This window comes from Lepidochelys olivacea, assembly GCF_965140295.1.
Source record: "Lepidochelys olivacea isolate rLepOli2 genome assembly, chromosome: 1".
In the NCBI taxonomy this organism is placed as follows: domain Eukaryota; kingdom Metazoa; phylum Chordata; order Testudines; family Cheloniidae; genus Lepidochelys; species Lepidochelys olivacea.
In genome coordinates, this window is record NC_140411.1 from 157080291 (window position 1) to 157152379 (window position 72089).

General features: G+C 41.6%; 1 protein-coding gene across 1 annotated transcript; it reads right to left on the reverse strand.

The window, feature by feature from the left end:
* Positions 1–15690: 15690 nt before the first annotated feature.
* FUNDC1 (FUN14 domain containing 1) lies at positions 15691–29573 on the reverse strand. Its single transcript, XM_084647044.1, has 5 exons — positions 29175–29573; positions 27549–27705; positions 25688–25763; positions 18259–18387; positions 15691–16342 (listed from the first exon to the last, which is right to left on the reverse strand). The coding sequence occupies exons 1-5, from the start codon at positions 29203–29205 to the stop codon at positions 16265–16267; spliced, it is 471 nt and encodes a 156-aa protein (XP_084503170.1). The 5' UTR covers positions 29206–29573; the 3' UTR covers positions 15691–16264.
* Between the last annotated feature and the right edge of the window lie 42516 nt (positions 29574–72089).

Consider the following 72089-nt stretch of genomic DNA (forward strand, 5'->3'; position numbering starts at 1 on the left):
GGCTAACTGATGGATCTCAAAAAGTAGTTGTCAATGGATAATCATTATGCAATGGGGGTATTTCTAGGGGGGTTCTGCAGGGATCAGTACTAGGCTCAACACTCTTCCAACACTTCCATCAATGAACGGGGAGTAAATATAAAATCACAGTTGATAAAATTTGCAGGTGACAGAAAGATCAGCTGAATGATAAATAACGATGAGGACAGAGCAATCTGGATCACTTGGTAAGCTGGGCCAGAGATAGTGGGAGGGCTGGGATTTGGAGCCGGGGGTGGGTATGCCAAGGAGCCCAGGGTGCAGAGGGAGCTCAGGCACTGCCAGGGCTTTGGCAGTGGTGGGCAGGCACTCACCTTGGCCTCAGAGAGGCATGGCAGGAAGAGGAAGTGGAGTGGTGAGGGTATCTGTGGCAGAATAGTATCCCGGCATCCCGCTCCAGGCCTCCAGATACCCCAGCTCCCTACCCTGATTGCTGCTTTTACATAAATGTCAGTGGGTTCTGCCCTGCTGGGAAAACAGCCCTCCCTCTGTCCCCAAAAGGTGCAGCTCCTTCCCTGCCCGGTCCACCTCCAGCCCCACCTCCAAGCACCCCCTTTCCCTGGCACTGCGGGGCCTCGGCTGGAGAAGGAGCAGGATCTCACACACCCCCAGCTACAGAGGAAATATTGTGGGGAGAGGGGGGAAATAGCTCCCACAATATTTCTATTGTGGGCACATTAGCCCCCACTGTCCTACTAGGACTCCCACATCTGAGCTGGGCCCATTCAAACAAAAGGCCTTTTAATACAGTCAAATACAAAGTTACACATCTAGGAACAAGGAATGCAGGCCATAGATACAGAAGGAGGACTGTATCCTGGAAAGCAGTTCCTCTGAAAAGGATTTCGCGGGGAGGGATAGCTCAGTGGTTTGAGCATTGGCCTGCTAAACCCAGGGTTGTGAGTTCAATCCTTGAGGGGGCCATTTAGGGATCTGGGGCAAAAATTGGGGGTTGGTCCTGCTTTGAGCAGGGGTTGGACTAGATGACCTCTTGAGGTCCCTTCCAACCTTGATATTCTATGATTCTATGATTAAATGTCATGGTAGACAAACAACTGAAAATGAGCTCCCAGTGGGATGCTGTGGAAAAAAGGGCTAATGCAATCCTTGGATGTATGAACAGAGGAGTAGTGAGTAAGAAGGTGATTTTACCTCTGTATACAGCTGTCAGGGTTCCTTCCCCACTCTGAACTCTAGGGTACAGATGTGGGGACCTGCATGAAGACCCACTAAGCTTATTCTTACCAGCTTAGGTTAAAAACTTCCCCAAGGTACAAACTTTGCCTTGTCCTTGAACAGTATGCTGCCACCACCAAGCGTGTAAGATATCTACCAAACTCTTCTGTGATATTGGTATATTTTTGTCATGAGAAAAATAAATTCCTTTGCTAGAGGGCATGTAGGAATATTCGCTGTGGTTTGCTTAGACTTAATGTTATAGTTTTTGTCAAATGCCATTTCTGTAGAAGATGAAGAGAGCTACAGAAGTAAGAGTAAAACCAGATGACTTTTTCTGTCTCCACAAAGCAGTTGCAGTTCCTGTTAAATACTGAGCAAAGAAAGATAATCTGTCTCCAAACTTCTTAAAAAAAAGTCACAAAAAAGTTGACTTAAGATTTGCATTTGTACGTAAGAAACACGTTTATAATATGGGGCAGCAGAGCCACTTGGTGTATAGGTCACAGTTTGTTTGGTTTTTAACACACATGATTCCTACAGTATCGTAAGTAGGCATTTTATCACCCGGGGCGAGCAAGCATATTTGCTCCCCCTACCTTTTTTTCCCCACCCCTGCAGCTCTGCGCCTTGAGCAGCTGCCTCACTTGCCCCGCACTGGTTATGGCTTTGGATTCCTAAACTACATTTAAAAATAGTAAATTGGAGTGGGATATATACCACAAAACCCACTATGAGGAAAGTAAGACTATGGAAAGCACATATATAAAAGGGTAGAATACTGACAAAGAAGATTAAAATTGCAAATAAAAAAAGGAAAAAAAAATGACATTAAATAACCAAATGTACAAAGTTGCTAGGGGCCTTTGGGATGCAGGAATAGATGGATGAGGTTGATAACACAGAGGCCCTAAAGGAATTCTTCGCCCCAGTAATCACAGAAGTAACAGAAGGTAATATCCTGGGAATTGGGATACATTTTCCTGGGGGGAAGGAAGTGAAATATCAAAAGGTTTTACTATTGCACTAGAGTGGATAATAAGGCAATAAGAACTATTAAAAGTTGATGAAGCACTGGGCCCAGAATGATAAATCACATCCTAGAATTCTAAAGAAAGCAGATGAAATTGGAAAGCTTTTATGCAACATTTTTGATAGCTTCTTAAAAACAGGGTTATTAAATGCTGATGAGTAGTTAATGTAGTTTATACTCCGAAATGAATGAGAGAGGATACAAATCCAAGAATTTATAGACCTGTGAGATTGCCTTTGGTTCTACAGAAGAAACTGGAAATGTTGATGAGTCATGACTGTATAATTTAGTAAGTGACAGCATGGATACATAAACAGAATATATTATTTAAACATAAGTGTCACTGGAAATGTAAACGATGCAAATAGAGTATAGTCTATCGTTGTACAAAGAATTTACATGCATAATTCCTATTAACATAAATGGGAGTAACCTATGCAAATCCCTTCCTACTGATGCAAGAACAAATTTCAATATTAAACTTTACTGTTACTCTTCCAATAATGTCTACCGTTTAGTTTATTTCAAATGGTTTTCTACGTTTATACATTTTATAGTGAAGTTTGAAGTAACACTTTTTAGTCCTCTCTAAAACTATTAATCCACTCTGCCACAAATAATTTGTTTCAGTATAGTATCCTAGTTGTAGTTTATCATCAGCATTTTTAATTACAATTTTTGGACAAAAATATGGAATGTTCTGGATGATATACGCTCCAGTCAACTCTCTAGGTCTAATCTATATAGAGGTGTTTTTTTTAACAGTATACCTATTTCAGATAGAGGTGTGATTTTTTATGAAATAATTAAATGGGTATAAATTCAAGTGTGGATGCAGTTAAACCAGTATAAAAGAGCATTATACTGGTATAGTTTATTCCTCTTTCCATATGGGAATAAGCCAAACCAGTATAAGCAAAAATTCTTAACCTGGGGCTCATACCCTCCCTTTCTTTATGGCTGAGAGAGAGAGAGAGGTGTAAATTAGTGGCAGGGGCATCCCAAAACCTTTTTCTGTTATAATGTGGGGTCATATCATAGAAAGGGCGGAGAGCCACTGCTCTAACTCATTCATTGTAGAATATGCTTTTTCTCCCATTTCTGCTTCTCTCAACTCATTGTCTTCACCCCAGCCAAGTATGTTCTCAGGTGCCTGAGCTACTTGAATAAAAGTCTGTAAGCTGCTTCCATGACTCATCTCTGCTTACCAGCTGTACCTCTGTAACAGCACTTTAATTGTTTTGCTCTGATCTAAATAGAGGAGATTCGTGTTTTGTTTGTATGGCTTTTTTAAAAAAAAAAAGGTAAGTGAAGCTGATTCTCCTGAGAGAGTCAGAGAGCTGGTCAGAGCCAACATAGCTTAGATTGGAGCTGTCCAAGAATCCCACCCATTTCTGCCAATGCACTCTCCTTCTAACCTGTGGCTAGATTGACCCAGCTCCTGTCTTGTACCTCTGCGGTGTATAGAACAGCCAGCATCCTCAAAAAGTGGGTTGGGTTGTGATTTGATGAGGTGTATAGTCCTCCTCCTCATTCAAGTGAATCTGAGATGATTTCTCTTGTGAGCTAATTTTTACCCATTTAGAAATGAACAGCGCTAGCATTTTCTTTATTTTGTTACACAACTTCTTAAATCCCTGCTCATGTTGCCAGCTAACAAAGAGAAAGAAGATCTGGCTTCATGGATGTGGAACCACTCCTGAGCCAGCTGTTTCACATGGAATCAGAGTGGCAAAATGAGTATTGATGCCATTTGTTGTGCCATATATCTAACCACATAGATTGGTTTTTTGGTTTGGCTTGCCGCAATACATACCAAGGACTTCTTCAGAACAACAGAAGATGATCTAATCTATCACAGTTTATGCATTTCTAATGTGCCTATACTTAAGCATCATTTATGATAATAGTAATAAATAAAAATCCTTAGCTCTTACACAGCACTTTTACTTGGTACATCTCAAAGTGCTTTACAAAAGGTGTAAGTATTATTAGATGGAAAGGAATTTATGAAAAGATACTGGGTAGGAAGACAGCCAGAAACTATGGACAGCATTCAGTTTACCTTTGGTAGCTTTGCAAACAGAACCTAGCTGGAATTGCATAGATTACTAGGGAAGCAGAGAAACAAAGGGAGGGGCTAGAAGAGTATGTAGCTCCTCTAGCCAATGTCCTCAGCATGTAATAGCTGAAGAGTCAATCCCTGGTGTGGATAGTAGGAGTAAATTTATGCAATAAGGTGTGGCAATATAAAACACATGCCCATAGAATACAGTGATCAGCACAATGGTTGTACAGCATGGAGCACAATGGGGGCCTGGCCCGTGACTGGGGCTCATAGTCACTACTTTAATAATCAATAATAAAGAGAACCAAGTAAGGGATGGCTGGGAACTTGAGCATACATTGCATGCTCCACACATCACGCTCTTTTATTATGGCTAAACACCTTTCCACTGATGCCTTGGTTATGCAGGAGGCAGCTATGTGGGAGTGACAATGCTAAATGATCCTGGGTAGAACTTCAGTGTTCAGCAACAACATCTGGAGCAACACAGCTGTGCACTGTGAGTGCTATCCAGGTGAGATCCATAAAATGTGTGGCAGATGGTATTGGTCCAGGGAACTATGTGCATGTCCAGGCTAAGCCCATGTTCTGACACCTCAAATGCCTGTGCTGGAAGAATGCCCTGTCCATCCAAGTTGCTTTTCTTCCTGGTGCCATAGCTAACACCAACATGTCCATGCACCCCTGATTACACTGGACTGTACCCACACTTCCTTATACTAACATAACATCACACTTCCATTGTGGTACAAAATACCTTCTGTGTAGTGGGAATGGTTGGAATGTTAAGCATGCCTATCATTTCCGTGCAGTAGGATGGTTCATGGCTACACCTGTGTGGTCTCACTGACATCCTCAACCCATGTAAGCTGATGAGATCACTATGCTGCCCGGACCATGTCCTTGTGTGGTGTCAATTGCACAAGTAAATAATTATACATCCTGATACACTGCCTGGGGGATAGCAAGCCACATGCACTGTTGCTACTTGATGGGAGTGAAGACTATGAATTTGCAAGGGGACATTAATTCTGAAGTATGGCAGTAATGGACAGTGGTCTCGATTTCTATTTGCTAAGGTGACCTGCAAAGTACATACCAATGCCTGCTATACTCGCCTGCTCCCCAAACTGCCACATTGCTGAGGAATTACATACATTCATAGAGTTTAAGTCTAGAAGGGACATTAGATCATCTAGTCTGACCTCCTGGATGCTGCAGGTCATTACATTTCAACGAGATACCCCTGTATTGAGCCCAATAATTTGTGTTTGACTAAAGCACAACTTGTGTTAGGCTAAATCATAGTTTCCAGAAAGGCCTCCAGTTTTTATTTGAAGACATAAAGAAATAGAGAATCCACCACTTCTCCTTTGGCAGTTTGCTCCAATTGTTAATCACACTCACTTAAAAAATTGTGCCTTATTTTCAAGTTGAGTTTGTCTGACTTCAGCTTCCAGCCATTTGATCTTGTTCTACTTTTCTCTGCTAGATTAGAAAGCCCTTTGGTACCCTGTATTTTCTCCCCAGATGGTACTTATTCCCTGTAATCAAGTCATCTCTCAGTCTTCTTTTTGGTAAACTAATCAGATTGACCTCTTTAAGTCCTTCACTGTAAGGCATTTTTTCCAGCCTTTGAATAATTTTGGTGGCTCTTTTCTGCACTCTCTCCAGCTTTTCACTATCCTTTTAAAAATGTGGACATCAGACCTGTATGCAGTACTCTAGTATCACACTTACCAGTGCTGTTGTCATAAAGAGAAGGGTAACCACCTTTCAGTATACAGTGCTATAAAATCCCTCCTGGTCAGAGGCAAAACCCCTTCACCTGTAAAGGGTTAAGAAGCTAAGATAACCTCGCTGGCACCTGACCCAAAGGACCAATAAGGGGACAAGATACTTTCAAATCTTGGGCAGGGGAAGGCTTTTGTTTGTGCTCTTTGTTTACGTGGTTGTTCTCTCTTGGGACTGAGAGAGGCCAGACAGAAATCCATCTTTTCCAACCCATCCTAATCCAAGTCTCCAATATTGCAACCAGTATAGGTAAGCCAGGCAAGGCGAATTAGTTTATTTTACACTCTAAACTTTTATACAATGAACTCCCCCTTTTTAAAAAAAAAGACCTAAAACTAGTTATAATATCATAATATGCCCTCAGTACCTATTTATTCTGGTCAGTATGAGACTCATGAGTATGAGGATACTAACCATAAGAATATCTTTTATTCTATACACTCAGAAATACAAGCACTTAGGGCCTGATGTTGTACCCACTGAAGTTAATGGAAAGACTTTGTCTGAAAATACATGGAAGCAGGTAACCTATGAAAAACACATGCATAAAATAAATGTAACTACATCATCCTCTATACAATGTTTCATGTGGGGGGAACTAAGCCATGGACTTGATTGCTTTTTTTTTTTTTTCAGGAACACACAAGAATGGAAGGTAGAATAAAGGGGAATAATATGGACTTTTTCAGATTTTTGTACATTGGCAATTCCAAAATGCACCTCAGCCTTCTACAGTACTACTGCAACGTTATCAACCTTTCCCACTACTGAAAGATGAGTTAATTCATTTCAAGAATCACTGGAGGTAGTGAACTGAAAAAAGCCCCCAAAACACTGCCACCTGCAACTTGATAATATATACTAGTAGTGTTGACTTCAATTGAAAATGTGAAATACTTAACAGCTCGATAAACACAGAAGGCCAGCTAGTCAATAGTCAAGTCGGTTAAACCTTACTTTGTAAGAGTGTGGCTCATTCATTACTCCAAACCCCTTAATTCTTCTATTTTTCCTCAATAGATGGTATCATTTCTGTTGGTTTTGTGATCCACATAAGAAAGCTCTACAGACCACTTGAAGGCCATCGACACCAGTTTGTGAAGAAATGAGCTTCATTGTTGAAAGAGAAAAAAATGTGTAGCTGGCAAGTTACCTCTTCCAACTTAAAAGTTTTACTGTTATCAACCTTCATTTAAATCTCATCCATTTAAGCCCCGATCATGCAGACTCTTTAGCATGGGCTTTACTTTACTTACATAACCAGTCAAATTGAAGTCAGTGAGACTACTCGTGCTCAAAATCAAGCACATACATAAGTGTCTCCAGGATCAGGGCCTTAGATAGTACATTCTGTGGGGCAGGGGAAACTGTATGTTTATAAACCAGTAATCACATTTGATGCTATATAAATAACAACAGCCTTAATTTAAAATGCTGTAATTTCCAGAGAAATTTGTTATCCTTGACAATCACACGCAACTGTGGGAACATACGGTGGAGTACATTATTAATACTTAAGATTCATTCTTTTTATTTCAAAGGGAAACTGAAAAAATGTCTGGATTTATCAGCTGTAGGTTTTTCTTGTAAAAATTTGGTTAGATGAAGTGTGGCATCTTCAATATTCAGTGTTTAACCACCAAGACATTTGGACTGACTCATTGCAGTGAATTTAAAATCTCAAAATAAAACCATCTTCACTTTTTTTTTTTATTACATTGAAAGTTTGTTGTTCCTTAACTATATGAGAAAATTGGGTAACCTTCCCATCCCAATTTATGTATAGTTTGAGAAAGTATGAAGTTTTATTAACAATCATTACAAGACACACTGGTTCTGTCTTTTGTTGAATCAATACTGGCAAGCATATGTAGACAACCTCTGCTTGAAATGGAAGTTCTTCAAAGCATCTATTGTAAATGGGATTTGTGATTTAATACTTATTCACTGATTTCTTGATACTATTTTCTATTAAGGATTTGAAAAATGTACACTGCATGTACGCAGAAATGTTTGCACATGTATTAAAGACCATTCTGCTCATTTCTGGGAAGGAGAAAGGAGTTCTAGTGTACCTCTATCACCACAACATTTGGGTCACAATCAGCCAGCTGCAGATACTTCCATTGAATAGCTCAGTGGTTTGAGCATTGGCCTACTAAATCCAGGGTTGTGAGTTCAATCCTTGAGGGGGCCATTTGGGATCTGGGGCAAAAATTGGGGATTGGTCCTGCTTTGAGCAGGGGGTTGGACTAGATGACCTCCTGAGGTCCCTTCCAACCCTGATATTCTATGATTCTATGAAATATACATGAGCATTGCAAATAAAAACAGCACTCAACTGTGAAAACACTCTTCTGCTTAGTTCCCCCTCATCTTTAGATGTGAATAAAGGTCTCTAGGATATATTGTGATGCTTCCTTCTCAGCACTGGAAATTACAGACTTTATGAAACATGTTGAAGTACTACTGTTTAAAGAGCAACATTTTCTCCTTCTGTGTTTAATTTTGGTAGCTTCTCCATTTCTAAAGACTACTGCATGCTTATGCCTTTAGTCTTAAGACAAAGACACTTGAAAACTGCTGCACTGTTGAATATCTGCTGTATGTTTAATTTCAGTGCTGCCATTTCAGTTTGCATGAAAATGGCCTCCACAGACAATGAGACAAATTCTGATCCCTGAAAATTCAATAGCAAAACTCCCATTGATTTCATTGGGAAGAGAACTAGGGTCAGTATGAATGACAAACAATTGCTTGACGTTGGTTTAGCTACCTAGAAATAACTGTTGAAGTGTTGATTACCAAGTTATACATATACAAATTGAATAGACAACTTATTAAAGAGCTCTCTCAAAACCCACTATGCAGAAAACTAAATTATGTTCATTATATAGGATATATATATAGGGATATAGGAATTGCCATACTGGATCAGCCCTGTGGTCTGTCTGGTCAGTATGCAGTCTCCAACAGTGGCCAGCATCAGATGCTACAGAGGAACATGCACAAAACCCACCAGGAAGCAGATGTGGTTTAATCAGCTCCTCATTAAGGTGTCATCCTAATCCTTAATAGACAAATATTAATTTAAGTCTTTAAACATGAAGTTTTAGAACTTTTCCAAAAAATGTGTTAGAATTAACTATTATAACTCGGGATAGTCTTGTTATTCATATAAATGTCCAGTCCCTCTGTCAAGGTTCCTTCCACACTCTGAACTCTAGGGTACAGATGTGGGGACCTGCATAAAAGACCCCCTAAGCTTATTATTACTAGCTTAGGTTAAAAACTTTCTCAAGGTACAAACTTTGCCTTGTCCTTGAATCCTATGCTGCCACCACCAAGCATGTTAAACAAAGAACAGGGAAAGAGCCCACTTGGAGACATCTTCCCGCAAAATATCCTCCAAAGCCCGACATCCCCTTTCCTGGGGAAGGCTTGATAAAAATCCTCACCAATATGTACAGGTGAACACAGAACCAAACCCTTGGATCTTAAGAACAATGAAAAAATAATCAGGTTCTTAAAAGAAGAATTTTAATTAAAGAAAAGGTAAAAAGAATCACCTCTGTAAAATCAGGATGGTAAATACCTGAGAGGGTAATCAGATTCAAAACCTAGAGAATCCCTCTAGGCAAAACCTTAAGTTACAAAAAGACACAAAAACAGGAATATACATTCCATTAAGCACAGCCTATTTTACCAGCCATTAAACAAGAGGAAATTTAATGCCTTTCTAGCTAGATTACTTACTAACTTTTTACAGGAGTTCTGAGCTGCATTCCTGATCTGTTCCCAGCAAAAGCATCACACAGACAGACAGAACCTTTGTTCCGCCCCCCTCCAGCTTTGAAAGTATCTTGTCTCCTCATTGGTCATTTTGGTCAGGTGCCAGCGAGGTTATCTTAGCTTCTTAACGCTTTACAGGTGAAAGGGTTTTGCCTCTGGGCAGGAGGGATTTTATAGCACCGTATACAGAAAGGTGGTTACCCTTCCCTTTATATTTATGATGCCCCCCAAATCAAAGATAGGGTGAAACACTGGCTGTGATTTCTTCCTGGAGCTCTAGGAGAAAACAGAGTTAATAAGACACATGCACCTCTAAATATACTACCAAGTATATAAAGACTAACAATATTTTCCACATCTCAAGGACGATTTTAACCAGTTGATTCTGGGAAACTTTCACGGGAGAGTGCATCAGCCACTTTGTTAGAAGCTCCTGAGATGTGTTGGATGTCGAAATCAAAATCTTGGAGAGCTAAACTCCACCGAAGTTTTTTGTTATTTCCCCTGGTGGTATGAAGCCATTGTAGCACAGCATGGTCGGTTTGCAGGTGGAAACGCCGTCCCCAAACATATGGGCGTAGCTTTTCCAGAGCGTAGACAATGGCATAACATTCTTTTTCACTGACTGACCAGTTGCTTTCCCTCTCAGACAGCTTCTCGCTGAGAAACACTACAGGGTGAAATTCTTGATCTGGTCCTTCCTGCATTAAAACTGCTCCCACACCACGCTTGGACGCATCTGTGGTTAGTAGGAACGGTTTGTCAAACTCTGGGGCCCTTAGTACAGGGTCAGACATGAGTGTCACTTTAAGCTGGTTAAAGGCCTTCTGACACTCTTCAGTCCACTGAACGGCATTTGGCTGTTTCTTTTTGGTTAGGTCTGTCAGTGGGGCGGCGATTTGGCTGTAGTGTGGTACAAATCGCCTGTAATAAGCAGCCAAGCCTAAGAAGGATTGAATCTGTTTCTTTGACTTTGGGACAGGCCACGTTTGGATAGCATCCACTTTGGCCTGTAGGGGGTTGACAGTTCCTTGACCCACCTGGTGTCCAAGGTAAGTCACTCTGTTTAGGCCTATTTGACACTTCTTAGCCTTAACAGTCAGTCCTGCCTCCCTTATGCGCTCAAAGACTTTTTGTAGATGTTCCAGGTGTTCTGCCCACGAATCTGAAAATAAGGCCACATTGTCAAGGTAGGCGACTGCATATTCTCCTAATCCCACTAGGAGACCATCTACAAGTCTTTGGAAGGTGGTAGGTGCATTTCGCAGCCCGAAAGGGAGTATATTAAATTCATACAGCCCGACATGGGTGGTGAAGGCTGATCTTTCCTTGGCGAATTCATCTAGCGGTACCTGCCAGTACTCCTTGGTTAAGTCCAAGGTAGAGATGAACTGGGCCTGTCCCAGTTTCTCTAATAGTTCATCTGTGCGTGGCATTGGATAGTTGTCTGGGCGAGTTACAGCATTTAGCTTATGGTAGTCCACACAAAAACATATCTCCCCATCTGGTTTGGGAACTAGAACCACTGGAGATGCCCATGCACTGCCAGAGGGGCGGATTACCTCCATCTGTAGCATATCCTGGATCTCCCGTTCTATAGCAGTTTTAGCTTGAGGAGACACCGGTAAGGTTGGGCTTTAATTGGGTGAGTATTACCTGTGTCAATGGAGTGGTATGCCCGTTCAGTCAGTCCTGGGGTGGCTGAGAACGTTGGCACGTAGCTAGTGCACAGCTCCTTGATCTGCTGTCTCTGCATATGCCCAAGGGTCATGAGAGGTTCACCTCTTCCACACCACCAGCACTTTTCCCTTCGTAGTCGACACCTTCCAGCCACTCAGTGTCATCTCCTCCCTGGGCTATAAACTGACAAACCTTTAATTCTCTGGAATGAATTAACCCTCCAGCTTTGAAAGTATCTTGTCTCCTCATTGGTCATTTTGGTCAGGTGCCAGCGAGGTTATCTTAGCTTCTTAACCCTTTACAGGTGAAGGGATTTTGCCTCTGGCCAGGAGGGATTTTATAGCACTGCATACAGAAAGGTGGTTACCCTTCCCTTTATATTTATGATACCCTCCTTGATAATCACTGAATTCTTGGCTTCAATGACTTTCTAGAGCAATGAGTTCCACAATCCAAATATGCACTGAATGAAAATGTATTTCCCTTTTCCAGTTCTGAATTTTTTACATTTCAATTTCTTTGAATATCCCTTTGTTGTTAAATTACATGAGGGAAAACAGAAAATCCTGAAATACCTTCTCTAAACCATGCATTATGTTACATATTTTTATCCTGTTCCCTGCTATTGTTTCCTTTCTAAGGTGAACAATCCTAAATCTTTTCACTCTCTCTTTATATGAGTTTTCCCATCCCTTAACATTGTCACCTTTCTCTGGAGCCCCTCTAGTTCTGCAACATCCTTTTTGAGATGGGGTGACATATATGCACATTGTATTCTAAATGGTTGTATACTACTGATTTGTATAATGACAATATATTTCTACATTATTCTCCATCCTGTTCCTGCAGCATCCTAACACCCTGTTTGCTTTTTCTGACCACAATTGCACATTGAGAGGACTTAGCTGAGCTGTCTACAGCAGTGGTCTCCAACCATTCGACGCACAAGATAACTTTTTGAATTTAAGTGCAACCCAGGATCTACCCAGCCCCTTCCCTACAGCCTTGCCCCACTCACTCCATCCCCCCCCTCCTTCTGTCATTCACTCTCCTCTCACTCATTTTCACCGGGCTGGGGAGGGGGCGTGGGCTCGGGGCTGGGGCTGAGGCGTTTGGAGTGTGGGAGGGGGCGCCAGGCTGAGCCTGGGGCAGAGGGTTGCAGGGCAGGAGGGGGTGAGGGGTGCAAGCTCTAGGAGGAAGTTCAGGGTGCAGGAGGGGGTTCAGGATGCAGGAGGGGGTATGGAATGCTGGCTCCAGGAAGGGGCTCAGGGCTGGGGTGCGGACTCCCGCCAGGCAGCACTCACCTCAGGCAGCTCCTGGGGGGCAGTGCAGCATAGCTAAGACAGGCACCCTGCTTGTCCCGGCCCCACGCCACTCCCGAAAGGAGCAGACCTTGGGGGGAGTGCAGGGTTCTCTGCACGCTGCTCCTGCCTGCAAGCACTGCCCCTGCAGCTCCCATTTACCAGGAATGGGGAACTGTGGCTAATGGAAGCTGCGGGGGAGGTGCCTGCAGAGAGGGGCAGCTCGCAGAGCCACATGCCCCTTCCTCCCCGGAGCCACACTGGCTGCTTATGGGAGCAGCATGGGGCCAGCACAGGCAGGGAACCTGCCTTAGTGGCATCTCTGCTACACCACTGGACTTTTAGTGGTCGGAGATCATGATCGACTGGGAGAATCTCCAGGATTGACCAGTCAATCGCGATCAATGGGTTGGTGACCAGTGGTCTACAGTAACATCCGGATCCCTTTCCTTGGCTGCTACTGTTAATTTAAAATCCTATGTGATATATGAGTAGTTGAAATGTTTGCCTTCAGTGTGCAGTACTTCGTACTCATCAACACTGAACTCCATCTGACCTCATGGTGCCCATTCACCTAGCTTGTTAGTCTCTCAAATTCCTCAGTTGTCTCTGGACTTGACTAACTTTAGGTTGGTTGGTTGCAAATTTTGCTAACTGATTGATCACTCCCCTTTTCAGATCACTAATACATTAGTGCAAATTCTTGATGTAGCCCACTGTTCACCTTTTCCCATGACAATTTATTCTTACTCAGTTTCCTGCATGAGCCAGCTTTTGATCCATGAAAATGTTGCCTCTCATCCCATTGCTAATTAATTTCTGCAGTAGCCTCTTGCAAGGAACCTTGCCAAAGTCAATTTGGAAGCCCAAATAACTTATGTCAACCATCTCTCCTTTTGACATTTCTTTACTGACATATCCAAATAATTTTAATAGCTTAGTCAGATACTGAAACTGTGCTGGTTAGACACTAACATATCACTATCTGGCAGGTGTTCTATTTTTAATTATAATTTCAACCACATTACCATATATAAAACATAAAGCTATGTGGTATGTACTTTCATGGCTTGCCCCTCCAGCCCTTTAAAAATATATGTACATTTGCTATCCTCAAAATCTTTCTGTAATGTAGCGATTAACAAAAAAACAAAAACAAAAAACTCTCAGATGTATACCATCTAGGCCTTGTGACTTATTTTTTAAAATTATCAGTTTGTTCCAATATCTTGTATTCTGACACCTCAGACTCAGATAGCACCTCATCTTTATTACTAGAAAGGAGGTCCAGTAGAGGAATCTTTCTAACGTCCTCTGGCATGAAGGTTAATACAAATAAATCATTTAGGGTCCTTATCCTCCTTAATTGCTCTTTAACCTCTAGTGATACTAAGGACCCACAGATTTTTTCATTCTAATAGAAGCAGGAAGCTAATATATTGTGTTCTCTCTTTAGATATTTACTCTTCAAAATCTATTTTGGCCCTCTTACATATTACCTGCTTTAATTTATGCTTCTAGTGATTGGTTTCTCTATGGTTAGATTTCTGCATTTTGAAGAGTCTCTGGCTCAGATAGCCTTCTAAGCTTGCCATGTAGTCATAGTTTACTTCCTACTTTCCTTGTTCCCTTGTATTCAGAAGCAAGCATACATAGCCCACATATCACACATGCTGTCTTACATGTGGGGCTCCCCACTGTGTATTCTAAAAATATATTGGGCCATTCAACATATTAGCAAAGGAAAATGGGTTACATGTTCAGGGCTGGTTCATCGGATATAAACCAGACACTGTGGCTGAACCTGGATGAAACAGACTCAATCCAAGAAATAAGTGAGAAAATGCTTATTGGTATGGTTGGAAGCAGAGAGTAACTAGGAGAATTGGTAAATATGACATCTCCTTTGCTTGAAGGGATCTGCCTGCTCTTTGTGATACACGTTCACAAGTTTGAGGGCCAGGGCAGGTCCTGAAGTTGGTAGATCTGTTAGGAATAAAGAGATAACAGCAGACAAATACTTTTTTTTAAATCTCTGCTTGGGTGGAAGGTTGCAAATTCACTGTCAGATGTAGACCTCCCTCCCTTTAGAACTTGCTTCCTGCTTTGGTCTGACACAGCCTCAAGTGTGCTGACTTATGGAGCATGCTGTAAGACTCATTTTCTTTCCCAGATTTTTGAGATCAGGATGAGGTAGGAATTTGTTGCCAATAGACTGATGGTAACAAAACAGGGATTCGCCTCCTCCAATTTATAGTTTTTGATTACTTAATATTGGATGAGTACATTTCTACAAATCAAAGTAAGTGACTCGCCTTCTACTAAAAACCTCAGATAGAACACACCAGCAATATAAGCTTTGTTTAGTTCCAGGGGTTAACATGGAAGTGAAGTGAATAATTATTGCCTACTGAAACTGACTGTGGCAAGTGCTTTTGGATTACTCAAATTACACTGTATGACATGCTTTAAAGTTCAACTAAACATTTTCAATGTTAAACGGAAACCTCAACACTTGAGATTTCCAACAGGTGGATTAAATGAGCTGTTCTCCCTAGATTACAAAATATAAAAATGTAATTTTAAGTGTCAAAGGTTTAAAGAGTACATATTTACATAATAAATACGTGTATTTCAATTGTAACTATCTGCAAGTTTATGAATGATATGCATTTGATGAAATAATGTGTGTACTGTTTGTACAATACAGTAATTTGTATGCAAATACCTGCGCCATATCCCTGAATGTTAAAAGATGTGGGAAGTTTATAGAATAAAGTACAAAAAGACCCCCATCAAGGTTTGATTTTCACCTTTAATATGATCATGATTCTTTGTTACTTAATACTTCTGTAAAAAGTTATTACAGGTTTATAGATTATTGCAGTGATTTCTAAGGAAGATTGTCAGCCCTCCAGCTGAAGCTACATATTGTATACATTATTAGTAATTGGCACTATTTACTACAGCATGAAGGACAATACCTTTTAAATAAAGATAAAGCAACATTTATCTGGAAAACATTCAGATTGAAAATGGAGCTTTCCTTCTTACATTACCGTAGCATAGCGATATCCCACAAATTACATTTTGAAAATGCTATTTTCTGAATGGTCACAGAATAAAAAAGTCATGATGAAAATTAACCAGTTTTGTCCAAAAAATGCTATTATGAGCACACTGCAGTTTTTCAGCAAATCTTATGCCAAGCGTCAGAAGGCAAAAGCCTAAAACATAAAAGCTTCCAGTTTGTCTGGCTAGTCCATTCTCCTTGCTCTGGAGTGATCAGTGACCCACACTGCTTTGCTTTAAGACAGTGCACTAATCACTACTACTGTTCTTTGTTGTGGTTGATGCCATCAGGAAGACAAATTCAGGTCCTTAAGATGCAAGTCCTAACAAAAAGCCTCCAACAAATCCACTGGATACTACTATATTCTGTTTGATAAATTCTGTTGACTGAAAAAGAAAATAGTTTTTAGTGATCTGTGTAAAACCATTACACCTAATGGGAACATTTAGTATTTTTATGATTAAATAAGAACAGAGGTTTTTACTATTTTTCAAAACCTGTTAGTTTAGCAGATATAGCACATGCTGGAGTCAGGTATAGTGCACGCTGACTCTGCAGACTTTAACATCACACTTCATTCTTGACTTGTAGCATGGCTCTTATGCCAATACTGGCCTTCTTCTGTGCAGAAACTCTGCACTGTACACTTCCTTTGTAAAAATGTGAGAGCTAGGGTAACACCACTAAACTCATTTCTGTTTTAACCAGACACAGGGAATTAATTATAATTAGATTAATTATAATCTCAAGGTCACTTCTTTCTGATCCACACTTTTGTAATCTTTAATGCTGTAAATCATATACCAGAGGAAAGCATCGTACTATATCAACAGATGTTTGGATACAAGTAGTAACACAATATAATCTGTGGGTTATGACAGGTATGCAAAATAAATGTGATTTACATCTTTACTATGATGTAATCGGCATTTTGTAAACCAACAACATTAGATATTTCAGGCAACAGAGTAGTGTACAATTTTAAAATCAAAGTCATTTGAACACTATTTTCAATTCCTCCGGGGTCCACCCCTCAGCCTGTCAAAAGAGACTGATTAAATTACATCTGATTTAGAGAGCTGTATACCAAGTTTCAGACTGGAATTAAAATTATAAAAACAATTTGGAAATGAAGGTATAATTTTATATAGGTTATGTTGGAGATACCAACATCTTTAACTACAGAGACACCAGTGTGGGCATTGCTATGATTCTCTGCAGCATAACAAACGTCAGACTTCAAGACAAGTAGTCAGAAAAAGCCCATACATCTCCAGGCAAAAAAGACTCACTTTTTCTAATATTCTGTTGGTAAAGGGAAGTCCTCGAATGAGAAGCTATTCCTAAAACTAAATGGGCCTCAGCTATATCAGAAAAATGTTGGTAATTCCTCTTGAGTGCATCAATATTATGCACACCACAGACACGTTTTGGAGAGGGACACTCGCTAAACTGGTTCAAGGAACGAGGTGGACAACTTCATGCAATCTAAAGCATAATTCCCATTACTTGTACATAGGCAAACTTATTCCTCATTTTAAAGTCAATATGAAAACACTTAGGGGTTAATTACTTTTAGTACAGTACTCCACCAGCAATTAGAGATTCTCTGCATTTATTTGGTTGAGAGTATAGCAGGGGACAGTAAAGCCTTGTAGATGGATGTTTGCACCACCAGTCCGTTATCCAGATGTGACAAGAAGCTCAAAGATTACAAACACCTAAGGATTCAATACCAGCTCCAAAATGCTTTTACTTCATTCAAAAAGGGGGAAAGGGTAATTTTTTTCAAAATCATAATTTTGAGCTGCAACACCACCACCAAAAAGCAACTTTATTTTACTCAAGTAAAGTGATAAGCAACCAATATACTGGGATGTTAATTGGCCTTACAGTAGGATGCAAATTCCCAGAACTGGCACATGGCTGTTGTACCTCTCTATTTTATGAAGACAAGCCCTGAAGCCTGATCAGCATAAGGCAAGAAGTAATTGTTATGGTCTGGCATGAGAACAAAAAATCTCACCTGGAAGTGACCATTAATATAACAAATAGGTACTGGGCTGTCCTGCAGGACTGCTAACATTTATTAAAACATAGAACTATGTTCTGTTGATAAGATTGTGTAAGTCTTCCTGAAGAAGCGGGACTATGCTCGCACAAGTTTTCAAATGCTGCCTAGAATTTTAGTTATCAGGCATAACTATGATCAGTGGAAGGCCAGAAACCTCAATCAATGTAATCTTAACCGAAATGAAACAGCACACAGTTCAGAACAATTTATTTTTTAAAAACATCTTACCTCTTCAATGAGGGTGCTGATTTCAGGTGCTGCCCTGTTTGCACGTTTTTTTATCTGCCTTTTTGCTTTGTTTACATCTTTTTCAACTCTCTTCCAGTCAACTTGCACATACCCACTATGACTGGCAATCTAGGGCAATTAAAAAAGTATTAAGTAAGAATAATTACACTAACCAACATCCAAAGAGTCAAATCACACGATGTTTGTGTCTACCCAATTTTAAAAACTGTTTTGGGTTTGCTTTTTCTAGAGAAAGACAACCATAGAAGTTCAGGTCCTTTAATTACAGATGCTACAGATATTGTGTTTTAACATGCCAGAAATTATTTCTGTAATAAATCAAAAATATACTTTGAAAAAGAACTGGCAAGGTTCAATAGATTCTCATTTCTTTCCTTCCTTTTCTACTTTTTATTTTATACTATGCTTGAGATTAATTTACAGGTTAATTTATATAGGTCAATTTATATACTCAATATTTATTACTGCTTTACTTGCTGCAAAACAGAAACTGAAAGCACTTTTATCAAAGGACTAAAAGGCAGCTTTGTTTCATTTTAGTTTCTTTCAGCATCCCTGTTGAAATTTTAATTTAGGACAGGGCGCTCAGAGAATCTGTTATCTAAACCTCACACAGAAATAGAGAGAACTATCCTCTTGTCTTTAGTGTTATAAATTGTTCAGCATAATAAGAACCTAATACTATAGGATTCTAGCCCTCTCCACATCACTAAGCCCCAAATAAATGGTACAAGTATCAGTGAATAACATGAACCACTTCTACCATAATGCCAACAAGATATTAGGCAACTAATTATGGGCAAATAGAGGAGCAGTTGCAGACAAGTTCACCCTAACTTTAAAAAACAATCCTCAAACAGCCAAAAAAAAAAATCCCACATTTTTTACTATGAATGATTTATCCCTTTCCCCCATATTTTTGTTATTAGGCACTGAACTGTAAACACTTACGCAGCTGTGTAACTTGACACACACAAATAGTCCCACTGAAGTCGATGGGACTACTCACATGAGTAAAGTAATGTACATTTAAGTGGCTGTAGGATGAGGGCCATAGATTGCAAAATTTTTAGGGCAGAGACTGCATTTTCTTGTAAGAGTGGAGAACACATTGTGGACAATGACTTACTACAAATAATTCCTCTTAATTGGAAAACACCACAATTAATCAAGAAAGGAAAATCAAGGCTACAAAGATCTGCAACTGTCTTTTAAACGTTGGGTAAATCAGTCTATATATCCATTAATTATATATATTATCCATAAACTTTATGGGTAAGTTTTGTTTTTAATATGAACTCAAAATCTGAGATTCATCTAGTGAGAAAGTCATACGATGGAACCCTGTTCACAATCTTAAGTATGGGGCCAGGAATAACTCCTCCATGATGTCTTGAACTTAAACACCACATTTTAATTTGAAGTCACTGGGTTCTGCTGAAGTCATTAACTCAAAAGAATCTTCTTAGCTAGATTACCTTGCTGCAGTTACTCACATGGGCTGTGAACACCTTTGTTATGGAACACAATAAAGAAAATGCAGAAGCAGATGGAATAGGAAGAGCGGACTAAAGAACCAGCTTCTCCAACAGGAAGTTTCACTCACATTAAACCAACCAACATGAGGAAGTGCTTGTTACCATTAAATAGCATTCAGTTAGTTTTACAACAGAAAATGCTTAAAGTTTACCCTGTTCCAGATTCATAAATCTGATACTTAAACAGGCAGCATTACCTACCACACATGTGTATACTTTAACAAGGTGTTTAAAACACTAATTTTTATCATACAGGAGTTAACAAATGAACTAAAAGAAACAGAGAAGGTAAATCTTCCTTTTGAAGACTTAAACTCTAGGGATTAGATCCTCAGATAGTGCCATTAAAAAAAATCACTAGTTTACACACGCTAAGGATCTGACCCAAAATATTTCTACTAAAACTTGTCAGACCTAATGCATTTGCTTAAAGGCAAATTTCCAATATAAAATTCTATTTGCTTTGGCAGTTCTGTTGAATGCCCCTCTCAAACGGTGCACAAAACTGTGAAGTCGGATATTCAACACAAGAATTTGAGAAACCCTCACCTTTTTATCCCCCCGTAGCATTTTGCCCTCTCCTAACTTCATTGAGATGTCCCAGCATGCATCATGCCGCAATATCATAGCTACCACAGAACCTCAGTGAAGTACGTAGACCAGAGTAGGCCAGCTAAATCCTAGTGTTATTTTTGCACCTTGTATGGTTTTCAAAGGTTCCATTTGTTACAGAATCATTTGAGTGAAAACATGAACCCATCAATGGTGTTTTAAATGGAATGAGTCCAAATATGGAAAAGAAATAATAAATAAATTACTACAGATAAAACTTATGATTAAATAACGGCTAACAAAAGATTGACTCAGACACAGACCTTAGTCTAACAAGAGCAAAGAGCAGTAAAAACATTTTGCCACTGAACTGAACAGATATGACTAATATACAGAAGTAAAGGGGCATGCTCCATCAACATCCTCAGATGCCCCAGGAACCTCTCACTGCTAGGTGGCAACTTTGCATGATTTATTTACATTTCCATCACCACTACAGTCCCATGTAGCAATATTTTATATACAGTGATTCTCTACCTTTAGCCCTTTCCTGCAGGGCCAGGAAGAAACAGAGGTCTCCCTTCTTTGAGATCTTGGCACACATTGGGCTCAGCTAGTCCTAGTTACTCCCTTTCTATAGTTCCTTCCTATGTCCTCCTTACACCCCTCTATTAGTGGACAAATTGGCTGATCAGAGGTCTCCCTTCTTTGAGATCTTGGCACACATTGGGCTCAGCTAGTCCTAGTTACTCCCTTTCTATAGTTCCTTCCTATGTCCTCCTTACACCCCTCTATTAGTGGACAAATTGGCCTGATCAGCCAATTAGCTGATTGATGCCTAAGTGATCAGAGTGTTGGCTCACTTACTAGCTCCCAGCACTCTGTCTCAAGAAACAGATCTTTCAAGTGACAAAGTGCTTTAAAAAAACCCCCAAAAACAAACAAACAAAAAAACCTAACCCAAAGTCACTTTTCAGAGGGGAACCACATTTTAAGGATTTGGCATGTTTCTCCATAGTTCTCCCTACTATAAGGAACCAGTTAATCTAAAGGCTATAAAACAGGGGTGGGCAAATTACGGCCCACGGGACCGTCCTGCCAAGCCCCTGAGCTCCTGGCCAGGGAGGCTAGTCCCCAGCCTCTCACCCGCTGTCCCCCAACCCCTGCAGCCATGCCACTGTGCGAGCTGCGCAGCTTGTGCCCACCCACCTCCCAGGCTTTCAAATAAGCCTGTCCTGCCGCTCTGAGTGGCATGGTAAGGGTAAGGGGGGGGGCGCGGTTGGATGGGATGGAGGTGGGGGGGGGGTGCACGGTCAGGAGACAGGGAACAGGGGAGGTTGGATGGGAGGAGTCCTGGGGGGGGACAGGCAGCATGAGGGTTGGATAGGGGATGGGGTCCTGGGGGGGGGGCAGTTAGGGACGGGGGTCCTGGAAGGGGGCGGTCAGGGGACAAGGAGTGGGGGAGGGATGGATGGGTCAGGGGTCCCTGTGGGGCTGTCAGGGGGTGGGGGTGTGGATAGGGTGTCGGGGCAGTCAGGGGACATGGGGCAGGGGGTTTTGGATAGGGTGTGGGGTCCCGGGGGGGGCCGGTTAGGGGCGCGGGGGGTCCCAGGAGGGGGCGGGAAGTGGGAGGGGATGGGGCCAGGCTGTTTGGGGAGGCACAGCCTTCCCTACTGGCCTCCATACCATTTCGCAACCCCGATGTATCCCTCGGGCCAAAAAGTTTGCCCACCCCTGCTATAAAAGGAAAGATGTTAAGTTTGATACTGTTTGTTATGAGAAATGAATTTTTTATTAGTTGCTTTTATTTTTCCAGTGCCTATATATTATAGTGGACTTGAACTGGCCTTGTATCAGGCACATTAGGAGAATTTACTCTTTCTACAAAAAATAATACACAATTAATCATATTAAATTGTTCAAAATATCCAACTTCCATGATATTTGATGAGGATAATAAGGTCTTTACTTATAAAAGCCATGCCTATTCCTTAACGGATTCTTTTCCTTCTCTCTCCCCCACGCTACAAGACTACTTTTTAATAGGATCAGTTGTAATGTTGCTAATTGAACTAGCCTGTTTTCAGAATTTGACTTACTATCTGCTACCTGCGACAAACCACGTAATATATTTTGTTTTTCGTTTCCAACTAGATCCCTTGAAATCAATTTAATATACACTAAAAGAAAAGTTAGGTTTTTCTCGAATCTCAAAAACTAAACAAATAGGACTCTACTTGAGTACCCTACCCAAAAAACAGGACCCCTTCTTGTTCCAGTGGATTCCACTGATACCTGTAACTTCTCAACATTTTGCATTAACAAAACTTGAAACTTCAAGGAAACTTGAAAAAAAAGTTAATTTCTAGTCACCTGCTGAAAACCCTTGAACCTGTTCGATGAATGCATTCAGCATATATTCCTGAATTAAAGTGAATTTACACTGTGTATTTACAGAGGATTTTTAAATGAAAATACTTTAAAGACTAGAAACGTAATTAGACCACCATTCAATTTATGACTAATCTTTAATATGCAAAGTACCTAGAATTAAATGACTAAGACATTTACTTCTAGCAGAATCTGATCTGAATCAAAGATGGAGACAACTGAACCTAAATGTACAACTGAAGTATAATAGTTCTACCCTGTCCAACCCTCCCCTCATAAATTTCCTTATCAGATATTTTCCACAGGAAAGGCCAACACACACACAAAAATCAAGATATACATAAATGGATACAATAAGTCCTCACTTAACATTGTAGTTATGTTCCTGAAAAATGCGACTAAGTGAAACGATGTTAAGTGAATCCAATTTCCCCATACGAATTAATGTAAATAAGGGGATTAGGTTCCAGGGAATTTTTTTTTGCCAGACAAAAGGCATTATATACATTTTACACAAGCAATTTAATACAGTAACTCCCCACTTAATGTCCTCTCACTTAACCTCCACCCCTTCGCCCAATCCTCCACCCTTAACCCGCCTCTTCTCCACCTCCTCCCCCTTTACTCCACAAGCAGTGTCCTCGCTCCTCCCCCCTCCTCCCAGCAGCAATCAGCTGGTTTGCGGCATTCAGGAGGCTGGGGAGGAATGGGGGAGGCTGCGCACTGCGTCCTTGCTCCTCCCCTCAGCCTCCTGAATGCTGCAAGACAGCTGATTGCCTTGGGCAGGAGGAGTAGGGGGAAGGCCCTGATCCGCGAGGTCCGCCAGTGGGTGGGAGGGCGTAGGGCAGCTAATAGGGGGGTTGCCAGCTGTGAACAAAGCAAGAGGCCAAACGACATGATAGGAGAGCACTGCACAACTTTAAATGGGCATGTTCTGTAATGGAGCAGGGACATAACACTGAAACAACGTTAGGCGAGAGGACGTTAAGTGGGGAGTTACTGTGCAGCAAACCTGTTTTCCCCATTTGTATATAGGCTCTTTAGTGATTTACAAGCTTTTTGTTTCTTTTTTTAATTCAAAATTTGTGAGACACAAATTGATAAGGCTAGCCAAGTGGTAGAATGTTGTACTGCTAAGCAGGAAAAGCCAGTTCTGAAACCCAAACCCATGCTCTTCTGGATAAATGGAATTTAAATATTTAAGTACAATGAGCACTCCTAAACCCCACAGGTTGTGCCTACACAAAGAATTGAATCATTCCCAACTGATCCAGAGGTGTATGGCACTGGTTTAAGGCAAAGAATTCAGTGTATCCATGCTAGTCAGATTGACTGTGCACCATCTCCATATTTGGGTTATTCTAAACCATTTCGGAAGCAACGCCCTTGGGATACATGGGCACAACTCACAGCAACAGTCAGTCTTAGATATTTCAAAAGGTCATCAGTAGCGAGAGAGACATTTTTGGGAAAACTATCAGAACCGTTTCAGTTTGACCCATTTCAGTGTTGTCCCCACTGGTGCTAAAATGGATCAGATAGAAACATTTCTCAGACCTGCTGAAAACCCACACCATTTTTGGAACACATATAAACTAACAAGTACCTATGTGTGAGAACACCACAACACTTAACAAGGATCTAGGGGAATCAAGTAAAAAGTAAAAGTTGCTAGTGGATGGAAGTGACCTCACAGCACAACAACATTTTGGCTAATTAAGGAGCAGCACTTACAGGTCCCATACTAATAAATAAAAGAAAAGTGGGAGAGGTTTTTCAGAAACTTCAAGGACTCTGTTAGTGAGAAGACTGTCCAGTCTTTAAAATGGTGGGTATAAATTTTGAATGAACCTACTGGTTCATTACTAGGCTCTCAGTTCACTTCCTCTGAAGTGACCTGGAGAAAATGGATTAGGCCACATGTCATTCTGAGATGGGGCGGGACAGTGACCATAATTAACCACTGGAACAGCTTTCCAAAGCATGTGGTAGATTTTCCACCACTCAAAGTCTTTAAATCAAAATTTGAGGTCTTTCTAAAATGTATGTTCTTGCTCAATCCCAAATCATTGGATATAATGCAGGAGGTCAGACTAGGTGATAAAATTATTATTTTGTCCTCAAAAACCTATTAATCTGCCCTACAGTAGAGCTGAGGAGGTGAGAACAGTTGGGCAGGGAGAAAGCTGTGGAGCCGGGAGAGGTCAGAGGAAGCTGCTGCTGAGGAAAAGGTAATATAACTAGCAACACTAGTGCTAAGGGAAAGGCTACTCTCAAAAGTAGGCCAGAGAGCTGAGCTAGCAGCAGATGAAGAAAAGGAAACAAAATGTGGAAGGAGTCTCAAATAAATGCTGGAGGAGGCAACCTGTCCACAGTTATTCTTATATTAAGAACTCCTAATGCAATTATTTGTATCAGTTTTTTACGTCTTCAACATTACAATAATAATAAACTAGACACCTAGACTATGATTGTCAAAGGAGTCTAATTCACTCAGGTACCTTTGAGATTCCATCCCCGTTAACAGAAAATAAAGATTGCTTACATTCCTTGATCTCTGCAGTGGTAATTTTATAATCAATTTGCTAAGTCTGGCAAGATCAACTCAAAAATAGTATTTCAATTTCTGCATTACGGTTTTCATTCTTTCAGCTCACTTGAAACTATTTTTATTTTAAAATATTTGATTATTCCTTTTTGTTATAACATTTCTGATCAATAGCTTTTAAAAACTGAATGTAAAACTAAGTAAAAATATACTGCTGCTGTGCTGGTATTTTTCTATTAAGTGCTAAGGCTAATATAAGAAATAGATATGGAACTCACCTTCCCCTTCCCAACCCAAGTATAAGCCAGTTGCTGAGTTTTTTCCATATAATTCAAATATAAAACATTCCCTAAATATTAAAATATGAAATTCTATATACCTGAAGTAGAAGAAATCCACCACCTACTGCAGTTGCTGCAAGTTTTCCAACTTTCTGGAACAAAAATCCTGCACACCTTAGAAGACCCAAAAAAACAACATTCCAATAAAGTTAAGTTTGTCTGGCCCACAGTGCCACTTTTCAGAATTTTCATATTAAACCCTACTAAAATTTTGGATTGCTAAAATGACAGAGTTTCACTTTCCTATTTCTTACTCTGTAGCCTGCAATTTATGAGAAATTATAGATTTATGTAATACAAACACTTTTCAGTGACTTAGATGAAGCACAAGTCTAGATCAGAAAGGGCGTTATCAACTAATGGTTATTTGATGTTCTCTGGAAATTGAGTTGGTAGCTTCAGGCCTTGTCTACACAAAATAATTTAATTAAATTGCATCACTTTAACTGGTACAATCAGTTAAAACATTACAACCCCCTTAGTGCCAACAATTATATCAGAATAAAGGTGCTTTTATAGATATATCTATTCTGGTAGGGAAGGAGAAATAAGCTATACTGGTTAAAGGGACTTTTGTACCAATATAACTGCATCCACAGTAGGGGCTATACCGATTTAACTATTTCAGTAAAAAAACAAGACCACCACACACACACCCCAACAAAATAATTAAATCAGCACAAAAATTGCATGTGGACAAGGTCCTAGTCTATTTTCGAGTGGAGAAAAGCTTCCTTTCTATTTAACATTCTTGTTGGCACACTCTGAGATGAGTCTACCACCTTGTCAGTTCTAGCGCTGGCCTGTGTGTGCCGGGACTGAGGTATTTTTGTAGGGCTGTTATAAACAGGTTTCACTGTCACTCCACAAACTGCACCTGTTTTATAGAAAAGATACTTCCATTTCTAGATTCCTCAATTTGGCACTTTTCATGATTTTGGCACTAAACTCCCATTACACTTTGTTCTAAAAACTCCAAAGGCTATTGTACATTTATCTATTATTTATAAAAACTGTAGGGAGACACAGACAGGTTAAAAATCATATTGAAACTACTAATTCCCCAACTCTATTATTAAACACCTCATATTATTTAAACAATTTTAAAATAATAATGGTCTTTTCACCATTTATGCTCTTTTGTTTGTTTTTACACTGCACTCAGCTTGTACAATAGAGATTCATTTCACTTTCATTTAGCCCATTTTACTTTCAGGTTCCCGTGTATTTGCATTTTAAACATAATAGCATTGTTTAAATCCAAAAATATCTGTTTTCATTAACTTAAAAAGTGTTGTCATATAATATTAATGTTTTAACATTAGAACTTAAGTTAATACTTTGTACTTATGGTTGTAAACTTTTTTTTAAAACAGAATACTCAGATAAAATGTCTTTTTTAGCTGAGGTGATATAACACAACTTCACATTTCACTATCTGTAAAAACTGCATAGAAGTTGTTCAATTTCAAGTGGCTTTTGTTTTAAACAAAAAAACATCTTCACCTAAAAAAAAAAAATGTATTTGGGGCCCTTGACTAAGTCTGCCCCACATTTCTTCTGACCTGTTTTACATGCAAGTCTTATTCACAGTAACAAAACAAACAGGCCTCATGTCTGTATTATAACAAATAAAATATGCTACTCATTAGTAACACTAGCATTATATACAGTAATTTCCCATTTGTTTGTTAAAGAAATGATCTTAAGAGTTCTGTCACTTCTTCAAAGCTCTTTTGCAATAACTGGCAAGTTCTTTCCTTATCTCTTGAATTTACAGTTATTAATTAGGAAACCATGCAAGCTCAAACAGTTTATCACTTCGAATGATACAGAACAGTCAAGAATTTAAGAACAGTCAAATGCATGGCACGATAATCAAAAGTGATCCTCTCTCACCAACCAGTCACTCCGCCCATTACAATCTGAGTGGCTACAGAATACTTTTCTACAATTGGTCCAGAATTTCGGCCAAACACACGATTCCACCAATGGTGACGCCTTGCGTAGTCTGTTAAATCCAATACTTCATACGAATCATCATCACTGTCGTGCTCTTTAAAAAAATAAAAATAAAAAATAACATAGGTGATTCTCCTTTTAGTGAGTGTTCAAAGCAAGTTATAAAAGCATTAGTTCTGAGCTTCTCAACTGTAAGTAGTTCAGTACAAAAGTCTCAGCCATCTTTTTAAAATTTTGAGGTAAATACAGGTCAACAGGCTGGTAAATTAAGAAGATACACACATAAAACTATGGTATTATCACATTATTATCAGTTGCAATCAATACTTAATGGTCTTGAATACTTAAAATGGAGGGCAAGTGACTCAAACAACAGAAACAGCAGCCCCAACAAGCTAGCACTGAACTTTCCTGTTACCAGGTCACTAGTAGTAAGTAGCTGCAACTACAAACTGTCCACTTGTTTATTACAGAGGGGACAGAAACATCAAATAAGGATTATTTGTCTTAGGCCTGGTCTACACAGTTTTTGTACTAGTATTATGATGGTTAGGGGTGTGATCATTTTTAACCCAAATAGCTATAGTTTTACACCCCCTGCTGTGGATACAACTGTACCTGTATAAATGTGTATAGTTTACTTCCCTTCTTGTTCAGGAACACCTTCACCAATATAAAGCACCTTTACATCGGTATAACTGTGTCCACACTAGAGAGAACTATATCAGCTAAAAGTTGTACCACAGTTGTGTTTAGACAAGCCTAAAGGGAAAGGAAGCAAGCTATGGAAATTATTTCACCCTCGCCCCAACACTGCAAAGTACCTTGTAAATTTAACCTCTTGTCTTTAATGGCTTTGAATAAGGCCCTAAATGGCAAGTCTATTCATTCCTCCCCTTTCTTGACTGTGCTAGGATTTCCGGGGGCATTTGTTGAATACTTGACATTTCGGTGGCACACTTTATCTGAAGATCTGACCTTGCATTAAACACCGTCATGCCCTGCAGCCCTGATCCTCCCAAGCAGCCGGGCTGCAGGGGACCTAAGGGCTGCTCCCATCCCATCTGAGGAAGTGAGCTGTAGCTCACGAAAGCTTATGCTCTAATAAATTGGTTAGTCTCTAAGGTGCCACAAAAGTACTCCTTTTCTTTTCTTTTTGCGAATACAGACTAACACGGCTGTTACTCTGAATCCCATCCCACAGACGAGGAAGCGACGGGGGCCGCACACTGAGCCCCAGGGACCTCGCGAGCGACTCCGTTGTCGCAGCAAGGACGGAACCCAGGAGTCCCGGCCCCGAGCCCCGCCCGGCAGCTTCCACCCCAGGGGCAGCCACTTCCCGGCAGGACGCGGCGGCAGCAGCGCATCCCCCGAGCCGGGCGCTTCCTCCCAACCCGCCCCCGCCCTGCAGCCACCAGGGGCCGCCCCCGCCAAGCCCCTCCCCGGCCGGGGCACGGGGGCGCTCGGGGCAGAGAAGCTCCCACTAGGGGGCCCGGCTGAGGCGGGAACGAGTCTCCCCGCGAGGGGACCGGGCCGCGCCGCGCCCCCGGGAGACTCACTCACCCGAGGCGGAGCGAGGCCTCCGAGCCGCCATGTTAGCGACTGTTTACTGGGGGCTGGAGCGGAGCGGCGCCGCTCTGCGCCGCCAGACGCCGCGCTCTATGCTTCCGCCGCTCCGCTCGGCTGAGCGCGAGGCCAACGCAGACCGCTCCACGAATAGCGGCGCCGGGCCTCGCCGCCGGCCGGAGGGGTGCGGGGTGGCGTCACCGCCACCTCTGCCCCGGGGGGTTGTGGGGATTGTAGTTCTGCTGGCTGGTCCTGTGCGCCGCTGCGGCTGTGAGGGGAGTTCCCGGCTGTGGGCGCCTTGCGAGCCCCGCCCTGCGCGGGGGCCGACAGCGCTGCGCCCAGTTACGAGCCCTCTCGCGCCCTTCCCCCCCAGCAGGGATGGCAACAGCTGCGGGGGGTCCGTCCCAGCCGCCACGTCCCCGCGCGGCCAGCCCCAGGCACTCACAAGCGCTGGGGGCGGGCCCGGCCCCCCCTCCCGAGCCATGTCACGCGCCGCGGCACGCTCGGGCTGCCTCGGGCGCGCCCGCGGGCGTTTGCTCCCTCGGGGCAGCCGGTCCCACAGGGAGGCGGCAGGGCGGGGTGCTAACTTTCTAACCCGGCGAAACCAAACAGCCCTGTCCCGCCCCTTTCCGGGGGCCCCGACCCCGCTCACGACATTCCCCCGCCCTCCCTCGCTTTCACCGGGGTGGGGCTGGGGATAAAGGGTTCAGGGGGGAGGGGGCGGGTGGGGGCAAGGGCTCTAAGTGGGGGGCGTGGGCTCTGGGGTGGGGCCGGAAATGAGGGGGATCAGGGCTGGGGGTTGGGACGTGAGCTTATCTCGGGTGGCTCCCTGTCAGCAGTGCAGCGGGGAGTGGGGGCTAAGGCAGGCGCCATGCCTGTCCTGGCACCACGTTGAGCCCTGGAAACGGCCAGCTGCAAGTCCAGGTCCTCGGCCGGGGCAGTGGGGAGGGGGCAGGAAGCTCCGTGTGCTGTTTTGGCCGCAGGCACTTCCCATGCCCCAATGGCCGGTTCTCGGTCAATGGAAGGGCAGAGCCGATGCTTGTGGTGGGGGCAGCGCGTGGAGCCCTGTGGACCCCCTGCCATGGAGCCGGCCCTGCTGGCCGCTTCCACGGCGCAGCGCGTTGCCAGAACAGGTAGCGACTACCCTGCCTTAGCCCAGCAGCACCACTGACCGGACTTTTAACGGCCTTTTGACCAGCACCTGGTCACCCTAGGCAGGGTGGGTCACGGGCTCACAGCAGAGGGGGGGCCCTGGTGGTGAAGAATCAGCCGGCACCAAGTTGGGATTTGCAGGGCTAGGCTGGAGGGTGCCTGCCTAGGTGATCAGGCGGGCAGCCCCCTGGGTAGGGCAAGAAGGAGGAGGTAGCGGAGGAGAAAGAGGGTGGGCCTATGATTTTGGCCTCTCCCCTGAATGAAATTGAGGTGAGTAATCTAAAAAAAAAGACAAAATGCAGTTGATGGATCAAGGTAGTAAATAGTTTGGGACTCGCTGATCTAAGGTGACCGTGATCACGCTTTCAAGCTTTACACCGTACAATTTTTTTTTTTATTAAGATGAAATTGCCTCATCACCAGAGCCCAGGATAAAATTTCCAAAGTTGGATTCTGGCAGCAACAAGGCCCAATCAAACTCCCCAGCATTGCCAACTCTCCCAGTTTTTTCCACAGGTGACAGGATTTTGGCTGGGGCAAAGATGCCAGAAGTTCCAGCACAGTCTTTAGCAAGTTTGAGCCCTGCCTGGGTGAAAACCCATCTGCTTGGCTGGTTGTCCAGCCTGCCAGCCTCCTGGGGCAGAGCAACCAATCAGAGCTGCTGCAGGCAGAGTGCTCTGCCTCCCCTCTGTAAGGCCAAGCAAGCCATTCTCACTGGAGAGGAGGGAGCAGAAAGATTACAGTAGGTGAGGGTAGCTCTGCTCCCTCCCCTCCCATGAGCAATGAGACAGCTCTTCTGCTGCACCCAGCCTGGGAAGGGGCAGAGGAGGGTGAACAGCCCCTGGAGGTCCACCCCAGCCTGGGAAAAAGGGATCCTGCTGCAGCCCTCAAACCTGGGAGTTAGGAATGGAGAAACAGAGGTGAAGCTGAATTGAAGGGGTGGGTGTTGGTGGTGTTGGCCTGTTGGGGTGTGGGAGATGGGCTGAACTGACATGGGGCCGGGTGGGGGGAAGCTCCTGTGGCAGGGGCCAAAATCACTTTCCCCAATACATTTGGGAGCATGGGAAACACTAAATTGTACCCTTACTTGCACAATGGGGATGGGCAGGGGAAATTCAAAACTCAAAAGACAGACCAAAATATCTTTTGATAAAAACCTCATGGTTTTGGGGGGTGGCAACATTTTTTAGCATCTGACTTACGATTTTTAATCTTTTGAGGTTGGCAATACTTATGGATAGTACCATGCCCAGTTGTCTGGGCTCCTGTGGCATAGAGACCCATACCCCTTGAGTGGAGACAATGAATTTGCTGGTGACTGCCTTTATGATACAGTGCAATGGCTCACCATGGTCCATGCAAGAGGTAGAGATGCAGACACAATCTTAGCAGCTCCAGAAGCAAAACAATTGTGTTAGTTGCTGTTTTGATAAATAACCCTAGGAAGACAAAAATCAAACTTTTCATCTGTTTCTGGTGTTACTAGATTTGGAGGATTCATGCTGGAGGCAGTGTGGCCCAGGGGATAAAGTTGGAACTAAGAGCAGGAGCCCTGGTTTTAATAATGTCTCTGAGACTGATTCACTATATGACCTTGGGCTAATCACTTAACAGTAGGGCTGTCAATCGCAGTTAACTCATGCAATTAACTCAAAAAAATTAATCGCGATTAACCACAGTTTTAATCACACTGTTAAACAAGAAAATACCAGTAGAAATGTATTAAATATTTTGGATGTTTTTCTACATTTTCATATATATCTTGTATTCTGTGTTGTAATTAAAATCAAAGTGTATATTTTATTACAAATATTTGCACTGTAAAAATGATAAAAAGAAGAAATAGTATAGTTCATTTCACCTCATACAAGCACTGTAGTGCAATCTCTTTGTCCTGAAAGTGCAACTTACAAATGTAGAGGGTTTTTTTGTTACATAACTGCACTCAAAACAATATAACACTTCAGAGGCTACAAGTCCACTCAGTCCTACTTCTTGTTCAGCCAATCGCTCAGACAAACAAGTTTGTTTCCATGTATAGGAGATAATGCTGCCCTCTTCTTATTTATAATGGCACCAGAAAGTGAGAACAGGCATTTGTGTGGCACTTTTGTAGCCAGCATTGCAAGGTATTTAAGTTCCAGATATGCTAAACATTCATATGCCCCTTCGTGCTTTGGCCACCATTCCAGAGGACATGCTGATGATGCTCGTTAAAAAAAATAATGCGCTAATTAAATTTGTGACTGAACTCCTTGGGGGAGAATTGTACGTCCCCTGCTCTGTTTTACCCACATTCTGCCATATATTTCATGTTATGGCAGTCGGCAGTCTTGGATGATGACCCAGCACGTGTTGTTCGTTTTAAGAACACTTTCACTGCAGATTTGACAAAATGCAAAGAAGGTACCAATGTGAGATTTGTAAAGATAGCTACAGAACTCGACCCAAGATTTAAGAATCTGAAGTGCCTTCCAAAACCTGAGAGGGATGAGGAAGGGCTCATGCTTTCAGAAGTCTTAAAAGAGCAACACTCCGATGTGGAAACTACAAAACCTGAACCACTAAAAAAGAAAATCAACCTTTTGCTGATGGCATCTGACTCAGATAATGAAAATGAATATGTATCGGTCCACGCTGCTTTGGATGGTTTTCAAGCAGAAACCGTCATCAACATGGATGTATGTACCTTGGAATGGTGGTTGAAGCATGCACATCTAGCATGTAAATATCTTGCAATGCCGGCTACAGCAGTGCCATGAGAATATCTGTTCTCACTTTCAGGAGACATTGTAAACAGAAGCGGGCAGCATTATCTCCTGCAAATGTAAACAAACTTGTTTGTCTGAGCAATTGGCTGAACAAGAAGTAGGACTGAGTGGACTTGCAAGCTCTAAAATTTTACATTGTTTTATTTTTGAATGCAGTATTTTTGTACATAATTCTGTATATCAACTTTCATGATAAAGAGATTGCATTACAGTACTTGTATTAGGTGAATTGAAAAATACTATTTCTTTTGTCTTTTTACAGTGCAAACACTTGTAATCAAAAATAAATATAAAGTGAGCGCTGCACACTTTGTATTCTGTGTTGTAATTGAAATCAATATATTTGAAATTGTAGAAAACATTCAAAATATTTAAATAAATGGTATTCTATTATTGTTTAACAGTGCGATTAATCACAATTTTTAATCACCTGATTAATTGTGATTAATTTTAATTGCTTGACAGCCCTACTTAATAGCTCAATTTCCTAACTATAAAATTAGAATAATTAGCATGATGGACATGGAATTACTATGTAATCATCTAACAATATTGAGATATAATAATTTTATGAACAGCTTTACTTTCACTTCAGTGACTTGGTTCCATAATGTATACTAGGTTATAAGACTCTCCTGTATGAATATATTGTTCTAGCTTAATAGAGAGTGTGGGGAAAAACAAGCAAGGAAGCAACATAATAACTGTAGATAAGCAACCTCTGAACAAACACTGGGGAGGCAATTCCAAAATGATGGCTTACTTCCAGGCCCCAGAGCAAAGTGACACACCTTTTCTGCCAGTGCTGGAGAGGAAGAGATCAAGAGAACCCAAAATAGTTTAAAAGCCCTTTTCAGGGCAGGAGGAGGGTCATTTATCATCAGGGAGACAGGTTAATACAGAGAGATACTGTAGAAGAGGTCTAAAGAAGTGGGCCTTCCCCCAGATCCAGGGATTGGTAAGCGTTAGGAAAAGACAGGCAAGCATGTGGACTGTTAATTGTTTTAACATCTGTTTTCTGTGAAATATTTTAGTTATAAATAAATAATACTTTACTTTAAAAGGCAGGTAACCAGTGACCAAACTATCTCATAGCTGTCGATGGAAACAAAGTACAGGTACTGAACAAAAGTCAAGCCTGCTGAGGTAATCATGGTTTGTATCAGAGGACTGCAGCCCAAGGCCTTATCTGAGAGCAGGAGAGTTGCATGCTTCCACTCTGAGACAGGTGATGCCTAGAGGATCCAAGAGGTGTTGGGGGGTGCAGTGAGAGTAGTGCAGCCCACGAGTCACATGCATCCCGTCAGGCCACAAGACAGTTTGTTTACATTGACCATCCGCAGGCACACACTGCTTCCCGCAGCTCCCATTGGCCAGGAACGGCGAACTGCAGCCACTGGGAGCTGCGGGAGGCTGTGCCTGCGGATGGTCAATATAAACAAATCGTCTTGTGGCCCGCCAGCGGATTACCCTGACGGGCTGCATGCAGCTTGCAGGCCACAGGTTGCCCACCACTGAGTCAGACCAGGGAGATGAGAGAGATGCAGTTAGCCTGAGAACCGTGACAACTACATTTATCTGTCTTTGTAAAGTTCTTTGAGAACTACAGATGAAAAGTGCCTGTAACGTGGCCTTTGCTTGCCCTCGCACAAATCAGTCAGAGACCTCCTCCAAGTGCAATCACCAGTGCTTTTTTTTTTTTTTTAACAGTGTCAGCTCTCACCACCTTCTATTTACAGACAGTTGTAAACCAAAAATCTGGGAGACAGCTAGCTTCTCCAGCCAGCAGGGATGGTTAGGATGCCTCTTAATTGGAGCTGGGCTAACAGGGGCCTGGCTCAGGACCTCCTGGCCAGCACCTTGTTACAGTGCCCTGTAAGGTCTAAGAATCATTATGGATCAGAGAGTGACAAATTAATACTGTTTATAATGGGCAACATAACGTTGTTGATTGCCATACATAGCATAGACATTGCATTCTTGTATACTTACACTACCGTTGCAAAATTCACTGCAGCAATTCTTTAAACATTCAGAAAAAGGAAATTCAGAGGCAAAGCTTATTACTCTGTCTTTAACTATCTCCCCCCTGCACCACAAAAGAGGGAGCTTTTTGTGTTGATTTGGTAAATTAAGGCATGCCCTTGATATACCTGATATTATTTTCATTAAGTTTCTTTTTTATTACATGTTTTGACGGTCTCTGTATTGGTAACATGAAAGTAGTTGGCATGACTTTAATATAACATCAGGAGCATTGTGGCAAAATAAACACTGGGAAAGCAAAACAGTTCAGATATGATAACTTTTAAATATTGATTAAACAAAAAAATTGAAACATTAGATCTAAATATTAAGAAGAGTAGCAACTTTTTTATTTATTTTATTTTTACACTCCTACTTTGGTCTCCAGTGCTGCCAGTTACACAAGACACTTCTCAGAAATAGCAATTTTAATTTAAAAACAACTTTGTATTTCATGTCAGTTTTTTATGTAGTGAGAAATACTTTAGCCCATGAAGTAAGCATTTAGAGGTCTCATTATCGCATCACGTATGTATGCAATTTACACTGACTTCAGTAAGAAATGTCTTTGTGCAGAAGACCTGATAATCGGGATCCAGAATGCCACACTGAGCAAAATGTCTGCAGCTTTTCTTAAGTTCATAAGAACCTAAGAGCAGGAGTGAACACGTGTCATGGGTCCCCTAACTCATCACATACTTTATAGCTTTTGGTTTGTCTGATCAATACTCCAACCTAAGCCCCATAAAACTCCCCCTGATAAAGATTGGATTTATTTATGACAGCCCAGGACCTTTTTGATTTTTTTTTTCTGTTCAGACATAGAGACTTTTTGGAATGTATTTGCCCTCCAGTAATCAAAAATTAGATTTTAAATTAGGAAAAAGCTGTTTTCTAATACATAGCATGTTGTTGGAAGAAAGAGTTTACCATCCTTATGATTAGTTTTTAAACTGATGTGTTCTTAAGGAACAGCGGGTTCCAGCAGCTCTTGAGAAAGCTGCTGTGCAGGCTTTTCCTAAGCAGCCAGTTGTAGGCTACTGATCTGTCTCCCCACTCTAGGAAGGATGGACACCGCACCCAGAGTCTGGATCAGGCCTTTCTCCTCAAGACTTTATTTATTGGTGGCACCAGCAATCCCCAGCAAAAACCTCAAAATAAATAGTTCAACATAAATCCAACAGATACTGACCCAGTGGCTTCCTTATCAGTGTCCATGCTCTAGGCAGCTTCTCCTTAGTCCTCATACAGGACATCTGCTTAGGACTCTTCCTCCCATTCCAAGGCCTGCTACAGGAGCTACCGTCCCTCAACTGAGGTCTTTCATACTTTATGAGAAACAGGTATTCATCAGGCATTCACCCAGCCCCTTGCAAACTATCAAACTCCAGCAGAGCTGTGCCTCAGAATAAGGCTGGCTGACCCCAGATCCTCTGGCCCTTAAAGAAGCAGATCACCTTGATATACTACAACTTGACACTGACAATCTGGGTAACTATAATGCAGTATCTGATCTTCCATTTGTGGTTCAGAAGATTGTGGCAAGAAATCTCAGATGATGTAGATGCCTCAGGTCTCCTTGATTCTTGTCAATCTAGGTACAGAGCTGCGTACAGCACAGAGACTTTGGTTCCTTTGGTAGGTGATCTTCTAGTCCTGGGTAAAGATCAGGTGTCTGTGCTAATATTGTTAAGTATATTGGCTGCCTTCAATATCATTGATCAAGAGATGTTGACTTCATTGAGAATCCAGCAGCAGTAGATGTGTGTACCTGCCCTTCATTGGCTTTGTTCCTATCTCAGAGAAAGATCCCAGAGGATAGTTTTTTGTTAGTATTTGCTCTTCTGTCTCAAGGGCTCTTATGTAGGATTTCACAGGACTCCATCTTATCTTCCTTTCTTGTTCTGTGTGTGTGTGTGTGTGTGTATGGTGCTGTTAGGACAGTTGGTAAACAGACAAGGGCTATGGTGTTTTCAGTATGCTGATGATGTCCCACTCTATCTGTTTTATCTATCTCAACCAATGCTTTCAAATGCCTTACACAGTGTTTCATGCATGTAGCTATGTCTGTACCAGAATATTAGCGAGACAAGATGGGTGAGATATCTTTTATTGGACCAACTTCTGCGGGTGAGTTTGGTAGAGATTGGATCATGAATAAGGGCTTCCTGGCTGAAATTTGATCTGGATCAGACAAAAATGATGCTCGTAGGATGGGGAAGTCAACCAGAATAAATAGTCTCTACCCTATTTTCCCCTTAATAGAAGTTGTGTCCCCTTTTTGTTGATCAAGTTCAAAATGTGAGGATGCTGTTACATCCCGGATGCTGTTAGATCAGTGGTTTTCAACCTGTGGTCAGCGGACCCCTGGGGGTCATCAGACTATGTTTAAGATAGGGGTCCACTCCAAAGGGGTCCACATCTCCATTTGAAAATATTTAGGGGTCTGTAAATGAAAAAAGATTGAAAACCACTTTGTTAGATGCATGCAGCTGCAGTGTCCTGTCCGGGAAATCATACAGGAAGATTTGGATGACCTTGTAAACTGGAGTAATAGTAATAGGATGAAATTTAATAGTGAGAAGTGTAAGGTTATGCATTTAGGGATTAATAACAAGAATTTTAGTTGTAAGCTGGGGATGCATCAATTAGAAGTAACGGAGGAGGAGAAGGACCTCGGAGTATTGGTTGATCATAGGATGACTGTGAGCCACCAATGTGATATGGCTGTGAAAAAAGCTAATGCGGTCTTGGGATGCATCAGGCGAGGTATTTCCAGTAGAGATAAGGAGGTTTTAGTACCGTTATACAAGGCACTGGTGAGACCTCACCTGGAATACTGTGTGCAGTTCTGGTCTCCTATGTTTAAGAAGGATGAATTCAAACTGGAACAGGTACAGAGAAGGGCTACTAGGATGATCCGAGGAATGGAAAACCTGTCTTATGAAAGGAGACTCAAGGAGCTTGGCTTGTTTAACCTAACTAAAAGAAGGTTGAGGGGAGATACGATTGCTTTCTATAAATATATCAGAGGGATAAATACCGGAGAGGGGGAGGAATTATTTAAGCTCAATACCAATGTGGACACAAGAACAAATGGATATAAACTGGTCTTTGGGAAGTTTAGACTTGAAATTAGACGAAAGTTTCTAACCATCAGAGGAGTGAAGTTTTGGAATAGCCTTCCAAGGGAAGCAGTGGGGGCAAAAGACCTATCTGGCTTCAAGATTAAACTCGATAAGTTTATGGAGGAGATGGTATGATAGGATAACATGATTTTGGTAATTAAGTGATCTTTAAATATTTGTGGTAAATAGGTCCAATGGCCTGTGATGTGATGTTAGATGGGGTGGGATCTGAGTTACTACAGAAAATTCTTTCCTGGGTATCTGGCTGGTGAATCTTGCCCATATGCTCAGGGTTTAGCTGATCGCCATATTTGCAGTCAGGAAGGAATTTTCCTCCAGGGCAGATTGGAAGAGGCCATGGAAGTTTTTCACCTTCCTCTGTAGCATGGGGCACGGGTCACTTGCTGGAGGATTCTCTGCCCCTTGAACCTTTTAAACCACGATTTGAGGACTTCAATAGCTCAGACATAGGTGAGAGGTTTATTGCAGGAGTGGGTGGGTGAGATTCTGTGGCCTGTGTTGTGCAGGAGGTCAGACTAGATGATCATAATGGTCCCTTCTGACCTTAGTATATATGAATCTATGAATCTGTCTGGCCAAAGGGTTGCATCCATTTCCATCAGAGGCAGAAAAATTGCTATGATTCACATCCTTTTTAACACTGAGATTAGACTACTGCAAAGCTCTCTACATGCAGATACACCTTCAATCAGTTCAGAATCTGAAGCTAGTGCAGAAGGCAGAGGTTTGGTTCTTAAATGGAGTTTGTCACAAACACATTGTCCATCACACCAACAACCAGAATTAGACCAAAGTATTACAGCCTGCCTTCACAAGGAGAGTCAGAGCTGAGGGTCTGCTCTCCTTCCCAGCCAGCCAGCAACTCTCCCTCTTTAGCTCCTCCCTCAAAGTCTGACATCTGCTGCAGGTGCCATGGGACATGGCTGATTGGGCTCCCCAGCAGCCCATTAACCCTTTCTTGACTTGTGTGGGGTTTGTACACCCCATCACATCCATGCATCATTTATCTAGGCATTAACTGCTTTCAAGTTTCAAAGCTACTTTTAGGGGCAGTAGTGTTATTGCAGGACACACCTCATCCACCCAAAACCTTAAAAGCAGGTAAATAAGTGAAGGGAAAGACTTGTGCGTTCCTTTCCACCTTCATGCTTCCTCCATCACTCTTGATAATGCAATCCAAAGGGTAAACAGGAAGATGATTACGCTGCAGTGATAGCTTTTACTTCCATCTCCATTGATATACAAATGCAATATACCCCATCTTTGTCAAATTTGCACTCTAATACAAAACTTTAACAGTGACCTCGTGCTTTTATATCAGTATGCCTGACTGTCACATGCTCCATGCATCTGGGAAATTATTTTGACTTAACACTGCTGAGGTCATTATTAAGAAGTGTGTTGGAGTGCAAGTTTGAAGAAGTTGGGAATATGTATAGCTCTGGGGTAACAGTTGGAGATGAAAGTGAAAGCTATCACTGCACCATAATTCGGGGCTGGAAGCAGACTGAAAAGTTGCTCGAGTTCTCTGATTCTCTTGGACAACTGAATAGCTTAGTAAAAGTTGGAGTGTTGAGCTCAATTTGAATCTTCCTGAGATTTTGTACACAAATAAAGGAGTAGGCATTGGACATTCTCCAAAGAGTCTAAACAGACAGTGAGGGAACATCTAAGTAAACAAGAGGCTGTTGGTGAGTGTTCTTGTTGAAATAGGTTTGTTCGTGGTTAATAAAATGAGTTCTCTTCTATGTGCAATGTGGTTTTACTTTTATTTTAATCATGTATTTTGTAATGCTTTGTGTTTCAGCTACATACTTAGTTTGTAGCTTTTGTTTGACTTAAAAATAAAACTTGTTTTATCTTTTCCCCCATGATCTGGTGTCTGCTTTATTTTTATTATTTTAGCTGGATTGTGCTGACACTCATCATGTTCTAAATGGGTTCCAAACATAGAGGAAGACACAGTCCTTACCCTGAAGAATGTAAAAGCAAAGAAACAGGTAACAATTTGTTTTTCCAGTTTTTAGAAAGGATAAACAGATGACCTGAGTAATTACAGGCCTGACATTCATCCTGGGCAAGATAATGGAGTGGCTGAGATGGGACTTGATTCATATAGAAGTAAAGAGGATAATGTGATTAATGCAAATTAACATGAATTTATGAAAAATAGATCTTATCAAACTAACTTTAGCTCTTTTTGATGAGGTAACAAGTTTGGTTGATAAAGGTAGTAGTGTAGACTTAATATAGTTAGACTTTGGTAAGGCATTTGACTTGGCATCGCATGACATCTTGATTAAAAAATGGAAAAATATAAAATTAACATGGCACACATTAAATGGATTAATAATTGGCTATTGGATAGGTCTTAAAAAGTAATTGTAAATGTACTACATCATTACAGAGGGGCCACTGAGAGAAGTCTTAGCCCTGAAGAAACATACACAATATTATTTTTGTGGCAGTATATATCCTTGTAATGGGGCGGCTGCCCCACTCCTGGCGAACAGGGATTGAGAGAAACTGAGGGAGTGGCTGACCACAGGTGTGGCCAGCTCAATTAGGGCCCAGTTGGCCCTGATAAGAGGGCTGTGAGCCAGAAGCTGGGGGAGTCTCACTCTAGCCCTGGAGTGGGAAGGGCTAGCTGCTTGAGAGGGAGGTACCTGAAGTGGAGCAGTGCTGGGGAAGGGCAAAGGAAACTGGTGAGCTCCAGCCTGGTAAACCCCCAGACTGCAGGCCTTGTTGAAGGTTACAAAAGGTACTGGGGCTGCAGAGGGGCAGCCTGAGGATAGGTAAAGGCAGCAGGTCCTAACCCCTTGCCAATGATGAGTGGCTAGTACAGACTGCAGTCTGCCCCAGTGAGCGGGGGCTAGATGATGACTGACAGTAGCATCTGAGGCAAGGTGGGTTTAGAGGTTTGGGGGTTCCCCTGGGAGGGGAGACCCAGACTGTGGAGGTACTGCTGGGGCAGAACCCTGAGGCAAAGGGGCACTGGGGTGCGGGAGGGACACAGGGTCTGAGGCAGGCAAGAGACTGCCCGCAGACGGCGCTCCGGGCTGGAATCGAGCTAATTCCCAAGATGACCAGCAGGAGGCGCCACACCAGTGAATTGTCACCGCACTACAGTCCTCTTTAATTTTATCCCTGAAGCTCAAATATCCTATTCCCTTGGTGTGTTTGGCCTTTAAGTATGTGGGAGTTATCTCTGACCCTGAAATTTTCAGGTACTAGAGTCATGGGTATAAGAGGAGACCGCTCTCGCTCTCACTCTCGCTTGTAAACAGAATGTAGATAGTTACTTATGTAGAGAAGCAATGATAATAAATCACTCACGCATACTATTTATACAGTTAACAGATGTCCTCATTAAGTTTATGTAGTATAAGTGCACTCAAACTATTCATCGAAAACAAGAACAGTTTTGAATAACTTTTTAAACAACAGTAATAATGTAACAAATTGGTAGGGCAGATTTAAATCAGTCTACAGGAAATAAGCAGAAGGTTCTCCAGAAGCCTCTTTGAGAAGCAAAGAGCCAATATCTTATAGTTTTCTACACTCTCAGACACTCATTTTTATTCCTGATACCCTGGACCAGAGATATGTTAAAGAACTACAGTATAATAAAGGGATTCTTCATAATAAGGTTATTTCAGTTTCTCATAAGAAAAGAAAAACAATGCAGAATTCTAATCAGTAACACACTACTGTTAAACAGCATATAAAGGGGAAATTGTTCATCTGAGTCATAGTTGGCAAAGGGAAAACCTTCAATGGCTACAAATACTTAGTCATCGTGAAAATTCACTGCAGCACCTGGCTGTTCTCAGGTCATCTCTAGCTTATGGGAAAGTTCCTGAAAAGCTTCTTCTGTAGCTCCCTTTATATAGGCTGAAATAAAGCTCCACACAGTTCCTCCAGGGATCTGAAAACATACACATGGCCAACACAGTCAACCCTGAGACTGTCGGGATTTAGGACTGCTGCCAACAGCCCCATTCCCTGTAGTTGTCTCTCCTTTCCATATGCAGATTTCAAAATAACTTTTCTCTGTCCAAAAGACTTACATACCAAAACAGTCGTTGGATTAGTGCAATTGGATCTGTTCTTTGAGGGCAAAGTTCTTGCAGAGATTAAGGCCCCCCTGTAGCTTCAGAGACATTTAGCAAATCAGAAATCCATTTTCTTGCACATTGTTACAGGGCAAGAGTGCTTTAATAACCAGACGCTTATCTAACTTCGAAGTAGCAATATTTAATATGACTATAATATAAAGTAAGTTCTTCAAAAGACAGATTTAATTCACAATATATTCCCAGAAGAATCTGATCTGTGAGCAATCAGTTATCTTGCTTTAAAAGCTGATTAATAATTAGGTATATTGTATTGTCGCTTTATGGTCTCAAGTAGAATAGGTATAAATTTTCCGGATTTTAATTTTTGTATGAAATGTTCTTAGCATTTTGATTAAAAACCACATTTTGACTTTTTTTTTTGAGGGGGGTTGAGGGTTAAATAAAGCTGGTGAGAAACAGAAAATGTTTTTTTCTTTTGTTTTTCATCAAAACTTTGCTTCAGTGGGAACTTTTCAGCCAACTGTAGTCTCAAAATTAATAATCTTTAACTCTTCTCAGTACGTTTTCAAGAGCCTGATGTATCTATCCTCACTGGAGCATTGAAATCAGTGAGAGGTTTGCATGCGTAAACGTGACTGGACACCAGGTTGTCATCCAAGAGGACAGAGAGAGAGGCTATTCTTCTCTTTCTCAAGCCACTTTGGAAGAAATGTAAAGTTTAAAATTTTTACCAACAGAAAAGTTCAGTTCAATAAAAGCAGGAGGTAGCATGACCAGTGATAAGAACAAGGGACTGTTTGTTTTCCTGACTGTCACTGACTCACTGCGTGACCATGAGCAACTCACTGTATCTACACTGGGCTTTTCCACCCTTGCTGTTACCAGTTCATCTCCCCTGGCTATTGCAGTGGAAGCAGTAGTGTATACAGGGTCTGGACAGCAGTAGCAGTAGTGTATACAGGGTCTGGACAGCCACCAGTGTTTCAACCACTTTGTGGTTTCAAGTTACTCAGAGCAGGCCAGCAGATTTTGGGGCTTTGCAGTGGGTCATCTTCCAGATGGAAGAGAAATTAGTCACATAGGCCCAGCATAGTTTCTTCTAGTCTCTTTTGACTCACAGAATGTACACAAGACCTGTTTTCCCTGCCACAGAGATAGCAAAAAATAACCCCAGAACTGCACACAGACATGCTATTTGCAGAAATCCCACCTAGGACACCACTGTGTTCACTCTGATAGTCAGAAAACAGCTTCCTTTCAAACCTCTGGGACCCTCCCACCCCGCAGGGTCCTAGACCCCAGGCTCCAGCCCAAGCCCCAAAGTCCTACACAGCAATGAAACAGCCCCGCAAAGCCCTAGTCAGCTGGCATGGGCCAGCCCCAGTTGTCTAGTTGCTGTGCAGGCATACCCTTAGTCTCTCTGTGCTACTTTCAGCACACTGGTCTTGTCCATACCAGGGAATCTTACCAAAAGATACTGATTCAGCTGTACCGGTGTTGGTATTGGTGGATGCTATTGTGTAGAAAAGTCTTGGTGGCACTAAACCATTTTAATTGACATGATAAAAATAGCAGTCTGGAGCCTTGTCTATACTCGGGATTCCACAGGTACTTCCACCAATTCAGCTGAACCAGTAGTAGCTCAGAGAGAATATTTGGAAATATTTCCTAGTGTAGACACGGCCCAACTAGATTCATAGATATTTAGGTCAGAAGGGACCATTATGATCATCTAGTCTGACCTGCACAACGCAGGCCCCAGAATTTCACCCACCACTCCTGCAAAAAACCTCACACCTATATCTGTGCTATTGAAGTCCTCAAATCGTAGTTTAAAGACTTCAAGGAGCAGAGAATCTTCCAGCAAGTGACCCGTGCCCCATGCTACAGAGGAAGGTTTTCATTGTATCCAGTAACACCAAAGGCAGCTGTTCAAAGGTAAATTAGTGGGAAACTAGAGCCAAAGATCATTACGTTGGGTATCGGTATCTTGAATCTTTTGAAACACTGCTTCACTACAAGGCACGCCCACAAGCTATGCTTTATAATCTTCAGTAATATCCAGATTTGTCATCATACAGCAGATTAGTTTTATTTTATACATTTTAATGTGTTCAGTGCAGCTTGTACGATTGTTGGGTTGTTTTGTTTTATTTTTCTCTTTTGATTTATCACTACCTCCTAATAATTTGTAGAAGTATATTGTTTGTTCGTGTCTTCTTCCTAAATCTGTTTAAGATGAGAGGATGATTTGTTTGTGCTGTCATTAAGAAAACCATATGTTAGTGTGGCCTTATGGGGAAGTGTTTTTATTTTTTTAAGCATTCAAGTAAGGTTGCCTCCAAAGGAGTCTGAACTGCTCATCCAAGTACAGAGGCTGAACAATGGCTGGGCTGCAAGCAATGCCAAAAATCTGTTCAGCTCAGTCCAATTATTTCCAACATTAAAATCTGTTTTTAAAAAATGTCTTGATTCCACCTCTAAAATGTCTTGATGCACAAAGAAAAGTATGCACTCGTAAGTTCTCTGCATCCTGTCAAGTGTCTGGGACTAAGCAAAATACACACTTTCATTTACAAGTCAGCACACGTACAAATATCATGGAATTGCCTTTTCATCCAATGATGGAATGATTAAGAATGGACTAGCAGAGTTTGCAGGATCAAGGTGGGGCTGGAGCCTGCAAACACTTGTGTATATGAGTAACTAACTCAGGTGAGTAGTCCCATTGAGATAAATGGCACTACTCCCTTCAGTAAAGTTCTTAATGTGTGTACTTGGTTGCAAGATCAACACCATGCTTTGTATTGTACATTGAGTGTTTATGAATTATGCAGCTAGCGAGGTTTGAAGTGGACTTAACTCTGCGTAACAAAACTTATTTGCGGCCCACTTGGGTCTTTCCATTGACTTCACTGGGAATTGGAATAGGCCTTTGGCTCTCAGCGTGATGAACCATCTATATTGCAGAATTTGGTTAAAAGAAAAGGATCAAGTCAAATACCAGTGCTTTTTTGCGATAGCATGGAGATAGGCACAGTATAGGAATCTAGACAAAACAGAATTTCCCAGTTGGCTGGGAAATGGTTACCTTCTCCATGATTATTGAAATGGAAGGAACTGCTCTCTCAGCAATGTATCAGTGACCAAGCAAACAGCCCATGGATACTGATGTGTACTTGGTGAGCGTTCATGAAAATCTCTTTAGAGACTGCTGCTTTTGTACTGGAGGTGGGCAGGAGATAGCTGCTAAGGGCCAGACTTTGACACCCTCATTGACACAGAGTAGCAATTTACTCTATAAATGTAACAGACCCATTGAAATTGATGGAACTGTGTGCAGAGTGAGGAATGCATAACGTGAGTAATGGTGGCAGAATTGGGCCTTAAATTGGTTACCCTATGAAGCACTGAATATTGTTATGGATTGGTTTAAACCTCTTTGAAACAGCACTTTAAGAAAGATGTGAACAAATTGGAGAAAGTCCAGAGGAGAACAAAAATGATGAAATGTTTAGAAAACATGACCTATAAGGAAAGGTTGAAAGAACTGGGCATGTTTCATTTAGAGAAGAGAAGTCTGGGAGGAGACATGATAGTGTCATATCAAAACTCTTTCAGAAGCAGAAATTATATATTAACAGGTTAATTATTATTAGAGAGATATTAGATTTTTTTCCCTTCAGATTCTACTAAGGTTAAAGAGGAAGGATGGTTTAGTCACATGGTTAGGGTTCAAGGCTTGGGTTCAGTTCACTGCTTTGCCACAGACTTTCTGTGTGACCTTAAGCAAGACACTTAGTCTCTCTGTGCCTCAGTTTGCCATCTGCAGAATGGGGACAACAGCACTTCCTTACCTCACAGGGGCGTAGTGAGAATAAATACATTAAAGATTGTAAGGCAGTCAGATACGACAGTGATAGGGGCCATATAAGTACTTAGCATAGATAAGTTTGTGCTAGTGCTTAACTGCCCTGTAATTATTTATGTAGAGAGCTGATCTCATATTCCCCCTTCCCAGCTCTTCCAAAAATGCATTTATGCATTGCTGCTCTGTGACTTTCAGACTATTGTAAAATATTAGAACAATCCGAAAAAAAGATGACCATGAAAAATAGTCTGAGTCAATAATTTCCCTCTTGAGAATGGTGGTCTACTGCCATGAAGGGTTTGGGAGATCATATTCTGAATTTGCATTGGTCTTAATCAAGGAACATTTCAGTCATGTGGGAATGGAACTTGGCAATTAGGACACTTTGTGTTCAGATTTTAGAATATAGAAAGAGTACCAATGTGTCAGACTCACTAAGTTGTGACATGAGCAGAACTTCCAGGAAGGGCCAGGGCAACGGTACTTTCTGTTCTCACAGTGTCATACACCAGTCCCTTCCCAAACTGGTCCCAACATATTTTCCCAGGTTTAGAATTTAAAATAAACAAACAACTTTTCTGTTTCAGAAAATATGCTTTAGTCAGTCCGTTTTCCCTCAGTATTAAACAATATAGCCCCTTACTTAGGGGAATAAATACTATTGTTCCAAGTCCATCAGAGAAAATAAGTAAATCTGGGCTCTGGTTTTGGCTGGCTCCATAAATACAAACAATTTCCCTTTTTGGTTTATCTTCAGGACTGAACCTTCCTGGTCTTTGGTTTCAGTGCTTAACAAAGGCCTTTCCTAATCAGTGACCAGAGTCGTTCTGTGCCACTGTATGGGGAAGGGCCAGCCAAAGATTCTGAGTGAGGTTCCTGGCCCTATTGAAGTCAATGGGAATTTTGCCATTGACATCAGTGGGGCCAGGATTTTACTCTCCCTCTTTTATCCTTGTTCTTTTACAATTCCCAGCAGGAGGGCCTTCTCCCCAACATTAGCAACTAAGGCAGTTTCTTCAGGCTTTCCCCATGCAAACTTATTACCTCTTCCTTGATTGGCAGCATGCTGTGGGATAAATTAATTGACATCACTCTCATAACTCCAAATTTCTAAACTGATTATAAGATCAGTGTCCATAGTAATGAATCTAGCAGTAAGAGCAGAAAATTTCTCTGCTAGCTGTCTGTGCCAAAGCAAAAACTGATGTTAAGCTTTTCATGAATATTTTCCTATGTGCTGTACTAGCAAGTGCACCAGCTTGAAAGCACGGTAGAGCATCTGCTCACTTGTTTAAAGTAGTGGAGAGTTATGGATGGATTCTTTGTCAAAACTAAGTTGTATTTGCTGCAGACTGTGCATCCAACATGATACGTGGAAAAGCATGGACTGCAACTGTCTTGGCTTTGGGCTATCACAAAGCTTGCTATCTGACACAGTGCCAATTATTGGCGATTTTGAAGTAGCTATTAGACAGGTGTGAGCTTTTTTGGCTGAATGATAAACTTTTGTGTTTTTTTTAAAGGCATTAAAGAACCATGCCTTAAGATTTGATGAGCCCTCATCTTCATTTGGAAGTAGAACAACTCTGGGCAATAGATTATTTGAATTCAGCATAAAGTCAGTAAGGGCCTTTTGGGAGAGCCATTCTGTACTCTGCCAAGGTTTGCATAAGCCACAAAAACAAACAAGAAAGAGGTAGCAGTTGTTGTTGTTTGAGGCAATGTCTCTCTTGGAACACTTTTGTTCCAATTCAGGGTAATGTACAGTAATACTGTCTTTTAGCTAGCACACTTTTATAACTCCAGAAATAATAGCACATCTAATACTCCCAATGTGTTCACATTTTAACAGGCAGAGAAAGGCTCTTGAATGAGTGGCTGGCTAACCTGCACAATTTCTTGAAGAGGTGAGAGTATAAAGCCATTCACTGTAACAAGAATTTCTAGGAACAAAACTGTGTGATGCTAAAACCAACATAAAACCACTCAGGACCTCTCAATTCCTTTCCACTAGCCCTACTCAGCACAAGAGACAGTTGTTGCAGTCTGTAGGAGTCAAAGTAATAATGCCTTTTTATCTGGGAATTTGCCTTCTTAGTGCTGTGACACTCTGTACCCCATGTTCACCACTTTTCTATGGTTATGATATGTTTTGTACAAAGCGTGCCTTGTGAGGTATCATTTGAAAACTCATAATGTTCTGAACATCATTGTCCTATTAAAATGTGTGTCACATCACTGCATGTAAAAATATGAGATTTTCTTATATGATTGTTAGTGAAACATATTGTAGTTCTGGATAACACCCATAAACTAGTTTTTCAGAGGTAAATACTCACTGAGGTATCAGCATAACCAAATAAACCATCAGGGACTATTACCTAGATAATTGGATATTCTTCAGCAATGGGGAGGTGTAAACAAAAAATTTACATTTCCTCCTAGATACGGTGTGAATCTCACATACACAGGGGACTGTTTATCTATACTGCAGCAGGGTGAGGGGACGTAATCCAAAAAGAGAGGTGGCGGGTGTAAAAATAAATGACAATGACCTCCAGAGGACCCCTCTCTATTCCTTCTATCTCTCTGCTTATGGCAGCAACAACTCTCAAAGAACAGAACAAAGGAAGGAGAGGTCACGGACTGGAAAGGGACACAGCCTGTGAAGTATATTGCAGCTCATGGTGAGACAAACCTTTTACTTTTAAGCCTATTAGCCTGATAAAGTTTAGGAATTAGCTTGCATGTTTATCCTTTTATTTCTTTTGCAACCAATTCTGACTTTCATGTCTTACTACTTATAATCACTTAAAATCTGTCTTTCTCTAGTTAATAAACTTGTGTCATTGTTTTATCTAAATCAGTGTGTTTGGATTGAAGTGTTCGGGAAACCTCCACTTGAGACAACAAGGCTGGTGCATACAATTATTTCCTTTGTTGAAATGATGGACTATCTATGATCTTGCATTGTTCAGCAGTGCACTGGACAGTACAAGATGAACATTTCAGGGATGCAAGTCTGGGGATATGCAAGTATCCCCTGTGTATAATTCCTGGATGACTATGCATAGCATTCATATATTCAGCTGGGGGTGACTTTACATGGTAGGGGCTGTGTGTGAGCAGAGCCTGGAAGGGTTTGCTGTTCACCAGCAGAGCAGTGTGTGACGGGGCACACTCGCCCTGCACTGGACAGGGAAGGGTTAACCCTACATTGTGGGTTGAGGAAACCATGCCCCCTTTGCTCTACTGGGCATGCTCCAGGTGCACTGGTATAAAAGGGAGCAGCTCAGGTCAGTTGGGGCTGATTGCCAAGGAGGAAGGATGTGCTCCGCTGGCGCCAGCCAAGGATCAGCCGAAACCCGAGGTCGTGGAGGCCGGAGACACTGTAACTCAGGCAGATGCTAAGGTACCTACAGAGACCCTGCTGTATCAGGAGTTGCTGGGGACAGCGCAAACCAGGGAACCCGGAGACAGCACAGATGCCCAGACCATAGCAATGGGAACTACAGTAGGAAGCAGCCCAGGGGAATTAGATACAGGCCCAATTAGTGAACTGGAGTTTTGAGTCAGTGTGTTTTGGTCAGAAACCCCACCCCCATTGACTCAGTGGCATGCGCCCTTGCCACTACCAGGGCCCTGGGCTGGAGTCCAGTGGAGAGGGAGTGCCTGGACCCCTCTACCAGGGCCACCACCCCTCTTCTTGTGTGTGGCGGCCTCCTTCCTGACTGATTTTGGCCACTAAGCCTCACCGCCCTGCAGAGAAGGGTGAATCCACAGACTCTGACTGCTAGGGCTTATTGCCCTGTCTTCCTGGGGCGAATGTACTGATTGTGGCTACTGGGCCTTACTGCCCTGCTAAGAGGGGCGAACATATTGACTTTGGCCATTGAGCCGCATTGCCCTGTCTCATTAGGGCGAAGTTACTGACTGTAGCTGCTGGGACTTACTGCCGACTGGGGCCAATTTATTGACTCTGGCCATTGGGCCTGTCATAAATACAAAGGGAAGGGTAACTACCTTTCTGTATACAGAACTATAAAATCCCTCCTAGCCGGAGGCAAAACCCCTTCACCTCTAAAGGGTTAAGAAGCTAAGATAACCTCGCTGGCACCTGACCAAAATGACCAATGAGGAGACAAGATACTTTCAAAGCTGGAGGGGGGGTGGGGAACAAAGGGTCTGTCTGTCTGTGTGATGGTTTTGCCGGGAACAGATCAGGAATGCTCTTCAGAACTCCTGTAAAAAGTTAGTAAGCAATCGAGCTAGAAATGCGTTAGATTTTCTTTTGTTAAATGGCTGGTAAAATAGGTTGTGCTGAATGGAATGTATGTTCCTGTTTTTGTGTCTTTTTGTAACTTAAGGTTTTGCCTAGAGGGATTCTCTAGGTTTTGAATCTGATTACCCTGTCAGGTATTTACCATCCTGATTTTACAGAGGTGATTCTTTTACTTTTTCTTCTATTAAAATTCTTCTTTTAAGATCCTGATTGTTTTTTCATTGTTCTTAAGGTCCAAGGGTTTGGGTCTGTGTTCACCTATGCAAGTTGGTGAGGATTTTTATCAAGGCTTCCCCAGGGAGGGGGGGGTAGGGCTTAGGGAGAAGATGTCTCCAAGTGGGCTCTTTCCCTGTTCTTTGTTTAACACGCTTGGTGGTGGCAGCATAGGGTTCAAGGACAAGGCAAAGTTTGTACCTTGAGGAAGTTTTAAACCTAAGCTGGTAAGAATAAGCTTAGGGGGTCTTTCATGCAGGTCCCGACATCTGTATCCTAGAGTTCAGAATGGGGAAGGAACCTTGACAGGGCCACGCTCCCCTGCTAAGAAGGGCAAGTATATAGACTGGGGTTAAGAGTGCGACAGGATGCACTCGCCCTGCACTGGACAGGGTTTTCCCCAACCCTGTCACACACTGTAAAAAGCACTCCAGGTGGAGAACTAAGGGGACACACCAGTCCCCACACTTGGGAGGATAGTTTAAGTTTTTTTATGAAATAGTGTTCAAGGCTTCAGGAAGTTCAAAGATACTTATGGCTCAACTATGACAAATAATGTGGAACAACTTAAGATGGCCACAAGTATTTCTGTTGTTTCTGCTGTAGGTTAGGATAGAGTATTTCATGCAAGAGGGTCATTGAACACTAAAACCTGGATCCAGGAAAGCACTTCAGCACATATGTAAATTTAAGCCTCTGAGTACTCCCATTGAAGTGAAGTACTTTGGGCCTTCATCACAATACCCTGTCATGAGTTGTAAGGAAGTGCTCTGCAATTGGCCACGCTGGTGCACAATACTCTGGCACATTGCATATAGTCTGATTAACTGTTCATCTTGCATAACAATCCTGAATGTAAAATATGCTGATCTGTCATGTCTTCCAGACTTTTTAAGATGTAAAGTGTGTGCATTTCTGAAGAGTGGGTATAGTGTTCTGTACTAGTGGATTCCAAGTTATCCACAGCAGGCACCAATTTTTCTTGTGTTTTTGCACTGCACCTAACAAAATGGGTTACTGATCCTGACTGGAGCCTGTGGAGTCTAACAAAGGGCAGATGGTGACCTATTCTTCGTGTCTGCACAGGGGAACAAGGGAATGTAAGGTCCCCCCTTTTATTCCCCTGCACCAACGATGTATACCACAGTTAGCTGCATAGAGAGGAGAGCAGCCTCCACTACACCCTTATCCCTGCTCATGTGGGTGGGAGGGGACAGGGAAGGAGTGGAGTCTTTCAGTGATCTGACCAGCACAGCAGTGCTGATGCACCAGGAACATACGGTGCACCAGGTATAAGGCTCGGATAGGGCACCTCCCTATTAGTGCAAGGGGGAACTGGGAGGCAGACTGTAACTCAGGGAGAGAATCTGGTTCCTGGTCTGCTCTTGGGGCAGCACAGCTCGGCACTGCCCTGTACATGGGACTTGTAGCCAAGCCACGATTTAGACCTAAATAATGAATTATAAGGCCTGATTCTGTCACCCTCACTCATGCTGAGTAGTATCTTATGCCACAGGTAGCCCACGGACTTCAATTTATGAATGGGGGGGCGGGGGAAGGGCCACTCACTAACGCCACTTACTATAGGACCCTGTATATCTGACAGTGTCTCACACATTATCAGTTTTTCAAGCACAGTGGTGTTCTTCAGGATGAAAGGGGCTATATAACTGTCATAAATATAAAGGGAAGGGTAAACACCTTTAAAATCCCTCCTGGCCAGAGGACAAACCCTTTCACCTGTAAAGGGTTAAGAAGCTAGGATAACCTCGCTGGCACCTGACCAAAACGACCAATGAGGAGACAAGATACTTTCAAAGCTGGAGGAGGGGGAGAAACAAAGGTTCTATCGGTCTGTGTGAGGCTTTTGCAGGAACAGAGCAGTAATGGAGTCTTAGAACTTAGTAAGTAATCTAGCTAGATATGTGTCAAAGTAACAGCCGTGTTAGTCTGTATTCGCAAAAAGAAAAGGAGCACTTGTGGCACCTTAGAGACTAACCAATTTATCTGAGCATAAGCTTTCGTGAGCTACAGCTCACTTCATCGGATGCTCAGATAAATTGGTTAGTCTCTAAGGTGCCACAAGTACTCCTTTTCTTCTAGCTAGATATGCGTTAGATTCTGTTTTGTTTAAATGGCTGATAAAATAAGCTGTGCTGAATAGAATGTATATTCCTGTTTTTGTGACTTTTTGTAACTTAAGGTTTTGCTTAGAGGGATTCTCTGTGTTTTGAATCTGATTACTCTGTAAGGTATTTACCATCCTGATTTTACAGAGGTGATTCTTTTACTTTTTCTTCTATTAAAATTCTTCTTCTAAGAACCTGATTGCTTTTTTCATTGTTCTTAAGATCCAAGGGTTTGGGTCTGTGTTCACCTATGCAAATTGGTGAGGATTTTTATCAAGCCTTCCCCAGGAAAGGGGGTGTAGGGTTTGGGGAGGGAAAGACGTTTCCAAGTGGGTTCTTTCCCTGTTATATACCTGTTAGACACTTGGTGGTGGCAGCAATAAAGTCCAAGGGCAAAAGGTAAAATAGTTTGTACCTTGGGGAAGTTTTAACCTAAGCTGGTAAAAATAAGCTTAGGGGGTTTTCATGCAGGTCCCCACATCTGTATCCTAGGGTTCAGAGTGGGGAAGGAACCTTGACAATAACTATAACTTATATTGTCTAGTATTAGTAAAAATAAAATGCTGTCTTACTCCAATAGGTGCAAAGAGTCAGCAACAGTCAACCTTATTGGCTGACAACAGCCTGAAGTGTTTTTATTTTACATGGGATGGTTTCCTAACTCTCCTGCACTCCAATAATCTTAGGTCAGTGGTTTTCAACTTGTGGTCTGCAGACCCCTGGGGATCCGCAGACTATGTCTAAGATTTCCAAAGGGATCCGCACTTACATTTGAAATATTTTAGGGGGCTGCAAATGAAAGAAGGTTGAAAAGCACTGTTAGGGTAATGTCAGCCACCACAGCAATCTTGAAACTATTTTAGCTTACGTTATTTGCTTTCCTGATTCTTTACAGCTTGGTGGACCTGGTGCTGTTAGCAGCACTGAAAGAAACTTATTCTTTGAACCATGAAGAGGTAGTAGCCTCTCCATAGTGAAAGTTGCAACTAACTTCTCTTACAAATCTCTGTTTGGGTCCCCCCTCCCAAAAAAAAAAAAAAAAAAGGTTAGCTGGAAAACCAATAGCTGGAAAAGTGGTTTGGCCTGAAAAATTGCCATATTTACTTTGAAGGCCAAGAAGATTGTTTCTTCAAAGTCAGAAGAAAATTCATCATTTTTTGTAGGTTACATATGAAAAATTACCTTGATTTGAAGTTTTAACTTCTCTAATATTTCCCTTTGCCCCAACATAGTTTGTTAATACTTTCACATAAAGTTATATTTCCTTCCAAACTCATGTACTGGCTTATTGAAAGAGGCCACGTTGTCATTAAGGAAATGGATTAACAATTTTTGGTGTAGATGGTTTTGTATCCATTTCTGCTCTCATGAATGTCAGTGGGAGTTCTTACCTGTTGACTTCAGTGGGAGCATTATTGCCAGAATTTTTAAAACCTTGCACAGGAACAAGTGGTACAAGATTCCACTTGGAATTAGCACATGATTAGGTGCACAGGGGATTTTCAGAACAGCTTCTTAGCCATGCCCATCAGGGTAGGTCCTGGCTATGGTTAAGGTGCTGGTCACTCAGTCTAGATTTTCAAAAGCACTCAGAGGCCTCCATGAAAGCAGGCAGGTGCCTGTCAGGGGCATGAGTAAGCTAACAGGTACAGATTAAGCCATTCAGTCTGGACACTCTGGTTGCTATACACTCGCCGCACTCAGGAACCCCACTCCACATTGATTTAAAAAAAACAAAACAACCCAGACTCCCAAGGACATCATGAGAGAGACAGACACTCGCATAGAGAGAGAAAATCAAATAAATATCACTAGTCTGAGAGAGACCAAGAACATAACCAGTTGCTTTTGGGCTAGGGCAGGACTGGAGCATGGCAGAAGACTAGGAGATTGGTCCAAAGCCCATTTAAGTCAATGGAAAGGCTCTCATTGATCTCAGTGGTCTTTGGACAAGACCTTAGCAGAGAGAGGACAGGACAGGGGGGGACAGGATGTGTCTGAAGGAAGGTGTGCCAAGGTTTTTGCATTTCTGGAAAGGGGGCTGCACCAGTGACCAGCCGGAACACAAAAAAGAAGGCGGTGGGTAAGATTCGCCCTGGCTCTGGGGCAGAAGAATGCCATTAGCATCCACACAGGGCAGGATAGAGGACAAATGATTTTAAAAACCTGAAATATTTCCTTGGCCTTGCACCTTGTGCAGCCATTTACACCTGTGCAAAGTGGATGTTAAGTGCTACCAAATCCAAAGCCTATGCAAGACCATGGAGACTGGACCTCTGTTGGCAGGGTCTGTCATTGCCGCACAGTGGAATTCCATTAATTTAGAACTAAATGTTGGGGTTTAGCTGGCCAGCTGAACTACAATTATAATGCTGTTCCCTCTTTTGAGGGGTCAAAGAAGTGTGTTTAATACCCAGCTGGCAGGGACTGAGAGAGGATGCCAAGGTTTCATGGTGCGGGACTGCCTGTCAGGGAGCATTACATGGCTGTGTAGACTTGCTGAGAGGCTAGCTGGGAATGCACCTGAGCAGTGAGGCATCACATAGGGGATTTCCCCAGTTAGCAGGTGACAGGATTGCCAAATCCAAGAGTTCAAATATTAGAAGACAAACCATACTAAACCCAGGAGATTATTTTTCTCAACCTGAAAACCATTAGCATACTTATTTCCAATGCAGATGTCTCTGTCCTGTCCATGTGCATTATGGCAGCAGGTCCTGAAATGGCAGAAAATACACAAGGTAGGAAATGCTGTGCTACATCTTAGCCAACTGGGGAGTGCTACTGTAACCCACACACCTTCTGGGTATGGTGTTGTGTCCCATTTAGCGGCACCAAGACCACTTAGTGAGAGAGAGTGATGAGTCTGCTCTATAGCCTTAGTTAAAAGGCAGTTGGCTTTTAGCTCATGTGGTAGAGGCTCATGCGCTAAGCTCCAGAGGTCCCAGGTTTGATCCCACCCAGGGTCTGTCAGTGTTACACTACTTGGGACTCAAACATTTCACCATCCCCTCTTCTGTAGTCCACCTGACGTCAGAGTTCTGTATCACTAGACAACCCAGTCTGCTTTTAGCCTGCCTGTTGGGAATGTGAAATGAGACTGAAATTAAGTTTTGAACTGGAATAAACATGATAACGATGTTCTTACAGTGAAACGTGAAGTGTATTAAAATTGACTCATTCATTAGTACTCCCATTGTGAACTTATTAGCTGTTCTTAGTTAATGCAATGCTTTTAAAGCAGCTTAAGAGGGTTTTTATTTTAATGTGAAATGTCCAGTACATCTTGTTTCCATGTTTACAAAGCAAATGGCATTTTTCTTGGAATAAAAAATGACATAGGAATGATTATTTGTTTCCATCTTAAACATTTAAAAATGTCCTGTGGCACATTACATGTGTTATGATGATTCATTTGTTGTGATTTCCTTATGTTCTCTGAAGGGGTAGTCTCAGATCAAAACTATTGCTAACATATGGAAACATGTTTTATTCGCCTCTGCTGTATTTTTACATTGCTGCACATTGAAATTATTTGTATAATGTTTTGTAAAATACTGTTCCAGTCCACATCTTAATTCATGCTTTGTTTGCCGTCTGTATTTGGCACTAGCCTGGGACCCAAGTTATCGAAAGGAAAAAAAATGTATACACAGTTATGATGGGGGGATTATTCATGCTAGTTACTAGAGTTATTCATCAACATTTGAATAGGGCACAGGTATTCTATTTTATTGATTTGGAATATTGGTAGGATCCCATGATTGAATTGGATAGTCCAAAGATATTCTTTTATACCCACAATGGGCCATATGTATTCAGCATTCTTACATACATTTGTAGTCTAATATATTCACTCACTTTTTAAGATTAAACAATAGCATTAAAGGCCATCCAGAACTGATTCTGTATATTTTACCTCTAATATACCACAAAGTCAACTAAAAACAAAGCACATCTATAATATTTTGAGATCCCTACTGAAAAATTAGTTTATCTTAATGTAATTGGCAAATACAAAAAATGTGATTTACTCCTTGATCAAATAGAATTTCTGACATTGAATATCTAACACAGGAATCCTTGCAGAGCAAGAAATGTTAAATGTTATAACAGGTTTTTACTTTACCATGTAACTAAAGGCCATCCCAAATTTACTAACTTTAAGTGGAATGAGCAGTTCTTTCTGCAGCTCTTAAATACTGGCAAATCCTTTGTTAGAGGGTGATTCTTCTAACAATTTGTTCTTGGTTCAACTTGTAATCTTTATTTAAGCAAACTTCCTATTTATTTCAATGGAAGGTTCACCTGATTTAGGAGTATAGGACTACGTATCATGCTGTGTAGCACTGGTTATCTGTGCCAGTAGTTATATAGAGCTGGGTTGGAATCAGAGCATGGGATCCCACAGCAGACAGTTCTAGAGGAGGAGGAAAGACCTTCAGGACAGATTCCAAATCAACATTTAGAGCTACTCAACCATAGACTGAAGCATGCTAAATTGTTTACACAGTAATAAAATTAAAAAGCAAAATTCTTTCTGCTCTGCAGGTGAAAAAAATTAAAGTAGGCAGCAAAGTACAGTAAGAAAGCGAGAAAGGGAGTAAAGTAAAGTGTGATGTAATTGATGGAGGCAAGTGCATTCAGAGGCTCAGCTAGGCACTCAGGAAAGTTATGTGTTGAAAGGTGATTTGTCCATTATGTATACTTGCATGAAACAAGAGTCAGCAGCAAAACCAAACCTGTAAACAGCTGTGTTAAGCCTGGAGATTCCAGCAACTTCTTATTTGTTATTTTAAAAATATGTATTTATTTTTCATAATATAATACAGTATCCCAGAGAAATTGCTACAAAGCACATGAGGTTGTGCTGGTATAACTGACGACAAATTATGGCCCACTCTGTATTGTTACTCCCATTTTCTCAAGGCATTGTGCTTTGTATTAATTGTTATGATGTAGTGGATAATACATCATTGCTGTATCAAGTCAATGGGATTGCATGACTGTAAACGAGGGCAGAATTTGGTCCACTGTGACAAATTAGACCAGCATAAATTATTATAGTGAAACCTGTAGGAGATAGTAGATTTATACCATACATAAATTTGAGGTATTTTATAATATATGGAAGCAAAGAAATAACTTTAAATAGACCTCCTAAAATACATGAATAGTAATTACCGATTACACCGTAGCTTAGCGGTATATAGTTAAAATATCTAGTACAGTTTTAAAGAGCTTTATCCCATGTTTTATAGGACAGTTTTGATCTAAGTTACAGCACATTGCTGTTTTTTTAATATTCAAGACTTCAGTCAGCATATTTTCCATGCTGTTGGTACTGTAAATTCCATACAATTTCATTTAGGAAAAAATAGCTTTTTTTGTGTAATGTTATGGCCACAGTCACAATTTATTTTGAACTAGATTTAATAATGCTTTCTCAGTATATTTTAAATTAACAAGATTTGTTGTAGGGCAATATTTAAGAATAGCATATTATTAACAGGGTGAAAGATTTGCATCTACTATTTCCCAATAGATGTATATCCTTCCATACTCTTGAGTGTCCCAATCCCATCACCCATATTTAAATAACTACTTTGTCTTTGATGTAAGGATGAGTAGGCTAAACCTGGCTTCTGTAGGAGGCAACAGTTTGCTAAACCCCGCCTTTAAAATACTACAAATGAAAATGTTGTCTGCAAAGGCCTGTGCTTTGAGGACAGTTCATCACAGGGAAGCAACACCTCAGGCCTTGATTTGGGAGAGTTAATTCAGTCTGCCTGGGAACTGATGTGAAGTGGTTGGATGAATCACAGTGAGAGGAAGGCAGCTTACAATATGGTATAGCTTTGGTGTGAGAAATGAGCAGAATGGAGCATCAAAAGAGGGATATTTTGCCTAAAAAAACACACCTCAGATCTGAAATTATACTTCTGTCTCCCCATCCACTCGTAGAATTCTTGTCGATGGGAATATTAACTCTCAGTGCCAAAACTCATGTACTTCTGTACCTTTTCGGAGGATTTAGCAGCTCCAAACCAAGCCCCTTCCTACATCATCAAAACAAGGCAAAATGCTCACATATAGGCCCTAATTTCTTGCTTGCTCTCTAATGAGCCTGCAACATTTTATACAAAGAACTGGCAATGTCCCATGGGGTATCAAATAATAAACAGAATATATTCATGAGTGGGGCAATACCTAGTTAATAGTGTTACCATTGCTTGCTGTAGGTGTGAGCAGTAAGGTTGGTCTCCAGAGAGAACTGTTTTCTTTCCTGTAAACCTGGATTTTATGGGAATCAAATCCTTAGAGCCAACATGTGGATAAATACAGCCTTAATGCTAAACTCAAATAGATGACATAATTATGGATGAGATGGGTAAGGTAATATAGCAGGGTATGATGCTACTAAAATGTTTATTCTTTCCCATTCATGTCAACTACAGTTTTTGTTTGTAGCCTTCCAGTCTCAAGCAGCACTCAGGCAGAACGTTTTAGTGACTGTTTTGCCAAAATGAAGGCACTGGATTATATCAAGGGTTCATAACATCATAGGGCCCAATTCTGCTCACTCTCTCCCCTTCTCTGCCACTCTTCCCCCGGCCCTCCCTGGGAGTTGTGTATGGATACCTAAGGGCATAATTCAGGTAGAAAGTTGAGATGTTAAAATCCTATTTGATCATTCAGTTGTTCTCCCCTCCACTCACCAATGCAGGATTGGTCACTACACTCCATTTGCTAATGTCTTGTCCAGTCTAGTTTTAAATGTCCCAAGAAATCAGACATCCACTAGATTTCACCATTTCCACAGCCTAATAGAACTTGCTGACTGAAGGTTTTCTGATATGTAACATAAATTTTCTATTACTTAAATTCATCCTATCAAGTCTTATTTGTTCTACCCTACTTTCCTCCTTGATGTTGTCTGCTCCCTCACATTGTTCTTTAGTCAAATGTATATTAATTCTGATTATCCAAAATTCTTGGGGGGGGGTGACACCTAAACATTCTGATAACTTGGGAAGCCAGGATAGGGAGCTTGCATAACTTACAAGTTCTGCATCCCCTTTTTTGTTGCATTAATAAGCTCTGGAGACTTCAGAGTTTAAAGACTTCAGCACATACATTTTCTGTATAAAATACGTCATGTACTGAAGTCAAACCTTGAGACCGAAACCTTAGGGAACATATTACATAACAGAGACTGAATAAATTAGGGTCTGGCAATATGGTTAAATTTTTTATCTTATCTGTTTTTTAAATCTTGCTTCATAAGGCAGAACCTTTAACTTCTGTCATTTTTCTGCTGTTCTCTGAACTTCCTCCAATTACTCAATAGCTGGAGCACGGGGCAGGGAAGAGCAGAGGGACTGCAGGTCGAAGAGGTGGGGAGGTGTTCCCACTTGCTCTGGCCCAGGGCCCCACAAAACCCTACTCCGCCTCTGGGTGGGGCACGGCTTAGGTGAGTAGGGTAAAGACATGCCAGAAGGGTGAGTATGTACTCAAGTACGTGCCTTATACAACTCTTTACTTACCCAAGCTGAGCCTCCCCAGCTACACTGATATTTTTAGCAGTGTAGTGTCCTGCTGCCTCCCCGCTGCCAGAGTTTTTCCCTAGAAAACACCCCAGCAATGGGGAAAGGTTTAACAGGGGTGAAGCAGTGGGGAAAAGCTCCATTGCTGAAGCCCTTCCCACCTCAGTGAAAGACTCCAAACAGCAGGGAAAGCTTCAGTCTTTCCCCACTGCTCGAGCCCTTCCCCAGCTGCACGGAAAGACTCTGGCAGCATGGACCAGCTGGCAGAGCCTTTCCTTGCAGATGGAGCCCTTTTCCACTGCAGGGAAAGACTCCAGCAGTGAGGAAAGGCTCTGGCAGTGGGGAGGCAGTGGGGAAAGGTTGCCTCCCCCCCTGCCAGAGCTTTTCCTCACTGCAGTGAAAGGCTCTGGCAGTGGGGAGCTGCTGCAGTTTTTCCCTGCTGCCTTACCTCTGCCAGAGCCTTTCTCTGACATGTATAGCTACACATCGCAGCGTGGACGCCGTATGCTTTCCACTGTGAGGGTAGCTACATGTACACTACATGCTGCCGAAAGTGGTATGTAGTATAGATGTAGCCTTAGCGTGTGGCAGGTTCGTGTGCTGTAGATTCACACCCTGGCTTGCCAGGCACTAACTTGCTGTGTAGACAAGCCCTAATACATTATCATCTATCATAACCTTTTGTTTATGGTTCTCCATCTGACAATGTCAGCACTCCAGATCATCTTAGCTCTGAGTATAAAATAGAAAAACTGTGCGAAATCCTTTACTAAAATCCAATTGTCTTATGTCTGCCATCTTCCCTTTAGCTACTAATTGAAATCTGTATAAAAAACAGTCGCATGACTAGCAAGGTTTATTGAAGGTTTCCAGGGTTTTTTTTAAAATTCTTTCAAAATGATTACAAACAAATTAGTCAAAAGATAAGTAGCTGGGATTATTAAATTACATAAAAAGCTATTTAAACAATTAAAAAATAAATCTCTATGAGAAGTCCATAAAAAGATGCCAAAGAGATAGCCAGATAAAAACATAACAAATGTGTCAACAACAAAAGATTTCTGAGCGAAATAAAACGTTGGGCTTCTTGGCATATAAAATGAAGACACCAAGGAGCGTATAAAACAGAAAAGGAGAAAACCAGTACAGCATTTGTTATAAAAATGTTTGAAGTAAAGAAATTTGGGAAATATCAGAATCTGAGTTTTAGCCTTCAGCCTAGATGTTGTCTGTTTTTTATCACATAGCTGAGATAGCAAAAAAGACTTACCTTGTAATTAAATGAGATCTATGAATTTGGATACTTTGTTAGTCTGTGTTTGGTTGGAAATAATAACACAGAGGTCTGGAAATGCAAGAAAGCAAATTCAGAAGATCACGTTAATACATTTGTATGACTGTTGTGGGTTTTCAGGGAATTTCTGGAAAAAACAAGCTTTTATTCTAATCACAAAACTGAGAAGTGCCATACTGACACAGGTGGGGCAGCTCTATGCCACTCCCAAGCACAGGGCTGCAGGTGCTTCCTGCCTTACTCCACAAGCGTGGGCCTCCTGCTTGGAGTAGGATGGCCTGTTCCGTAAACTCAGCAGCAGTCTATACAGTTAAATAAAAGTAACAAACTCAGAATCTTACTGTTTGTGCCTTTCAGTAAACAAACAAAACCGCAAAGGCAAATGCTTTGATGCAGTGCTTGAAGGCAAGGCCCTCACTTGGCCCCTGGGTTCTGGACTGGCACTGCGGAGCTCTGCCTCCTCCCTCTCAGTCAGGGTCTCTGACCCTGAGAAGAAGCAGGCAAGCCTTTTTAACTGGCCTGCTGGCTCCAAACTGGTCCCTGTCACCTTCTGGCCCTTCTAGGCTTCTGGAGGACTAAATCTTGTTGGTATCCTGGCCTTTAGCAGACGGCGTGTCAGGATGCTGATGCCTGCAGCATGGGGCAGAGAAAGCCTGTTGGACCCCATTACACATATCTTTTGAAATGTCATTAATCAGCTCAAGACTTTGTCTTATGGTGCTGCACCAGATTCCACAGTAACGAGTGATGGGATGTTAGATGGGGTGGGATCTGAGTTAGCCAAGAAAAAATTTTCTGTAGTATCTGTCTGGTGAATCTTGCCCATATGCTCAGGGTTTAGCTGATCACTATATTTGGGGTCGGGAAGGAATTTTCCTCCAGGGCAGATTGGAAGAGTCCCTGGAGGTTTTTCGCCTTCCTCTGTAGCATGGGGCATGGGTCACTTGCTGGAGGATTCTCTGCTCCTTGAAGTCTTTAAACCACGATTTGAGGACTTCAATAGCTCAAGACATAGTTGAGAGGTTTATTGCAGGAGTGGGTGAGTAAGATTCTGTGGCCTGCGTTGTGCAGGAGGTCGGACTAGATGATCATAATGGTCCCTTCTGACCTTAGTATCCATGAATCTATAAAACCTAGATATATAAGACCTAGAAATGTGACAGTGTTAAATTCTATTAGCAGTCATAGTAGAACAATGAAAAATTTTAAAGTGTACACAATACTTTATTTTATTAAGAGGACTGGAAATAAAGATGACATGAAATCTTACCAAACAAATCTTCAGAAATTACTGCTTTGTTTAGAATCAAAATACTAATGTTTGTGGGGTTTAGAACGTGTTATAAAATCCAATTTATGCTGCATTAACATAGTGGACAAGATCCTCAGCTCTATGCTGGACCCTTTGTAGTGTAATGCTTGTTTAAACAGACTTCCGTCCCAAAAACACATCTTGTTCTTTGCATTTCTCCTCCCCCACCCCCACTTCCCATTGTCTGATGTGACCTAATTATGGCATCTTTTAGAATTTTCCAGTTTCCTTCCTAGATTTTCAAGGTTTCTGCCATTACATCTTATCCACAAGATTCTCCAAAATGTGCTTTAAATCAGATACCCTTGTGCCACTGCATTTTGAGATCCCTCTTCTTGCTATGTTGATTGTAAGTATTTTTTGGATACTGATTTACCCCCTTGGATCCACACCACAGGAATGACAGGGACTGGAACAACAGCAGACAACAAAACTTTCCGCAAGTAAAATAAAAAAAGCATCTATCTGCCCTGGTATTTCTCACAAAATGCTAGTTTCTCGGTGAGGAGCCAATCAATGCTTCAATTAAAATCAATGGCAAAATTTCCATTGACTTCAGTGGGATCAGGATTCGGCCCTTATACAATACAACTATGTGGTATGGAAAAGATATCTTTCAATTTTGTTGGAAGTCAAAGACACAAAACATCCATGTCAGTTTTTAAAAATCACTTTGATGGGAAGACTGGTCTGTAGTAAAGTATTTTAATCTCACATCATATTTATTTTGAAGCATACCATATTGGAGTAGGAACTTAGGCGATTCTTAGTATATATCACTAAATGTGAAATGACTATATGTTTTGTGATCTAGCAAACAAACTTATTTTGATGGTTTTATTTGAAAACGTATATAGAATGAAAACCAAATAATAAATAGATGGTTCTCTGTGTCTCATTTCACACTATCAAATGTGAAGATTGCAGTATCAACATTATATTTTTGTTACAAGTTTTCATGTGGAAAAAAAGATTATTGAGACAGTAGTGTCCAGTATGTATTCGGCATATAGGAAGTTTGATTTGCAAGACTGAAGACAATGGCCTGTGTTTGTTTTGTATTAAATAGGAAATTCACTTTGGTTGCAAATAAAATTGTGCAAAATATTCAAACAAAATTAAAAATAAGTTTTGAAAGTTCTGTTGCAAATTAGAAATTGGTTGTGGATTGTTTGGTGCTAAAATGGGACAAAATCATCACTTATTTATCATTTGTACAAAAATTAAATGTGCTGGTTGCTTTACAGAAGAAAAAGAAAGACCCTACAGTCTAATTGTAGGTGTGATGCAATAAATGTGGCTAAAAAGCACTAGGGAAGAGATAAGGTGAAGAAAGACAGGGCTACAGCCACATGAGCACTTGGTGACTCAGACAGCGTCTGAACATCTGCATGGTTCAGCTGAGGTATTTTAAATATATCAATTATGGGCCAGATTCACATCTGCGATAAATTTGCATAGCTTCATTGACCTCAGTTGACTTCAATGGAGTTACATTGATTTACTTTTGAACAGGTAGATTTTTTTTTTTAATTTTAAACTTGTTTTCATTCCATGGGTTTTGAAAAGGATCAATTTTTGTTTATTTAAACTTTTGTGTGACAATATAGAAGTGTTTTGCTTTTAAAAAATTTTTCTTTTAATTTTTCTTTGTTTTCTTTTTGTTTTCCTTCCCTCCCCTTCCTTCTTTAACACTTCTCTCTCCCTCCTTTTTACTTTTTTCTTCTTCCCCCCCCCAAAAAAAAGGAGAAAGGGGAAAGTTAGAAGGGGACAAAAAGGAAAAGAAGAAAATCAGTATACCAAAAATTAAAACAAATATTTTTTCATTTTCTAGTTTCATTACAAAAACCCTGAAAATTAAAAACAAAAAGGCTGTTACCATAATTTCCAGTTTCAGAAAAAGGTAATTTTTCAAACAAAAAAGATCTGGCCCTAGAATTTTTATACTTTCACTTCTTGTAGAGGATGCAGAAGACGTTAACCTTAGGAGGGATGTGAATAAAATGAGGCTAATGGCTTGGCATTGCAGAATGGAAAGGCATTCCATGTATTGGGAGGAGCATTGGGAAAAAACCAGACAGGGTTTGGGGAGAAGCAGACAAATGACACTGACGTTGAAATAATTAATAATGCAAAGAAGGAGGAGGTATATGTGATGAGTCTAGTTGATTATGTAAACAGGGTGAATGGGGCTTTGTAGATGAGGTGTTTTTTTTAATTGAGGCCAGTGTCAGGAACCCCATTTCCTGCAGCACTGAATAGTCCTTGGAATTCCCCGATCCAAGTCCTGATGTGACCTGATGCTGCTGACCTGATCCTGCTGAGTTTGGGAGGGACAGCTCCAGGAAACACCAAATAACAGATTTTTCATTACTAATTACATGATACAATGTGTGAAATGAGTGCCCATGCTAAACTCGTTTTTTTCTTAGAAGTGCTTAGAAGTCCTTAAAGAAGATTTTAGAAAGTTGAACATTAATTTCTGGAAGCTATCATTATAAAATTAAACTTTGATGTGAGTCAGCATGTTGCATTCTGTATTACACTGGACTAAAATTTGTCACATTGTGAGCCATCAGACTGACATGATGTAACAGAAATCTGCAAGCTGACATGGCCCTGGTCATTGCCCTTTGAACGTTCTGAAAACAAATAAAATTTATGTTTAACCCTAGTGCTCGAAAAGAATATTTTATTCAGGCATTTCTTTAAGGAAAAAGTAATTGCAAAAATACTTAAGATCAAATATTTGGTAGAGTAGAGATTGGACGGGAATCAAATCATTTACTGCCCACGGGTAACAAGCAAACCACCTGCATAACTGACAGCAGCAGAGGTTCTAAAAAGTGGAGCAATGGCATCATTCCAGGGTACACCTCCATCGGAAAGTGGTACAGTACTTCCAGACATAACACCATGGCATTCTCCAAAAAGCTTGTCCAATTCTGTAACCTCACAAGTGGAAATATTTCATCCAAGGCAAAAAACAAGGAGGCATTTGTTGCATATCCCCTTCTTCATGCCTCATTGGCCTCTTTTGATAGGTGGTGCTATTCCAGATGCCCCTTTGCTTTTCTCTATGCTTCTACTCAGTTAATGTTGACTTCCTTCAGAGTTGTGATAGTGAGGCTGTTTAAATGCATTTGAATGTACCGTTATTTGTAAGTACACACATTTTTCTGATGTTGTCTGGCCCACTCTTGTTTTCTATGATTTTGTTGCCAGAGAATGAGCCAGGTACTAAACCTAACACTCCTGCTGCTAGCAGGAGTGATGTTTGGGAAGCAAACTTCTCCAGTATCCAGCAAGATTTTTCCAGTAAATTACTCTAGAAAGTTACCATTTCTCTCACTGAATGGCATAACTTACTGACAGATTATATGACAGCCTAGATGTCAAAATGTTTTCCTTAAATGTGTACTTGCAGATGTTACAGCTGACAGTCAAGATTTTGAGCTCGGAATAAGTTTGCTTGATTTCTGAAAAATCATTGATCATTTATGATTAGATTCAGTTATCTTTGAGCAAAAATTGAATCTGAAACAAAGGAAAAGCAAGGCTGTTTACATACATATTGTGCACCCCTTCTTTACATGGAAGACTTTTGAACAATATTTTATTTTAAAAAATACCAACAAGCAGTCACAGAATAGGCTGTCCCCTTAATGGCAAGCCTGCGTCCAACCTATCCCTGCTACAAATTCTGACTCTTTATGCAAGTTGTAATCCCTAGAGGGGTCACATGACTGAGAGGTTCATGTGATAGAAGGAGTTTATAAGGTTCCTCCTGCTCAGAGAGAAGAGAGATGCAGGATGTGCTTTGGAAACTCCCCAGAGTGGGTCAGGAAGGAAGTCCAGAGGGACAGCTGAAGAGCTGGAAAATGCCCTCCAAGGAGGGAGTGATATTTGGGCTGGAAAGCCAAAGGCTGGGAGGGAGAACTAGAACTATTTGAAGGTCTCGACCAGGGGGCTGTGGAAGAAGCCCAGAAATTACTTGTGAGCACCAGGACCAAGAAGGAGCAAGTTCTTCATTGGGAGGTGAAGGATTATTTTGCTAAATATTTATAGCTGTGAGGAGCAGAGTTAGCACTCGTTAGCAACAAGGCATTGTCTTGGGACAGCTGGAGTGGTGTTGGCTTGTGACCTGGTCTATAGCTGTGCTTCTTTTAGAAGACCCAGGCTGAACATTTCTTGAGAGGGTGGCAGGAAGCTCCCGCTTAGCCCAGTGAGGGCGGAAGCACCATTTGTTTTGGACTGTGCTTACCACAGAAGGGGAGGACTCTTGTGTAATAATCTTACACAAAAACGGTTGGGCCACAGATGTACACACAAATGTATGTAGGTGTGACTGTGCTCTTCAGGGTCCAAGACAAACTACAGAGCAGACTCAAGTGGGGTGCAAAGGTCCACAGAGTTTACTGAAGCAGTTCCCCGTATCCAATACCCCCTCCCAGTCAGGAGTTCCCTCCAACAGTCTCATTAAGCCCCTCAGGCCTGTCCCAGGCAGCTCAGACAGACCAATAGTTTTTAGGCACCATAGGCCTGTCCCAAACAGCCCAATAGTCTTTTTGGAGTAAAGCAAAGAAATAGTCCCAAAAACAAAATCAGTAGTCTCCTGTGCCAGGCTAACCTTCCTCCAGAGGAGCTATGGCAGTCAGCAGTCCTTGCAGAAGTTCTAGGCTGGACTTTTACTCACAAAGCAAGGGATAGGCAGTCTGGTTAGCCAGGTACTGAGCTGTCTTCTTCCTTTTTCAGCTGTCTCTTCATTACATGATATCAAGTGCAGGAATAGCTGGGTGAAGCTGACTGGGCCTACAGCAGCTCATTAACCCTTGCTGGCTCTGTGTGTGCGTTGGCATATCCCGTAACAGTAAGGTATCCAATTTATAGATAGTGTGGGCATAGGCAACGTCAGAGAATTGGACTCAACATCAGTGTTACATGGAGCCAAAGTTTTGATTGACTATATTGGCTGTGTCTGCAGTTCAGGGTCTTGAGTATGTTCTAGACTTTGCTGTATCCACAACAGAAGTTATCAAGAGATGTACCAAGAACACTTGAATGATCTACTGTAGAAACGGACTGAACATAGCTTGACAGCGCTGATGTCTCTTCACAACTCAACATTTTTTTGTAATTGTTGGAGTCTCTCCTGACTAGCTTTGACTTGCTAGAGAATTGTTTTTGTGAGCTGTTTGGTTAAAACATGTTGTTCTGCTCTGTTGACTTTCAGGTGTTCTATGGCTAACATTGTTATTAAGTTTACTTTTTGTTGTTTGTTCAGCATGCTATTTCCATGGTGTTGATTCAAATAAGTCATAGCTAATATAAACATACAATCAAAATGTCCACATCATTGAAGACAGATTACAACAGGGAGTAATGTTAAAAACATCTTCAACTGACAGTCTCTAAATAACATGCAAATTATTTCTAAAAAACTTTGAAACAAATTCAACCCTTGTGTAAGCAACCACACGTCCCCTGATTTCAAAAGAGAGCTGCATTTGGCTCTGTACATCAGGGCTCCATTTGTTTCTAAATCTTTTCACTTACCCTCTTTAGAAGATCTCTTCAATTCACAAGAGTTTTACTATAAATTATAGCTAGTGTATTATAACCTTCTGAGATCACACGCACACAGAAAAACGTACAAAATTCTGATCTTCTGTTGATCTGGAATTTTCTGATTTTTTTGCAATGAAATGTTGAAATCCTTTATGCTAAACTTCACACCTTTAAGATAAAGACTTCATTTTAACAATGATGTTGTCATGATGGAGAGTGGGTGAAACCTTATTGAAGATGGTGAGCATGTTAGCGCCCTTCACTCAGGATAAATGTAAGAGGCAGTTAAGCCCCTTTTGGAATAAAATAGCTGAAACATTAGGATTGATCATTCAAAACACATGCCATATGCAAGGTTGGTCAGAAGAGGAGCTATACGGGTAGAGGGGTGTTCACTGATGACTGAATGCAAATGCAGGGAACTGGGTATTGTTTGGTGGAGGTGTGTGTGTGTGAGAGAGCAGAAGCAGGCAGAGAAGGCAGCCAGAAAAGCATAGGGAGCCAAAGAGACAGCCAGAAAAGCACAGAGTGCATGCCTCTCAGAGAAAGCCAAGAGAGTGAGCTTTTGAGGTTGTGTGCTGTTTGGAAGGAGGCATGGAACTGTGAGCAAAGAAATTGCCTCTTGTTTGATTCCTGCTGTGTTCAGGGAAACAAGACTTTGTGATATATTTGTAAATAAACAAGATTGCATTTAAAAAACCAACCAAACAAAAACAACCCTGATTCCACCATCAATTTTTGTCTCCTAATGGAAACAATGCACAAGACCCCTGAGGCTAGTTACTCAGGTGAAAAGGGGTAAAAAGTATGTTACGAAAAAAGATCAGATGTTTCTATAAACAAAACTTAGTTCATGCTAAAAAAATCTCAAATAAAAACAGTTCACCAACCTCTACAACTTTGAAACCGATTTCCCTTTCCATTTTTGTAAGCAGGATGTGAATGAGCTCTCCCCGGACCTCTAGTGATGAGCTAGGGGGAAAGACTTCAAGAGCAAGCTTCAGAGGGCTAGACGTTTTAGTCTGGATCTGTAAAAGCAGCAAAGAGTCCAGGACTCTTTGCCACTTCAAGAACAGACCGTGTTTGCATAGACACACCTACTCAGCCTAGGTGCACAGCAAGATGGAGCTGCTTTGCCATAATGATCACTTTTGGCTGGTGTAGGGTTACAAATCTCTTTAGTTGGGTGCAGGGATAATGAAATATTGTTATCCTTCCTGTGTGAGTACAGGGCAGAAGAACTGTATTTATTCTGCCCTGATTGAGGGGGTCACCCTAATCTGAACCTTACTCACTAAACGGGGTAGGGATGCCAAATCCCAGTAAAAGAAAGCAGGGGTGGGGAAAGATGTTCCTACGTGGTGCTGTGAATTCTGTCCAAAGACCTTCCTTTCTCCAGTGTTTAAAGACAATTAATTAATCAGTTAAGAGTCATTGTTTCTGTTTAGGGACTGCTAGAGCAGAATGGCTGATAAGCAGGTCTAAGGGCTATGCCTTAGACTTGGAGTCAGGACACTAGTGGAAAAAAAAAAAGAGAAAGCAGAGGCGGTACTGGCAGTGAGGTTCCCTGCTGCCCCATGAAATCACTAAGAGCTGAAATTACTGAAGACCTGGGTTAAGTGGTGGAACCTCCGAACATGACATTGCAGAAGTGGCAGTGAGCGTCTAATAGTGGCAATAGCGTATCGCCAGCAACAGCAGAGAAAATCAGCAGCAGTACGCAACCAGTGGGGGGCAGAAAAAACCAGTGGAGGCCGTGGCAAACAGCCAGTTTCAGAAGCGCAAAGTGACCACAGAGACATTGCTCGACACCTGTCCTCCCTTTCTTTCTGGGGTGGGAGATGAAGGCCTGTGAGCGCACCTCTGAACTCTGGGTCTCTGCTAGCCAACTGTGAGTGGGGTGCAGCAGAGGGAGAGGGGACTGATGTGTTAAAGGGACATTCATTCGTCAGACTTTCCCTCTGCAAGGTGGGAAACAGGCAAAGGACACTGCCCAACACACTGTGGGTTTGGGTTTGCTTATGGTTGCACGCTTTTGAATGTGGTTGTGGTATCTCCCCAAACTAATGCTTGGTTCCCTTTCCCTTGTATTAAAAGTTCTCTTTTGTTACACACAAACTCAGTGCTTGCGAGAGGGGAAGTACTGCCTCTTAGGAGTGCCCAGAGGTGGTTGTTAAATTTTCCCAGATAAATTGGTGTGGGCTCAAGGTGGTTCTGTTTTGTATTGTTAAGAGGAACCTCTAGATATTGAACCCAGACCCTTGTTGCTGCCAACTCCACCTGGGACAAGGGTTATCTTTTTATTTCCTGAACTTATTTAGTTTCATTTTATTTAGTGACTTGCAAGATATTAAGTAATATATTATTCATATCAATCTAAATTTGGCCAATCTAGGAAACCTTAAATGTTTTCCCAGATGTAATTCCACTGATTACCTATGAGGCATTAGATTGTATTCTCCTTTTATTTTATATATCGTTGGGACTGATTCTGATCCCCAAACAGAGTTAATCAGAAGTAATATTGCTAATGTGAACTGAGTTACTCTAGTATAAGGCTGTGTCTACACTTAAACCATTACAGTAGCACAGCTGCCCCTCTGCAGGTAACATTTCAGTGTAGATACTCACTATAGCGACATGAGGGGTTCTCCCATCACTGTAGTTAGTCCACTTTCCTGAGAGGTAGTAGCAAGGTTGACAGAACATTTCTTCCATCAGCCTAGCATTGTCTAAACTGGGGGTTAGGTCAGTTTAACTGTAGCGCTCAGAGGGTGTAGATTTTTCACACTCTTGAGTTACGTAGCTGGTGTAGAACTGGCCTAGAACTGTTGTCACATCTTTAGTGTAGGGTGGAAATCACAATCTACTTACTATGGTAGTATAGGAAAATAGAAAGTTATCTATGTAATGAGAGTTTACGGTTTTAAGCTCCTGATAGTTACTATCTGTACACTTTTGAATATTTGAACTAATGACCTTTAGAACACAGTAAATAATACAGAAAAGTTGTTAATTTGGGTGACTTCTGAGCGAGATGAAAATGTTTTTAGGGGGTGAAGCCAAAAAAAAAGTAACCTCACACTTCAAGAGAGCAGTAAGGAAACCATAAAATGACGGATAAGGGATGGCCTCCAGGAAACTTGCAGTTTTCAGCACTTTGCCCCCAGTTCAGGAAAGCACTTAAGTATATATGCAAGTGTTTTCCTGAGCTGGGACCTTTACCAGTATGTTCCCAGGACTGTGAACAGGCACAGTGGAAGTGTTTCAGTTGTGTTCAGGAGGGAATGGCTTGTTAGACATGGAAATGTCCATGTACTTCTGAACACAAGAATGAAGGGAAGACTGACTTTTCCCCTAGTTTTCTTTGGAAGAGTTGTTAGATGCCAACTGTTTGGGCATAAACAGGATTTAAATGTGAGGGCGAGACCTGAGTAGTATAAGCACTTTTTAAAAGATATCGTGAAGGTGAGTCTTCTAAATAGTACAAAAGTATACACTTTAAGTGGCATTTCCTAAT

What these genes read in the sequence shown, in the direction of transcription:
- FUNDC1 (XM_084647044.1), bottom strand. Translation starts at nt 29,205, where the DNA reads ATGGCGGCTCGGAGGCCTCGCTCCGCCTCGG. An exon ending in GTGGATTTCTTCTACTTCAG is followed by an intron (nt 18,388 to 25,687) that starts GTATATAGAATT and finishes TAATTGCCCTAG; the next exon opens with ATTGCCAGTCATAGTGGGTA. An exon ending in TCAGCACCCTCATTGAAGAG is followed by an intron (nt 16,343 to 18,258) that starts GTAAGATGTTTT and finishes TTTCTTTTTCAG; the next exon opens with TCAACAGAATTTATCAAACA.